This window comes from Taudactylus pleione, unplaced genomic scaffold, assembly GCF_031769625.1.
Source record: "Taudactylus pleione unplaced genomic scaffold, aTauple2 ptg000248l, whole genome shotgun sequence".
Classification (NCBI taxonomy): domain Eukaryota; kingdom Metazoa; phylum Chordata; class Amphibia; order Anura; family Myobatrachidae; genus Taudactylus; species Taudactylus pleione.
The window spans coordinates 2,553,613-2,625,701 of record NW_028284650.1 but is presented as its reverse complement, the minus strand read 5'-3'; the positions used below and the strand labels follow the sequence as shown (position 1 = coordinate 2,625,701).

The 72,089-nt window shown below is 45.7% G+C and overlaps 2 protein-coding genes across 2 annotated transcripts; one reads left to right on the top strand and one right to left on the bottom strand.

Annotated features, from left to right (window-relative positions):
• Nucleotides 1–28,122: 28,122 nt before the first annotated feature.
• Nucleotides 28,123–46,199, top strand: MRPL4 (mitochondrial ribosomal protein L4). The gene is made up of 9 exons (XM_088479992.1): nucleotides 28,123–28,302; nucleotides 29,497–29,578; nucleotides 32,140–32,311; nucleotides 33,205–33,256; nucleotides 37,018–37,135; nucleotides 37,975–38,081; nucleotides 38,293–38,402; nucleotides 44,229–44,302; nucleotides 45,964–46,199. Exons 1-9 carry the CDS (start codon nucleotides 28,252–28,254, stop codon nucleotides 46,107–46,109), a joined length of 912 nt encoding a protein of 303 aa, XP_088336118.1. The 5' UTR covers nucleotides 28,123–28,251; the 3' UTR covers nucleotides 46,110–46,199.
• A 1,055-nt stretch (nucleotides 46,200–47,254) lies between these two features.
• On the bottom strand, nucleotides 47,255–55,730 carry LOC148515552 (E3 ubiquitin-protein ligase TRIM7-like). Its single transcript, XM_088479902.1, has 2 exons — nucleotides 55,597–55,730; nucleotides 47,255–49,932 (listed from the first exon to the last, which is right to left on the bottom strand). The coding sequence occupies exons 1-2, from the start codon at nucleotides 55,728–55,730 to the stop codon at nucleotides 48,417–48,419; spliced, it is 1,650 nt and encodes a 549-aa protein (XP_088336028.1). The 3' UTR covers nucleotides 47,255–48,416.
• Between the last annotated feature and the right edge of the window lie 16,359 nt (nucleotides 55,731–72,089).

Below are 72,089 nucleotides of genomic sequence, written 5' to 3'. Positions count from 1 at the left end.
CACATTCTGTGGAAGCAACCTCCTACGCCTTTCGCTGACAAGGTTCCCGGCTGCACTAAACACTCTTTCGGAGTACACACTGGAGGGGGGGCAACTCAGGTAAAATAGAGCCAGTTTGTACAGGGGCCTCCAAATTGCCTCTTTTTCCTGCCAGTACAGGTACGGACTGTCTGACATGCCTACTTGGATGCTGTCACCGATGTAATCCTCCACCATTCTGTCAATGGTGACAGTATCATATGCAGTGACAGTAGACATGTCAGAAATTGTTGCCAGGTCCTTCAGTCCGGACCAGATGTCCAAACTTGGTCCTGCCTGCCCTGCATCACCGCCAGCGGGTTGCTTAGGATACCTAAGTTTTTTCCTGGCAGCCCCAGTTGCGGGAGAAAATGAAGAAGGAGCTGTTGACGTGTCACGTTCCGCTTCAGCTGACAGTGTGTTCACCAGCAGGTCTTTGCACCTCTGCAGGCTTGTGTCGGCCGGAAAGAGAGACACCACATAGGCTTTAAACCTAGGATCGAGCACGGTGGCCAAAATGTAGTGGTCTGATTTCAACAGATTGACCACCCTGGAATCCTGGCAAAGCGAATGAAGGGCTTCATTCACAAGTCCCACATGCCGAGCGGAATCGCTCCGTCTTAGCTCCTCCTTCACTTTCTCCAGCTGCTTCTGCAAAAGCCTGATGAGGGGAATGACCTGACTCAAGCTGGCAGTGTCTGAACTGACTTCACGTTTGGCAAGTTCGAAGGGCTGGAGAACCTTGCACAACACGGAAATCATTCTCCACTGCGCTTGAGTCAGGTGCATACCCCCTCCTTTGCCTATGTCATAGGTGGATGTATAGGCTTGAATGGCCTTTTGCTGCTCCTCCATCCTCTGAAGCATATAGAGGGTTGAGTTCCACCGCGTCACAACCTCTTGCTTCAGGTGATGGCGGGGCAGGTTCAAGAGTGTTTGCTGGCGCTCCAGTCTTCGGCACGCAGTCGCTGAATGGTGAAAGTGGCCAGAAATTTTTTGGGCCACCCAAAGCGTCTGCTGCACGCCCCTGTCGCTTTTCAGAAAATTCTGCACCACCAAGTTTATTGTGTGAGCAAAACATGGGACGTGCTGGAATTTGCCCAGATGTAATGCCCGCACAATATTGGTGGCGTTGTCAGATATCACAAATCCCCAGGAGAGTCTAAGTGGGGTAAGCCACTGGGCGATGATTTCCCTCAGTTTCTCTAAGAGGTTGTCGGCGGTGTGCCTCTTACTGAAACCGGTGATACACAGCGTAGCCTGCCTTGTAACGAGCTGGCGTTTCTGAGATGCTGCTACTGGTGACGCTGCTGCTGTTGCTGCGTAAGGTGATACATCTACCCAGTGGGCTGTCACAGTCATATAGTCCTTAGTCTGCCCTGTTCCACTTGTCCACATGTCCGTGGTTAAGTGGACATTGTGTACAACGGCATTTTTCAGGACACTGAGGACACTTTTTCTGACGTTTCTGTACAGTCTCGGTATCGCCTGCCTAGTGAAGTGGAATCTAGACGGGATTTGGAACCGGGGACACACTACCTCCATCAATTGTCTAAATCCCACTGCACTAATGGCGGATACCGGACGCACGTCTAACACCAACATAGCAGTCAAGGCCTCAGTTATACGTTTTGCTTCAGGGTGACTGCTGTCGTACTTCATCCTCCTCGCTAAGGACTGTTGGAGGGTCAATTGTTTAGTAAAAGTAGTGGTGTTCCTACTTCCTCTCTGGGATGATGAACGACTCCCAGCAGCAGCAACAGCAGCAGCGGCAGCAGTAGGCGTAGCAATGCAGGATCCTCCAGAGGAATCCCGGATAGGAGAGTCAGTCATGCCAGTGACATGGCCTGCAGGACTACTTCCGATCCTGACTAAGGAGGAAATTGACGAGGAGGGAGTTGACGGTGTGGTTTGCAGGCGCTTGGATACAACAGGACAACGGGATTTAGGTGTCCCTGGACTGCTTACGGTCTTAGCCAAAGTTTCTGAACTTGACAGTAACTTTTTATGAACGCGCTGCAGGTGCCGTATAAGGGAGGATGTTCCTAGGTGGTTGACGTCCCTACCCCTACTTATTTCACCTTTACATATGGTACATATGGCAAGACAGTTGTTGTCCGGATTTGGATAGAAATATTGCCAGACCAAAGAGGTGGAATGTTTGGTCTTCTGCCCAGGCATGACCGTGATGGGCTTTTTCATCCCACGGACAACAACTGTCTCCCCCGGAGCCTGATTTAAACAAACCACATCACCATCAGAATCCTCCTCGCCAACTTCCTCCTCAGCGCCAGCTACACCAGTATCCTCATCCTGTTGTACTTCAACAGTGACATCTTCAATTTGCATATCAGCAAGTGGACTGTGGGTGCTCCTTTCAGCACTTGCAGGGGGCGTGCAAATGGTGGAAAGAGCCACCTCTTCCCGTCCAGTGCTGGGAAGGTCAGGCATCGCAACCACCACCACACTTGGACTCTCCTTGGGGATTTGTGATATCTTCTTAGAAAGCACAGTTCTTCGCTGTGCTTTTGCCAGCTTAACTCTTTTGATTTTTTTAGTGGGAGGAGGGCTTCCATCGTCATGTGAAGCTGAACCGCTAGTCATGAACATACTAGGGATCGACCTTAGCCGTTCCTTGCCACTCCGTGTCGTAAATGGCATATTGGCAAGTTTACGTTTCTCTTCAGCTGATTTAAATGTCTTTTTCAAGGTCATTTTCCTGAACTTTGCCATTTGGGATTGTATGTGCCCTCTACTATGACATTGGGCATCGGCCTTGGCAGACGACGTTGATGGCATGTTATCGTCTATGTCATGACTAGTGGCAGCAGCTTCAGCACTAGGAGGAAGTGGTTCTTGATCTTTCTCTATTTTATTTTTATCGGAGAAAGTTTGGTCCTCCATTTATGTTATATCGATTTGATATATACGTGCGGCTAAACACAGAAAATAATTTTTTTTTTGGTTTGGACTGGAGTGTACTTTGGGGGTTACAGCACCCTTTAACGGTCAAGCCAGCCGGCCCTTTACTTATGACACAGGCGCACTCTTGGCACTACTTTGTTGATGCACGTGCGGCTACTGCGCACACAATTCACAAACACAGAAAATAATTTTTTTTTTGGTTTGGACTGGAGTGTACTTTCGGGGGTTACAGCACCCTTAACGGTCAAGCCAGCCGGCCCTTTACTTATGACACAGGCGCACGCTTGGCACTACTTTGTTGATGCACGTGCGGCTACTGCGCACACAATTCACAAACACAGAAAATAATTTTTTTTTTGGTTTGGACTGGAGTGTACTTTCGGGGGTTACAGCACCCTTAACGGTCAAGCCAGCCGGCCCTTTACTTATGACACAGGCGCACGCTTGGCACTACTTTGTTGATGCACGTGCGGCTACTGCGCACACAATTCACAAACACAGAAAATAATTTTTTTTTTGGTTTGGACTGGAGTGTACTTTCGGGGGTTACAGCACCCTTAACGGTCAAGCCAGCCGGCCCTTTACTTATGACACAGGCGCACGCTTGGCACTACTTTGTTGATGCACGTGCGGCTACTGCGCACACAATTCACAAACACAGAAAATAATTTTTTTTTTGGTTTGGACTGGAGTGTACTTTCGGGGGTTACAGCACCCTTAACGGTCAAGCCAGCCGGCCCTTTACTTATGACACAGGCGCACGCTTGGCACTACTTTGTTGATGCACGTGCGGCTACTGCGCACACAATTCACAAACACAGAAAATAATTTTTTTTTTGGTTTGGACTGGAGTGTACTTTCGGGGGTTACAGCACCCTTAACGGTCAAGCCAGCCGGCCCTTTACTTATGACACAGGCGCACGCTTGGCACTACTTTGTTGATGCACGTGCGGCTACTGCGCACACAATTCACAAACACAGAAAATAATTTTTTTTTTGGTTTGGACTGGAGTGTACTTTCGGGGGTTACAGCACCCTTAACGGTCAAGCCAGCCGGCCCTTTACTTATGACACAGGCGCACGCTTGGCACTACTTTGTTGATGCACGTGCGGCTACTGCGCACGACAATTCACAAACACAGAAAATAATTTTTTTTTGGTTTGGACTGGAGTGTACTTTCGGGGGTTACAGCACCCTTAACGGTCAAGCCAGCCGGCCCTTTACTTATGACACAGGCGCACGCTTGGCACTACTTTGTTGATGCACGTGCGGCTACTGCGCACACAATTCACAAACACAGAAAATAATTTTTTTTTGGTTTGGACTGGAGTGTACTTTCGGGGTTACAGCACCCTTAACGGTCAAGCCAGCCGGCCCTTTACTTATGACACAGGCGCACGCTTGGCACTACTTTGTTGATGCACGTGCGGCTACTGCGCACACAATTCACAAACACAGAAAATAATTTTTTTTTTGGTTTGGACTGGAGTGTACTTTCGGGGGTTACAGCACCCTTAACGGTCAAGCCAGCCGGCCCTTTACTTATGACACAGGCGCACGCTTGGCACTACTTTGTTGATGCACGTGCGGCTACTGCGCACACAATTCACAAACACAGAAAATAATTTTTTTTTGGTTTGGACTGGAGTGTACTTTCGGGGGTTACAGCACCCTTAACGGTCAAGCCAGCCGGCCCTTTACTTATGACACAGGCGCACGCTTGGCACTACTTTGTTGATGCACGTGCGGCTACTGCGCACACAATTCACAAACACAGAAAATAATTTTTTTTTTGGTTTGGACTGGAGTGTACTTTCGGGGGTTACAGCACCCTTAACGGTCAAGCCAGCCGGCCCTTTACTTATGACACAGGCGCACGCTTGGCACTACTTTGTTGATGCACGTGCGGCTACTGCGCACACAATTCACAAACACAGAAAATAATTTTTTTTTTGGTTTGGACTGGAGTGTACTTTCGGGGGTTACAGCACCCTTAACGGTCAAGCCAGCCGGCCCTTTACTTATGACACAGGCGCACGCTTGGCACTACTTTGTTGATGCACGTGCGGCTACTGCGCACACAATTCACAAACACAGAAAATAATTTTTTTTTTGGTTTGGACTGGAGTGTACTTTCGGGGGTTACAGCACCCTTAACGGTCAAGCCAGCCGGCCCTTTACTTATGACACAGGCGCACGCTTGGCACTACTTTGTTGATGCACGTGCGGCTACTGCGCACACAATTCACAAACACAGAAAATAATTTTTTTTTTGGTTTGGACTGGAGTGTACTTTCGGGGGTTACAGCACCCTTAACGGTCAAGCCAGCCGGCCCTTTACTTATGACACAGGCGCACGCTTGGCACTACTTTGTTGATGCACGTGCGGCTACTGCGCACACAATTCACAAACACAGAAAATAATTTTTTTTTTGGTTTGGACTGGAGTGTACTTTCGGGGGTTACAGCACCCTTAACGGTCAAGCCAGCCGGCCCTTTACTTATGACACAGGCGCACGCTTGGCACTACTTTGTTGATGCACGTGCGGCTACTGCGCACACAATTCACAAACACAGAAAATAATTTTTTTTTTGGTTTGGACTGGAGTGTACTTTCGGGGGTTACAGCACCCTTAACGGTCAAGCCAGCCGGCCCTTTACTTATGACACAGGCGCACGCTTGGCACTACTTTGTTGATGCACGTGCGGCTACTGCGCACACAATTCACAAACACAGAAAATAATTTTTTTTTTTTTGGTTTGGACTGGAGTGTACTTTCGGGGGTTACAGCACCCTTAACGGTCAAGCCAGCCGGCCCTTTACTTATGACACAGGCGCACGCTTGGCACTACTTTGTTGATGCACGTGCGGCTACTGCGCACACAATTCACAAACACAGAAAATAATTTTTTTTTTGGTTTGGACTGGAGTGTACTTTCGGGGGTTACAGCACCCTTAACGGTCAAGCCAGCCGGCCCTTTACTTATGACACAGGCGCACGCTTGGCACTACTTTGTTGATGCACGTGCGGCTACTGCGCACACAATTCACAAACACAGAAAATAATTTTTTTTTTGGTTTGGACTGGAGTGTACTTTCGGGGGTTACAGCACCCTTAACGGTCAAGCCAGCCGGCCCTTTACTTATGACACAGGCGCACGCTTGGCACTACTTTGTTGATGCACGTGCGGCTACTGCGCACACAATTCACAAACACAGAAAATAATTTTTTTTTTGGTTTGGACTGGAGTGTACTTTCGGGGGTTACAGCACCCTTAACGGTCAAGCCAGCCGGCCCTTTACTTATGACACAGGCGCACGCTTGGCACTACTTTGTTGATGCACGTGCGGCTACTGTGCACACAATTCACAAACACAGAAAATATATTATTTTTTTAGCACTTGGGGGGAGCACCCCTGATGGACAGAGCACCCCCTGGACAACACTACAGCACTCCTTTAGGACTGGGACACTGCACAGGACTTTGGAGTGGACACAGCCCCTATGGAGAACTGACTGCACAACACAGTCCAGCCAGCCCCTATGGACTTTGAAGTAGTGGACACAGCCCCTATTAACAACAGCAGCACAGCACAACACAGCCAGCCCCTATGGACTTTGAAGTAGTGGACAACAGCAGCACTACACTACACTACACTACACAGCCCAGCCAGCCCTAACTCCCACCCTCCCTCTTCACTGTCCACAGCCGAGTGAGAAAATGGCGCCGACGTGTGTACCTTATATAGGATCCAAAACCCGCGAGACTCGGAAGGCGGGAAGATGACGTTTTGCCTCGATTTCAGATCCGAGTCAGGCGGGAAAAGTCGAGCCTGACTCGGATCGGACTCGGATCGGGGGGGCTCGGGGGGGTTCGGATTTCAGAAATCCGAACCCGCTCACCCCTACTACATACCCTCTTAGGGGCAAATTGAAATGAATTGTGGGCCTGATTCAGAGATGAATGCTCTGACCAGAGCGCTCGCTCTGAATCAGGGCCCTCCTACCTTTTTTTGGAGTGTCCTCATGGACGCTCGCATAGCTGTGGGTTACCACCCACAGCTATAGCGAGCGCCCATGATGATGGTCGCGATGGTCAAAGACCATCGCGACCATCGGGCTTGCGACGAGACCCTGCGGTAGGGTCTCGCTGCCGCAAGCCCAGGAGTGATTTTGGCTCTATCAGAGCCAAAGTCACTCCCACTGACATCACTGATGTCAGTGGGGCCGGACTCAGACGGTAGGCGTTCCCATGGGAACGCCTCCGTCTGGCCGCCACGCCCCCGGCACGCCCACCAAAGGGGGCGTGCTGTCAGTCACCATCGACAGCACGCCCCCTTTGGTGCGAGACCCTGAGCGACGTATTTCTCGGCGCTCGCCGGGTCTCGCGCATACGCACGATGGAGCTCCCTCCGTCATGCGCATGCGCAGTATCACAACATCGACCCGCTAGCGAGCGAAATTTGCTCGCGAGCGGGTCTGAATGACCCCCTGTATTTGGACAGCAGCACATACATAGATACAGGATTTGATAGCACACTTTGGGGCAATGGAAATATCAGAAACAAAGGGATAAAGGTTCTAATCCAGTTACTATATTACTAAAGTGGAAAATCTCCAAAATCAGGTAGTATTTTCTATACCTTAATTTATCCAGACTCTGGGAGCTAAATGTGATAGAGAGGGACTGTAACCGCTCCCCCCATAATGAATGTCCGGTTCTGCAGCACTGAAATGATTATGGGCCTCAGGCGCTGTGCTGATTCGGATGCAGCTGTCCGATGGTTGTTTTACTCTGCATGCGCCAGAGCTGCAGTGTGCATGTGCCGCAATGGTGCTGAGGCTTTGGAAGCAATGGGGGAAGCCGTAGCCTGATTGACAGGCTGCAGGCGTTTTGGGGCGGGAAGGGGGCGCCTTTCAGAGAACTGAGGCGTGTTGCCTCTGTTTATGGGGCGTGCCTAAGCCAGCGACTGGGTCGTCAAACACAGCATCACTAGTGTCGGCAGCTGGACATTCTGAGCAACCTTAGCGTTGTGTAGATGTCCGATGGCCCATGAGATGGTCGCGATGGTGATCCGATGCTGCGTCTTCAGGTGCATGTAGCAGATCTGAGAATCCGGCAGTAGGGGTCTGTTTACAAAACTTCTCAGGTCTGCTGCTACTGAAGACGCAGCACCGACACCACTTGCATCCACTTCATACTTGCTGACATCCTGGCTGCCCCCAGCCAGGTCGGCATAGCGGGGGCGGCATGGCCTGGGACATTACCCAGAATTAGGATCGGAGCAGGGGGTGGGTCTCGTCATCACTTTTTCAGGTGACTGGGAGCGTTACCCCATTTTCAGGAACCTCCCAGCCATTGCTGGAGAGAAGGCAAGTATGATCCACTTCTGATACAGGGGGTGATTCAGACCCGCTCGCGAGCGGCAGGACGCTCGCAAACGGGTCGATGTTCCCCACCGCGCATGCACACGACGGAGGGAGCTCCGTCGTGCGCATGCGCGAGACCCGGCGAGCGACGGGCTCACCATTGCTTCCGGGTCTCGCACCAAAGGGGGCGTGCTGTCGATGTTGATTGACAGCACGCCCCCTTTGGTGGGCGTGCCGGGGGCGTGCCTGCCAGACGGAGGCGTTCCCATGGGAACGCCTACCGTCTCAAGCCAGCCCCACTGACATCACTAGTGATGTCAGTGGGAGTGATTTTGGCTCTGATAGAGCCAAAATCACTCCAGGGCTTGCGGCAGCGAGACCCTACCGCAGGGTCTCTGTCGCAAGCCCGATGGTCGCGATGGTCAAGAGACTCAAGACCATCGCGACCATCATCATGGACGCTCGCTATAGCTATGGGTGGTAACCCACAGCTATGCGAGCGTCCATGAGGACGCTCCAAAAAAAGGTAGGAGGGCCCTGATTCAGAGCGAGCGCTCTGGTCAGAGCGTTCAGCTCTGAATCAGGCCCACATGCCCTAAGTCCCTGCACTGTATGCTGAGTGTAGATAACTACATATTACTACATATACTCTAGTGGTCTAGTTGGGATTGGGAACCATCTCTGTGATGTAGGAGGATCCAACCTTCCCAAAGGTCCAGTGAAGGAGCGACAGCCGCAAGTGGTTTCCAATGTCGCTTTCTGGAATAAAATGAAGAAACAAAAACATACTATATGGCTATATGTTAATACACAGGTTCTCAAACTCAGGGCCTGATTCAGAGCCCTCGTAAGCGGCCGCTCGTTCGCTCCGAGCGATGTTAGCACAACTGCGCATGCGTATGGGTCGTAATGCCCATGCGCCAACCAGTCATTGCGGTCGGAAATCGAGCACTCGCAAAATAGCGAGTGCCTGCTAATTTGAGTAACAGTGTGAGGCGTTTGTGGGTAGTAACAGGGGAAGGTGCTTGAAAACGGGGAGTGGAGATCCGAACGCAGGCGTGCTTAAAGGTCAAAACGGGCGTTTTAAGGGTGTGCATAATTAACAAAGCAGCGTCATCGACCACGTCACTTGGTTGTTTCTTAGCCTGAACTGTTCGCATGATTATCTCCCAAGGCTTAGTACATAGACCCCATAATTTGGTGGACTGAAACACTGGAGGGTCACTGGTTTTGGTTTGTACAGAGTAATGCTATATGCCAGGAGAAGTCAGCTCAGTGCTGTTGATGGTGAAAGAGTTAAATGGTGCTAAGAAGAGATCACTGTTCCCTGGCGTGAGACTACGTGTTTACAGTAAGGAGACAGTGGCAGCCCCATCCTGCAAAGGAGGAAAAGGGCACTTCTGTATCTTTCTAAACATACCTAAATATAGCACTGAAAAAGACCAAATCAGCAATAATACGAAAGAATGTAATAAAGTGACAATTCCTGAGAAAGTGACCGATGTGACGCACAAATCCCTCACGTCCTATGCGCACGTGAGTCACATATAAATATATAACACAATGGTGCCACTTGTAGTCTGTTAGGGGTCAATATGGCAGCGATTGCAATAAAACACTCTCTGTGCTGAACCTCAGGTTCCACTCCCAGTTTGTCCCCAGACTTTGGTTATATCGGGCAGATAAAGCAGGTTGGCATCCATCCTGATCACTTAAACATATCTGCCAAATATTCCTGACAAAACAGACCACACACTCAGGGTCGACAAGAGGGGGTTGTGGCGCCGCTGCGGTAACGGGTAACCCAGTTGATTAGAAGGTCTCTGCTATAGGTCCCAACTATATACTATAGGTCCCAAAAATTATGGCTAACTAATAAGTCAATTAAGAGCATCAGTCTTATCTGTTGTCCCCGTGTAGCAGTTCTAAGTACATGTTAGTCCCCGTGTAGCAGTTCTAAGTACATGTTAGTCCCCGTGTAGCAGTTCTAAGTACATGTTAGTCCCCGTGTAGCAGTTCTAAGTACATGTTAGTCCCCGTGTAGCAGTTCTAAGTACATGTTAGTCCCCGTGTAGCAGTTATAAGTACATGTTAGTCCCCGTGTAGCAGTTATAAGTACATGTTAGTCCCCGTGTAGCAGTTATAAGTACATGTTAGTCCCCGTGTAGCAGTTATAAGTACATGTTAGTCCCCGTGTAGCAGTTATAAGTACATGTTAGTCCCCGTGTAGCAGTTATAAGTACATGTTAGTCCCCGTGTAGCAGTTATAAGTACATGTTAGTCCCCGTGTAGCAGTTATAAGTACATGTTAGTCCCCGTGTAGCAGTTATAAGTACATGTTAAGGCTAATTTCACCCAAAAGTTATTTATTTATTTTTTAGGTGAATGGAAATATAATACAAATGTTAGTTTACTAGCGCTTGGCAGATTTGGGGAGTCCCTCAACACATCTCTTGGTCAGACCAAGAGATCCTCGCTCATGCTCTATCAGGTCTTGTCCCAGGGTGTCAAAGCATTTCCACCATTAGTGTCTCAGCAATGTAATGGGCTTCTTTGACATCCTATAAAACCCATCTGAGAGGGAGAGAGGATCTCCTGATTGGACCATTGGAGCATACTTGCCTACTTTTGAAAAAGCATTTCAGGGAGATTGTGAAAGCAGCACCTATGAGCACGGGGGTAAAGTGGGCGTGTCCTGCTACATCTGAGAGGTGGGTCATAAAATTGATTTACATCCACATGTAAATGAGCCCCAAAGCAGTTAGTAAGATCTACTTGTTGATGAAAACACACTGATACTGCTCAGAAAATGGCTGTAACCATAGGGATCATTGTGCCTTATAACCAATGCAGGGAAATTATACTAATGATCCCATTTGAATGTATATACCTCTGTTCTTTCTTTTATATAACAGTGTCATAATGGGTGTAAGGTGAAATGAGGGAGATTGGTAGACTCTTCAGGGAGACAGGGAGATTGCTGCTATTTCAGGGAGTCTCCCTGACAATGAGGGAGAGTTGGCAAATATGCATTGGAGGTAGCCAGGAACCCACTGAATCACTGGTGAGTCAAATTTCATATCTTATCTTATTGTGGTTCACTAAAACTACAATGAGTATGTTTGGATAGATACTGTAGTGTGTATCTTTGTGGGAGGGTGTAATAAGGTGGAAGGAGAAAGATCCTGGGACAGGGCTTAGTGGGGGAGGAGAGGTGAAATAGCAGCTGATTCACAAGAGCTCCGATCGTGCTGCCAGTTGTATTCACACACCAATCACTAATACTTTACACAAACATGACAGACGCAGCTGCCTGTGTGTATGTACCCTCACTTGGCTGCTCTGGGAGCCTGTACATGACATGTATAGTTGGGTACACAGGGCCTGATTCAGACCTGATTCAGCCCTGAGCGCTCGCAACCGGGTCGATGGTGGCCCAGAGAGCATGCGTGAGACCCGGATAGCGACGGGCAATCCGTCGCTATCCGGGTCTCACGCATGCTCTCTGGGCCACCATCGACCCGGTTGCGAGCGCTCAGGGCTGAATCAGGTCTGAAAGGGGGCGTGCTGTCGATGTTGAGTGACAGCAAGCCCCCTTTGGTGGGCGGGCCGGGGGGGGTGGCTGCCCAGACGGAGGCGTTCCCATGAGAACTGTTTGGGGGCGGCCCCGCTGACATCACAAGTGATGTCAGTGGGAGAGCTTTCGGCTCTGTTTGAGCCGAAAGCTCTCTGGGGCTTGCGGCCACGAGACCCTACAACAAGGGTCTCGACGCAAGCCCGATGGTCGCGATGGTCTTGACCATCGCGACCATCAACCTGGCCGTTTGCATTAGCTGTGGGTGGCAACCCACAGCAATGCGAGCGGCCAGGAGGCCGCTCCAGAATAAAAAAAAAAAGATGCCCTGATTCAGAGCGAGCGCTCTGTCAGAGCGTCCGGCTCTAAATCAGGGCCACAGTACCCAGGGATGTAGTCAGGAAACCGACGGTCTAAATACCGACCGCTGGCTTCCCGACTCTCTAATCCCGGCATGGTACTAATGACAGGCGTCGAAAGCTCGACGGAAGACCGACGCCCGGCATACCGAACAAAGGTAAGCCGGGCGACTGGGCGCGGACAGCCGCGGGGGGGAGGGTTAGGTTAACCCTAAGTCCGGGGTTAGGCACCCCCCCTAAGACTTAGGGTTAGGCACCCCCCCCAGGAGGGTTAGGCTAGGGGAAGGGGGGTTAGGGTTGGGTACCCCTGGGGGGAGGTTAGGGTTAGGTACCCCCCCGGGAGACTTAGGTTTAGGTGGCGGGGAAGGGGGGGTTAGGTTTAGGCACTTAGAGGGGGGATTAGGGTTAGGCACTTGGGGGTGAGGTTAGGGTTAGGGGGTAGAATTAGGTTAGCGATACTTACCTTTGGACGATCTGGATTTTTACCCTTGCCGGGCTGCTGCTGTCGGAATTTGAACTGCCGGCCATACTTACTACACCCAGTACCCACAGTAAAATAATCTAGCATATATGGGTAGTAAATAGGAATAATTACTTGGATATACATTGCTAACTTTAATTTATACACAGCTGGCGCTAACATACCCCATAGCACTTTGTAATAAGAAACAAAGGGTACAGCAAGGCAGGGATGCTGACAATCTGGCTGCCTCTTCCAGGAGGAGGCAGCCAGATTGTCAGAGCAGGGGGGCGTGATGTGAGTTTGGGGGCGGGACAGGGGGCGGGACTGCACGATCACATTATTGAGTCCACACCCCCGCTACAAAATGCATTTTGCAGCTGCGGGCAGGGCTACGATGACGCGACTCAATGCGCCTCTGGGCGGCCAATCACAGGGCAGTGCAAACGGCGGGGTTAGCGAATGGCGGGGGGGGGAAGATTGCTGTTGGTATGGTGCCGGCCGGGAGCCTTGCCCAATCTACCCGGGGGCCGGGATCGCCACCCAATTTTCGAGAGGCTCCCGACCATGCCGGGAGAGTAGGCAAGTATGCAGTAAGGATCGCTATTGCGTATGCGGCTGCAATTTCACATGGAACGCAGCAGCGAAACGATGTTAATGGCTGCCAAAGCATATCCATCATAAATATGCCTACTGCAGCCTTCTCATATCCATCCAACCTCGCTCTTCTGTGCAAACATCGGTGCCATCCACGTACATCGGCCCGTCATGCAGCATTTACACCAGGTCTGACCAGCCGCAGATATTGCAAGTCCCGTCGCACGCAGTGAGCTCTCATGCTGCATTTGCAATCACAGTGGCTAATTTATGCGTGCCCGAGCAACGGCCTTCAAATGGGCAGGCACGTCTACGATTTTCCAACCACATCCGCCGTCACCACCCCCAAACGCTCTCAGCCGGTCACTCACTCTGCAATGGATTCATCTATGCGTGTGTAATTGCAGTGCGATCGCAGTGTGGCTTATACGCATGCGCAATGGCTAACAATCGCCCAATCTCCGTACGTAGGTACATTTGCAAACACCACTGAATCAGGTCCAAACACAGTAATAAAACAAGACGGACAAGTTAACATCTCAAAATAACAGGCCTAAGTTGCATGGCCCTGCACAGAAAAGATACAGACAGCCCTGTTTTTAGTACAATTTCTCTCCATTGAACAAGAGGGTAGAAATAAATAAATGGGTTGAGTATGTCTCCCCTCCATATTTGCACTGATACATACCAATGCATTATTTCTGGGAATAACCCGGGGTCGTAAGCGCAAAAACCTTTTGTAGCATTCAGTAGACAGCAACAGTAAGCACCACCTTCCTAATCAGGAGTAAAATTGATAAATGTATTTTAGAACAAGATATCACTAGTAAATATTACACCAAATGATGTACAGTTTTCCGTATTTGTGAGTGTCTCTATGCGTCATGCTATTTCATAATACAATATTGTTTTTGAACTAGTATCGTTAAGACTTGTTATAGTTTGCATCTAAAATAAATACTTAGAACGTCACATGAGTGAAAGGAATTTTTGTGGAATTTCTGAGATTTCTTTTTCAAAGAAATAGGAACTTGGGACTGGTTTACAATGGCTTAACAATGAGTAGGTGCATAGTGCCCTCTAGTGGTAAGATCGAATCACTTCAATGCTAAAAGAGCATATACTGTATAATTTCCATTTACAAAAGGGAAGAACTATAGATATGTTGCACACACATTTTGCATCCGTCTAACGCAGTGATGGGAAATAGGCAGCTGCATGCGGCCCTCCAGCCTTCGTGAGCATCCTCCTGCTCCTTCCCACTTTGTTGTCATAATTGTTTGTTATTAATTCTTCATCCCCCCCCCCAACCATCCGATTTTAGGGGGACGGTCCTACTTTTCGGGTCTGCTCCCGTAGTTCCACGTGGGCAATTGGGGCACACTCTGGCACTGCTACTAGCAGTTGCCAAAGTGCTGGGCTCACCCCCAGCCTGACGAAATACAGGGGCTTGGCATGCGGTCACTCCCCAAAAACGACACCAACTGTGGCATGGCCTCGTGGACATGAGACCAAGCCCCCTTTTGTGGGTGTAGGTGTGCGTGGATTCCCAATCCAGAATCTTAAAATGTAGAGAGGTATGCTTAGAATGCCTACTGATATATTATTACAGATAGGTGTCTTTTTCATTGATTATATGAATTCATTTAACTTGCTACTGAAACTGAGTATTGTGCGGCCCCTCTGAAGGTTAGTGGGCAACCCAATGTGTCCTTTGAAATGTATTAGGCAGCTGTGCATGTACAAAGCAGCAAAGCCCAGTTCCACTTATTGGTGCTTCTGCGACAGTGCGTTGTAACGCCGCTATTGGAAATGCAAAACTTTACAAAAACTGACATTAAATGACTATGGTAAATAAATGTGTTATAATTTGGGTTTGTGATCATGTGATCAGTTACCAGGGTAATTATACAGTGTGACAGTGACATTAACACTTCAAAGTCGTCCTATCAGTTTGGACAATCCGCTTCATTAATTATAACTTTGCCTTTTTCCCACCTATAATAATGCTCATTAGAGCCTCTTACGTTTTAAAAAGGTCATGAAGGAAAGGGCACGTTATTTCATGGGTAATATTTGTCATATATGTCTTGAAAAGGTTATGGCAGCTGCTCGCTATGGCAGCACAGTTACTAACATTGGAGCGTATTTTAGTCATATTTATGTCATTATTGCATTGGTTTTTTATACGCCTAGAATTCCTTCTTGCCAAATTTTGGGATATACCCTCCAGGAGTTCTGGTGGCAGTTTGGTGGTGTAGTGACGCATTTCGCATCATTATTGACACACTGCAGAGGTGGCACCATGATGAAGCTAAACGCGTCATTAACCCCTTTGCCAGCCTGCTTCATTAGTGGGAGCGAGATACAGTGCACTACAAATTGTGGGAATCTCCTGTATTTTGTGGTACCGTAGCCAAGTATAAAGGCCCCCAATGAAGTGTGAAGGGTGGTACAAATTCACTCCAAATACACTAATGGCCAATACCCAAACTCAGATCATTTTGCTAATTTAAATGTTACCCTTTTAAAAGGCATAGAAATTGCAGCGCTTTCATTAAACAATATGAAAAATATGGAATTATCAGATATAATCTATACATTTAAACACCCATGTAATAATTAATCTAGTTGTCCCGGGCACCACCATCTAAATAAATCAGAAATTCAGTCATAGTGGATGGCGCTGAATAAAAGGAGGAAACACCAATAGGTGAAGCGTTGTTTCATAAAGCATATAAGGGCTATGAATTGTACTTGAAATAAAAACGGAGCTATCACAGCACACAGAAGAAATAATGACAGGTTGTTCTCCACCACATCATCATTTGCATATATCCTAATTGATATAATACCTAAGGCAACGTTAGCAGCGTGAATCTGACACAACGCATTTCGAGGGAAACTCTTCTACAAGCTTATGCGTGTCTGTGCCTGCAGGAAATACATAGCATTTGGGCATCTGTAATCCTTTTAACTGCTTAAGCAGCTAAACCAAGAAATATCAACTAAACAATGTGTATATTTGTTTCATATCACCTAATTCATAGAGCACAGTGCTGCACCGTTTATGTGAGAGAGTGAGTTCAGGATAACAGCTGTATCAGTAAAATAATGTATTGAAATAAAAAGATTATTGTCAGCATTGACACTCTGGCAGGCATAGGCGACCTACGGCTCTCCGGCTCTCAGCATCCTGGCCAGCCCTTGCAACATGCTGGAACTTGCCTCACGACAATGGGCATAGGCAAATGCAGGGGGGGTTTCCGTCTGCCTGGAAACCCCCTCCCCAGCCCACACCATGACCACAATATAAATAGTAATATAATAGAATGTTACTAGCGCTGCATGTTCTTCTCAGTATCATAAATGAAATAATTAGCACCAACTATGGATCTTTTAACATGTATCAGCCAGTGATAAATAACCTGTGCACCAATTAGGGGATTTGGAAAACATGCACTGTTAGGGATGTGCTGCTATAGGGCCCAATATTTACATATATGTCCAGGGCAGTGCTAGGTTCTTCTGCTGCTCCCATGCCCTGGAATGGTGACCACATCTAAAATAAAAACATTCAGCTCAGGCAGGATGGCCCTACTGCCACATCTAATGGCTTACTGTGATCGCCGGTCCTCTATATGCTGGAATTATGCCACACAATACACTTTGTATGACGCATATTAAAGCTGGATAAGTGGTAATTACGTCCTGTTCATGGACTGGCCACACTCACTCTAAAATCATTAATTTGGAAACCCTCCTCTAGAAATCCTGCATTTGCCACTGATGGGAGGGGCACAGGTTGTCTATCTCTGGCATGTGATGTTCCTGACATATGGAAGCTGAATACTTAGACGAGATAAAATAGGGTTTCTCCCCTCTTATATTGTCTGATCTCCAAACGTTAAGCATCTTTGAACAAGAGAGGGAGCGCACCATAGTGTATAAAATACTTTACTAACTCCTATAATACATAAAATCCAAACCTTACCTCCCAACATTTGAAGCTAGGACACAGCCAAGTATCCCCAAAAAGCAGGGGCATAACTAGGTATTTAAAGGCCCCATAGCAACAGTTTGTAAGGCCACCTATGTACCACTCAATGGTGAAAACACATTGACAAGGAAGATGGGTACCCTATGCTCTCCTTGAACCTGTGGTAGGTACACCCATGCCAAAAAGGAAGTACAATGATACCCAGTGGAATCTTACTAGCGCTTTTGAAGTGCAAACCACATCTCTCCTAAAAACACTCTTGCATTGTTGCAACACAGTGAATTGGCATTTTAGAGTACGCTCATTCCAGATATATTTATTACAACAGCTTTGTACACTCTCACTGGCATATCTGCTCTGTGCTGAAAGATATCCAAAGTACAAGACATGCCAGGCCATTGCTTATCCTCGCAGGTGGACATTGTCAGTCGCAGTTTTGCTATGATGAAACGCATCGGGGTATTGCTTGGCGTCGTGATCCTCAATTATCTTTCAGTACAGAACACGTGACTGGCGAGAATATCTCAGACTGTTCTAATTCAAGCTTCTTACACTCGCATACAAAGCCCTCACCTTATCATCTCCTATTTACATCTCTGACCTCATCTCCATTCATACTCCCACCCGCCCACAACTGATTACTTCCTCCTGTTCCCGCCTCCAAGATTTTGCCCATGCTGCTCCCTACCTCTGGAACTCTCTCCCTCTCCCAATCAGAGGACCTCATTCAGAGTCGGTCGTTGCGTCCGCACGGTCGTACGCCACCGATGTTCGCTAAACTGCGTATGCGTAAAATTCGCAATGCGCGTGCGCAAACTAGCTATTACGATCAGAAATTGCTCTCTCCTTCAACTTGGCCAGGTCGTTAGTTTGAGTGACAGGATGAGGCGTTTGTGGGTGGTATCAGGGGAAGGTGCTTGTGAACGGGGGGAGTGGAGATCCGAACGCGGGCATGCTTGACTATGCAAACGGCGTTTTATGGGAGTGCATAATTAACTAAATAGTGTCATGGCACATGTGACATGGGAGGTTTTTACACTGACTTGATCATAGTGCTTAAGAGAGGGTATGGTCAACCTTAAGGTCTACGACCAGCTCCGATGGTTCCCGATGGTCTCGATTAATCCTTATATGCCCGGAGATTACATGTATTGCGAACGAGAAGGGGGCGTGTTTTTAGTCTTACGGCCGCATCCTCCCCTCGCTCATCCAGCTAACGATCCCAACTTAACGACGCAACTTGCGAGCGCTTCATTTGCCTATCCGGCCCCTTTTACCTTACGACCGCGCGACCGCAATGACCGACTCTGAATGAGGTCCAGAATCTCCATCGCTGTACAGATCTTTAAATGGGCTATCAAGACTCACTTCTTCATCAAAGCCATCCAGCTCTCAACCTATCCATCTGCTCTATGCTCAATGTCTACCCCATCTGTGGCACTCCTGTTTGTCTGCCCCTCTACTTTAAAATGTAAGCTCTCAAAAGCAAGACCCTCTTCCCTCATGTGCTTCTCCTTCCCTTGCTTATACTATCATCTACTCCATCCTGCCTACAATGGCACCTAACACTTGCTTTTATGTATTGAATGATTGTGGCTGTGTCTAGCTGCCTGCTAGACACAGCCAAAGCCTCACTGCTACGCCCAGTCAGTGTTGTACAATGTACAGAATTGTTTCCGAGTCTCGTCAGCGCATGGAGCCAGCTAGGGCCATAACTAGTGGTGTGAGACCGGTGTCACCACACAAAGAGCAAGGCCTTGTGGGTAGCACCATCACTGATCCATAGCCCTTGCTTGTGGCTAGCAGGGTGGCTGGAAAGCAACCTGCAAGCTAGGATCACCTTGGCAGCGCCACCCATAGTGTCCTTTGGATGCTTCAGGTGGGCACCCTGCTGTGTGTATAGCTGCTCGGATCATCTATAAGATACTCCGGGCAGGACCAGCTCCAGGTTGAGCAGCGTCCTGTTCAATAGTTGTTTTGTGCCCCCAGATACTAGCGAAATAGAGGGCATGTCATAATTTCAATAGGTCATGCCCCCTAAATGATGCCATTTTGGGGCATGCCCGCTACTCTCTTCTTAGCAAAGTAGAGCTGCAGTGGTGCCTGAGTGTCCCCAACCTCCTGACCAACCGAGGGACACTTCAGCACGCCGGTCATACAGCAGGACAGTGCCCGAAAAATGGGACTGTTCTGCTGAAATCAGGACGGTTGGGAGGACTGCGCCCTTTTTCGGGGTGGTGCCCCTGTTCGACCGCACTGGTCAAACACCCCTCGAGCCAGTCCTGATTCCAGGCATTGCTGCACTTATGGGTGCTGAAGGCCCCGCCCCCTATGCACAATGTCATGACGTAATTTGCAAAGACGGCGGGAAATGGGAAAATGAGGGATGACATCTGCTTGCACTTGGAGCTGCCCCTGCTCCGCGCAACCCCAAATGCGCACCCAATTGCAACAGCCCCTACAGCACTGCCCTCCCTGCTTTCTCACTCAAATGGGATCAGATATCAGAGAGGGAGATGGGGTGAAAGGGCATAGAGATACGACAGGGGGGTGGGGTGACAGAGAGAGAGATGGGAAAGAAGACTTAGGCCCTGATTCAGAGCCGGACGCTCTGACAGAGCACTCGCTCTGAAACAGGGCCGTCCTTCTTCATTTGTAGAGCGGCCTCCTGGCCGCTCGTATAGCTGTGGGTGACCAAGAATGGTCATGTGATCTGGGAGGCAGGGCACCCTCCCGACTGATGCACACAGGGATTTCCCTGGAGCTCACCGCCGCCCGATCACAGTACGGCAGCCGCTACTGCCTGCTCTACACAAGGGTCACATATCCGGAAGGCAGGGCATCCTCCCGACTGACGCGCACTTGGGATTTCCCCTGCACCTCACTGCCGCTTGGTTACAGGACGGCAGCCGCGACCACTTGTCCTCCATGGACACATCTTATTAGAAGTTGCCCTGATCTGCACGCTGTGTATCAGCACGAGGTATTTGAATCCCCGCACCTATAGACACAATACGGAGCTGTACGGTGATTACAGCACACTTGTCCGGGACTCAGTCACTACTTATGGGCTGTGACTACATGGACACAATATATCAGAAGCTGCCCTGATCGAGCATCAGCAAGGGGTAATTTAATCCCTGCACCCACAGGCATTATATGGAGCATTGTGGTGACAATAGCACACTCGCCCAGGATTCAGTCACTCTCAGAGAGGTGTGACTCTTGGGCATTACGTATCACAGTACTCTATCACTGTAAGGAGTAGGACAATAGGTAACAGGTAGTACTAATAATTAGCCCTCTGACGTCCTCATAATACTGAGGACAGTCAGTACTAATATATTGGGATACCACTCAGCACATGCCCTTTATATCCAACGTATGCTAAAGCAGCTATTTACTCTATTTTCATTAATTTTATCTTGCTGAAATTACCTAACTAAAATATCAGCCAAAAATATATATACAAAACTCTTTTCATTGTGTGGAATTAAACTGCAATCTTTATGCTGCATTCTCATTATCTTTCGCACTCTCTCATCAGCCGACCGGCCCTGCCTGTCCTGCAATGTCCCTGATATCAGGATAGCCGGGGGTTTGCGCACACTGACAGCAGAAGTGCTCATTTCCTTCCTTCCCACCAGCTGCTAACCCCACTCTCTCATCCTTATCCTCTGTTAGATACAAGACTAGGTGACAGCAGAAGTGGGGTAGTCAGGATCTGGGCACCTCTCCTTCACTCTGTGATACTTACGATATGGTACACCTATTGAATCCTCAGATATTCAATCTGACATGCGATACCTAATCTAATTTTTGCTCCATAGGTGACAATTTTTGCTGCTTAACATCCTATCCTAACAAGTGGGATTGATATATTGTAATATTCTCATATTGTGATTATTTACAAATTATTTGGAACATCTATGCATGCTACGTTATTATCAATCTTTTCCCACAGGTATTAGGATATGACACTTTTACTTGTACATATTATATTGCAAGTTGGTGCATGAGGGATTCTCCGTAATATCCTATGATGACATGTGGGATTGATATATTGTAATTTCCTTACATTGTGGTCATTTACAAATTATTTGGAACATCTATGCATGCTACTTTATTATCAACTATTTCCCACAGGTATTAGGATATGACACATTTTACTGGTACATATCATATTGCAAGTTGGTGCATGAGGGATCCTCCGTAACATCCTATCCTAACAAGTGGGATTGATATATTGTAATATCCTTACATTGTGTTTATTTACAAATTATTTGGAATATCTATGCATGCTACATCAATTTTATCCCACAGGTATTAGGATATGACACATTTATCTGTACATATTGTATTGCAAGTTGGTGCAGGAGGGCACTCTATTTGTGTATTCATTTACATTATAAGTGTCAATCATTGTTCTGGCAATTCTCCGATCTATAACGATCTATAATTATATATGGTCACATTTATTTATGTATATCTGAAATATCTTCTATGAACTGATTGACCTTTATCTTTCAATATTCGCCATCGTTCAGTATATTTTACTTTATGAGAATAAATCTCTCAAAAGTTTCCTTTTAGGCATATATCTGTCAACAGGTACAGATAACACACATGACACATGACATTTTTATATACTATATATCGTACGTCAACCCTACATTTTAGAAATATAACCAATAAAAGTTAAATTTTAATTATCCTTTATTTTCAGTTATATCTATTTGAGTGCCTCCAAGAAAGAGTCTTCTTTTTCTCCTTTTTCTACATTATTTCACAAATCCCAGATTTTGGGCTATAATACTTAGATCCCAGGAATAATTTGGGTAATGCGATAAATATTATTTATTTATTTTTTAAATACAAATAAAGATGGTTAAACAGGCCACATCTCTACACTGGAAATGGTTAGTTGGCTAGACTGATAATGTAATGCAATCTGCTATTTTCTAAAAAAAAGTTTTCATTTGCTGAAAATACGACCTAAGAAAAAGTGGGACGTCCAGGGTCACTTCACTAAATCGGCTTCAGATTTTATTCCCTATATACTGTACCTGACTGCACAAAAAGCACTTTCAGGCTCTACACTAGTAGGTGGAATAGACAGTCGGTACTGGTATACATGTTCCAAATGGTGGCTTCCAGGGGCATATCTTTACTTTGGCCAGGATGGCACTTGCCAGGGGTGCCGGGCGACAGGGGGACGCTGCCCAGCAGTGCCACCCTAGCAACACATGCGCTCCCCTGTGGACAGTTATGTGGTGCTGGGCACCCACTGCGAAGGATAGTTCACGAGCGGTGCGCCCGGCTGTGCTGTCCTGTCCTTCCAGGCAACGCTCCTGACCTGAACTGAAGCGGTCACCTGGTGGGCGAGCAGCGCTGCCGCTTGTTGTGTGACAGGGAAATTATGTGTAATGATGTCATCTCGTCAGCACGTCTCATCCCTGACTCAAAGGGGAGCATCCGAGCACATATATATATATTGGGGGCGATTCAGTTCAGTTGGTCCCGTATATATTCAATTTAGCGCACTGTTAGGTCGGCTAAAGGATTTCGTATTGCACCCTACTGAGGATGCGAGAAGAAATGCAACGAAAGTGTTTTCTGGCTTAGCGCGGCACTAACAGCCTCCTGGCCGGCACTTTAGTCGGAGAATGCCGGTTCCCGCAAGTAGACACCCATGTTAACTCGCGAGAACAGGCATTCCCCGACTTAAGTTGTAATAGTCGGACTAAACTGTACACAAAATTGAATAGCTCTGGGACCAACTTCCCGGCGCTATTCAACTCGCGCTGAATTAAATTGCCTCCATTTGTTATCACCATCATCTTTATATTAGGCAGAGTTACATGATGATCAGGGAATGTTCAGTAGTGCCCTTTTTGTAGAGAATATAACATACTGAAGGCCGTGCACTAGACACAACTGTTTTCTAACTCGTACCATCTGCGACAATTGCGCCAATATAATTTTCAAGCGTCACATTAAAATCATTTAAACATGTTTTCAAAATTTCAAGACACTTTTCTGCAGTGATTGATCCGTGAACTCTGACCAGACCCAAACTCCAGAATTTGTTTTGGCCATGTAAGATAATATTCACATGTCTATTATTATAAGCAGCAGAGGTCCATTCATCAAATGCAGCAGAAAATTCCCCCCAAAACATTTTAAAATTACTTGTTTCCTGGATGACTTTCGATTTCATCTTCAGCCAGGGCATAATTCATAACTCTATTGCGTATGTCAGTCGGGGTGGAAGGTAAATGAACATAGCCTTTAGCAATCAATAACTGCCTTAAATCCTGTGATATAGAAAACATGTTGACACCAATCATTCTAAAGGTACGTATCCACTTAGCGTCTGTGAAACGAGTGCACGATTATGACATTGTAATCGTGCATCGTTTCACAGTCTGTGATGTGCCTACACTGAATGATCAGTCGTTGGTACATCATTCATCCCCGAACATAGGCAACCTGATGACGTCGTCAGGTTGACTAACATGTTTGGGAGATGATAGATGTCAAAAACTACCAGCGGGCACGTGCATCGCTGGTTGTTTTTGACGTTAAACTGTCCGATTTGTGCCCGACTTTCAAACGATTGAACGACAACGACGTCGTTATCGTTCAATCACCTGGTAAAATTGGGTAGTGGATATGCACCTTAAAGCTATTATTTGCACTAACGTTACATCTAGTGATGTATTTTCTGAAAGCCCAAAACCATTGGAAATTTTTTGTTTTATAGGTCCTTCATCAATATTCATTTCACTTGAACTTGGTATGACTATGGCCTCTTTTGGTCGTACTTTTATGTTTGGCAGTTAAATATGTATCCAAACCTTTTGTAGAACAGCCCGAGGTGTGTAAAATAGCAGTGCAAGTTTAGCATTTTGCTGTCTGATTATCAACAGCTGTCAAAAAATTAAACCAAGCAGACGTCTCACACATATCTTTTTTATGAGTAACGTACAAATTTGGGCTTTTTTTGTGCTGTTGCATAAAACAAACTCCAAAGTGGCACTCTGAAATGCAAGTACAAAGTGTGTGTTTTTTTTACACTAACGCAACTTTATTTAAATTAGACAGTAATTACGGATTATATGGTAATGGTACTGTAACCAGAAGCAGTTTAAGGGGTCTATTTACTAAGCAGTGTTAGGAGACAGAGTGAAAAGTGATAAGGAAGTGATAAGGTACCAGCCAATCAGCTCCCAACTGTCATCTCACAAGCTGTGTTTGAAAAATGACAGTTGGGAGCTGATTGGCTGGTACCTTATCACTTTCTTATCACTTTTCACTCTGTCTCCTAACATTGCTTAGTAACTAGACCCCTAAGTCTTTTTATATCAATTTGCTGCTATTAAGCACCAGACAACAGCACACCAAGGGCCTGATTCAGAGGTGTACGCAATATGCCGATGTTTACGCAGTTGAGCGATCATCAGTAAACTGTGCATGCGCCTAAGTCACACAGCGCATGCATCAAGGCACATTAACTAGACGCTCGCAGCGACAATTTACTCGCAGTGTGATAGACAGTCAGTGAGCACTTGGGGCAAGTAATGACAAAAAACGCAGGCGTGTCGCAACTGTGTCTGGGGCATGTCAAATCCTGCGACTGCGATCCTGTATGCAAGGAATATGGCTCCGGCGTCTCAGTTCCAACGCCCATTCTCCGGGAAGCTAACCCAGGATTGCAACAATCAATTGACCGATGCTCCATCTTTGTTACGCAGATGCTGCGACGTCTTACGCAGGTGCTTGGGTTTGCAATGAGCGTCTCAATACATCTCCTATATGAACAGTACAACTGTGATACCAGAGAGGCAGTGTAATATTTGTATAAATAATTTATATCAATTTGTTGCTATCCAGCCCCACCAGACAACAGCGCACCAAGGGCCTGATTCAGATTTGCACGCTCACTGCGACTTGTGCGCAGCGGAAATGCAATAATATGCTAATGTGTAAATGGACACCTCCTGCGATCCGCTACTGCATACGAAGATGCAGCATAGGATCACTCTGCGTGACCATTGGTCAAGTGTAGCTGTGTACAAAGATGCAGGCACTGGCTTCAGTATACCCAGAAAACAGGGCCGACACGCACCATATGGTGGCAGCCTATCAGCCAGTCTGCGGCATCCAGGCACTGTGAGCGAGCAGGAGGAGATCTGCACGTTTGCAGTACAGGTCCTGTGCATACGCAGATCTTCAGACATCGGACTTGTATGCGAACCATCGGGGTGTTGTACAATTTTGAATTGGGCCCCAAGTCCACAAATAAATTTCCCCAATGGCCACACTTTTACATGGAGTCCGCAAGAAAAAAGTAATTTGTACACAAAAGTTTTGCCAAAATATGCAAATGTTGCTGCCGCTGGGATATGTATTGAGATGTCCACAGGAGGCTTTGTAAATCCAAGCAGCTGTGTGCTACAACGCAGCATCGGCCGCAGATCAGTCGATTCAGACTTTTGTGTAATCCTAAATTCGTGCAGAATGATCACCGATTCTGGAGCCTATTTTACTGCGTACAGGATCACAGGCAAAGACACCTTGAAAATGGTGGTGACACGCCTGCATTTCAGTCACAATTCTCCCGTTCCTGTCCACAAACGGCCCCTGTCTGTCTCATGTCATGAGTCTTTCTGTTGAAAGTGCTGCTGCAAGTCGGCAACAGCCAGAAATACAAATAGAAATGTCCCCAGGACCCCCATACTCCCACTTTACTCTGAGTCACTCTCAACAAAATGTGATCAAAACTCAGAAAACAGTGGCCCTGATTCAGAGCCGGACGCTCTGACAGAGCGCTCGCTCTGAATCAGGGCCGTCCCTCTGAATTTAAGAGCGGCCTCCTGGCCGCTCGCATAGCGAGCGGACAAAATGATGATCGCGATGGTCAAGACCATCGGGCTTGCGACGAGACCCTTGCGGTAGGGTCTCGTTGCCGCAAGCCCTGGAGTGCTTTTGGCTCTATCAGAGCCAAAAGCACTCCCACTGACATCACTTGTGATGTCAGTGGGGCCAGCCCCAGACGGTAGGCGTTCCCATGGGAACGCCTCAGTCTGGGCAGCCATGCCCCTGGCACGCCCACCAAAGCGGACGTGCTGTCACTCACCATCGACAGCACGCCCCCTTTGGTGCGAGACCCATAATGACGGCTTGGCCGTCGTTATTCGGGTCTCGCGCATGTGCATGTCGGAGCCGCCTCCGTCGTGCGCATACGCACTTGGCCAACATCGACCCGCTCGCGAGCGGGTCTGAATTAGGCCCAGTGGTCGCAGGTTTGACTGCATTCCCCATCTGTATTAAGCCCATACTTGACTACTCTCCTGGAACCTGCAAGAAGCTCCCGATTTCCCGGGTAGTCCCCCGCATCCCCGGAAGAGTAGTCACTTCTCCCGCATCCTGCCCACTTCCCAGTGAAGTGGGCAGAATGGTATGAATTTTGCCGACAACACAAGGGGCGCGCATAGTGTGCGGGGCCTAATGACGCAATTCTATAATATGCTTTATTCGCAGGATTTCCCCACGAGGGGCTGAATGTGATGCATAATACATCCTGCCCTCAGTCTCTCTTCTCATTACTACTACTGTCTACTGCAGACCCCAGTGGCTGTCTCTCTCTCTATAACTAGCCAGCTAGGACGCAGCAGGAGAAAGTGACGCGCTTTATATAATACTAAGCCCACCACTCACTCCTTTCCCGTTGGCAGAAGCCCTCCTTGCCCGCTTCAATGAGTGACAGAGGCAGTAGGGCAGCTTGTGAGTCACACATGCTGCATCCAGACCTGCCGCTCGCGGATGTGGTCCCTATAGACAGTCACTGAGAGTGGCTGTATCAGTGACAGCAAGAATTTGTTAACACACGTATCGCAGGCGAGATGCGATGCATGCTTGCCGGCATTGGTAACACCGTTATGCATGGCGATCACCGCAAAGGACCTGTCGGTAAGAGCGGCCCTTTGCGATGGAGGGACTTCCGGGTATATGACCCAGACATCCCTCCAGCGTCCTTCTGCGCATGCACAGAAGGACACACGTGCCGCTGGGGTTGCTGGGAGGGATCCGATTGGATCCCTCTATTAGCACTCTCCCGATAGAAGCCCATAGGCTTCTATGGGTAACGCCATCAGGAAGATGGCATTACCCACCGCAACCAGTCCCCGGGGGAAAACTTGGCACTCTGGGGCTTTGTGCATATGAGAAATGCGGTCAAATACGCATTTTGGGGGTTTGACCTCATATCTCCCCTTGCTGCATCCCGTCTGGTGCCAAAATCCCAGGGAATTTGGGCATCCAAAACTGACTGGGATGCCGGGGTTGGTATTTCTAATCTAAGTACTATACAGTACAACTCCTATTGTGTTGTGTTTTCTAATTTGATTTTACAGAAACACTTTTTTGCATCTTCAATAAGAATTTAAAAGGCACAGAGGGCAATGGTAAGAAATGTGACCTCTCAAAGGGCAGCTGTTGGTCGGCATGGAAAAATAGGGACATTTTTAGAGATTTCCACTATGGGCTGGTCTCTAAAACCTGGAGAAATCTCTGGAATCAACAGAGCTGGTCATTTACAGGTTTCTCTCACACTCCTCCTGCAGCAGAGGCTCCTGTGTAATGTGTGTATGTCTGAGTCCTGTGACTGGGTAGGTACAGTGTTTTATAACCACTATCTCGCTCATTTACAGTTACTAACATTAGTATATATACGTGACTATGCGCATGCGCATTCCGGATGAACTGAAGCTATGGTCACGGCACAGGAGAATGACAGCGTCGGCTTCACCGCATCATGCTGCGCGCCGGAAGTTTCGGTTTCCATGCTGTGCACAGTGCCGTACAACGGAAGGGGATCTATCTCATTCCGTACAGCAGTGACCTTCCTGGCTGCCTGTGAGAGGGAGCAGAGCACGGGAGCATGCTGAGGAGTCTCCTGCTGACCTGCGGGAGGAGAGGGGCCGGGATAAGGGTCAGTGACACCCCTAGTGCTTTTATGGGGCGACTGTCATCCTGCTGTCATATGGGCTCTTCACTTGCAATAGGGTTAGACAGTATGCTGGAAGCAGTCATATATTTCTGCATATGTGTGTGTGTGTATATATATATATATATATATATATATATTACATACTGTGCTGTGTGAGGGGACATAGCCTAATCTCTTATATTGAAATATGGGCGCTTTTCCCCCTCAGGAGCGTAGTGCATACTGTCAGTGTTGGCCGTGCACGACGCCATGATGTGTGTGGTGCGGTTACATCCTGCAGTGTTTTCATTATTTTGCTGCAATAAAATGCTCCAACTGTAAAGGCCCCCATACACGGTGCGATAAAGCAGCCGATCTGACGGATTGGTACGATTTTTCTGCTATATTGCACAGTATGTGGGCATGATATCGGCCAGTGAGCGCACCCGTGGGTTGTACATAGCACCCCCAGATCTTACTGCATGTTCATTGATCTGGGGATGCAATGTGTGATCTCATGCAGCGCTGTGCGGGTGGGGGAGGGGGGAACTGGCATATTGATCGGCCACCTGATCGCTCCGTGTTGGGACCACCTGATATGTCGGACGTTGGATCCCCTGTCGCGGCTTAAGAGCTGGACTGGGGAAAGCTGAAGGAAGATTTGTATTAAATATAAAGTAAATCATAGTATGTAACAAGCACATTACTGTTTGTTACCACTGTTTACACTGTTGTGAGAGATCGGCATAGAGTGGGGGCCGATATCAGAGTTGTACGTGGCTCAGTTGCAAGCCCACTTGTGGCTGAATGGGTGTAACTCCTATTTCCCGGAGGGTAGATGGACCTGACCACCGAGTGCGGGCTGGGCCAGCAAATTGCATCATTTGCCCCCTGCTCCTGAGATGCATTGCTGAGAATCGCAGCATCACTTACAGGAGGTGGGGTTACATTGCCGCTATTATGGATCTCTTGCACCAGTTATAGGGTTAATGTGCGTGTGCTGATAATAACAATTTGCTATTTGGACAAGGGGATTTTTAGGAGCAGTACGGCTGCATAGATGCCAGCTGCTCTGCATGTGGGCACAGTGTAATTGTGACTGACTTGCATGCAGCTATAAATCGGCAGCAGAGTGGGCAATTTACTTGACTGAGTAATGAATTGCGTCAACATTTATCACATTTCATTTTCTTGCAGCTCTTCTCCTCTTTCTCCTCGGAACCTGCCATTCCACCAAACCTTATTCTGCCCACTGGACTAAAAGATGGACCTATTAAAAGTATGTGATCTAAATGTATACATTTTTTATTTCTTAAAATGACTAATGTAATACAGTAAGGATATTCATTTCACTGTTAGAGTATTACACTGCTTGGTGGGATGGGCCTGTAGGGCTGGCTGCACTCAGGTAGTTATGGTGCTGTATACATTAAGCAGCTGTACATGTAGTGATCATTGACCTGGATAGTAAATGCTCCTTAATACACAAGTTTAATTGGATGACAAACTATGAAGTTTCCTTGTTCTGTTTTCAGTCTGTCACCTATGTGAAAAGGTGTCTATATACTTTTATAGGAATATTCTATTTTCCTGCAGGTTTTTTTAGGTTATATTATGGGCTGAGTGTGCAGTGTGGGCTAAATAGGTCTATTTTGCAAATATAACCCCTTAGTAGTCATTGTTGTCTATATACACTCTTTGTAGAATGTATATAGCACTCGCTTCGTGAGTAGATGTCGCTGTAGTCGGGGGTTGGTGTACGCAGCTGGCTGTGGAGTTTGTTCACCAAACCTTCGACTCCAACTCCTCTATTTTACTACTGTCTGACTCCTTCATGAACGGGAAATGTATTTTTAAGTAAGACTTTACTGTATAATGATGTAATAGCACAAGGCATTGTCGCCACCATCCCGTAAATCATCAGTCTAATTACAGTGATTGAGAAGCATGCAATAGTTTCACTGTAAGCAAAACAAAAAAAATGCATTTGCTCACTTTGCTTGCAATGCTACATGGTATGTTCCAAAAGTGCAATTTGCTCCAACTATAAATCAGGGCCATCATTAGTACTCACCCTATCCCTCTCTTGCACACGCAGGGGGGAGGGGGGGGGGGGTGTTCTGAGTACATAGAAACCTTCCCTGACAGAACGATTTCCTCCTACACTGGTTGGTTACAGTGTATTTCCCCACAAATCACATCATTAGTTAGCGAGTGGGCGGGGCCTAATGATACAAGGTGCCCGTCCCCATTAGCAGCTAGCCTTCTGAATCAAGAGTAAGTATATATGTGTAATCTAGTGTGTGTATACTGTATGTATGTGTATATATATATATCTCTATCACACACCCCCTCCCCAGAAAATCCTATGTTTGCCCCTGCCACTTGTACCACTACCAACACGCCTGTACATGTGTTAATGCGATCACTGATATTTCTAATGTGTATCTGGCGCCCTGGTACGCAGTTTTCCTCTGTCGGGACAGCATCCACCACCCCATTGTTAGTAGGTTTGAACTTGTGAGCATAATTTTATATAATGCACGATTGATATAGAAACAGATTAGTGTTAGGTTTTTTAAGTGATTTGCTGTGCGTATTTTTACACACAGATCAGTTTTTACAGATCAGTTCAACGTTTACATTAGATACACGTCTTTGCATTGAACCCAGGGAGCCAGCCATATCCAGGAATGCACGTTATTCACTAGATCACTGTCTCACGTCTAGGGAAGCCAGTCCTGCCTCATTTTTTATCAATTCCGGGATTGGAAAAATAATCTCAGTCCTGGGATACTTGGGATTGAGTTGATCAATGAAAATATTATTATTCTGTATTATTCTAAGATAAAAATGAGTAACTAATACAAATAAAAGTGTGAAAATGACTTGCGATCATTAACATTTTCAAAATACAGGTATTAAAGTCTTTAGGCAAACTTAAGTAAGTTATCCAAATATCAACAGAATGAAATAACATTCATGGCTCAGCAGCAGCTCCAGATCACAGGACAAATATAAAACTTTCATGCAACCCCCCCCTCCCAGCCAGCCCAGCCCCCACCGGCCCACACTAAGAAGAACCTGGCTGTGTGTGACAGTGTGTTCCACATTCCCTTGACTCACCCTGTAGAAGTTACAGCTGGGTTGCTTTGCTCTAGTCTCCAGGCTTCAACAAGTTTTGCAGAGCCAGAGTGCATGGTCAGGCAGCATCAGGCAGTGGCACCCACTCCCACACCAGCCAATCAGTCCTCTCCTCCTCAGGCCGCACTGGTGGCGCTCACCTCAAACTCAGACAGGGTCCAGGGAGTAAGATTGTCACTGTCAGTCAACCAGGCCTCTGTTTAACATCAATAGCTTTCGGACGCCACAGCAGACTCCAGAGTGGGCGAGCACGACTGTGTATGGGGCGGGCTGGCATGTGGCTGCTGCGCAGCTTGATCCCTATGACGTCACAGGCAGCTGTAGGAGGAACTAGTGCTCAGCGCTGCCCCTGGACTGAAGAGAAGATGCGCAGCTTAATCCTGAAAATCCCCGGATTGGAGGCACCAATCCTGGGGTTCAGGTCCTGGAGTTTTTTTCTGCTAAATCCTGTGGTTCCTGCAGTCCCGATGCCGGGATTTCCCTACTCATGTCTAATTGATTTCTCTAGTTCCAATTTAATTGACTGCATATATTTATATATGTGATGGTTCTAATTTAAACTGTCTGAGTGTTCCTGGTGTCGGAAAACACTGTTGTAAATTCTGCTTGTTGGGAAACTGTACCAGAACAAGTGCTACACACACAATATTACCTAATTGTGCTGTCATTCTCTTCCGCTTTTTCCTAATGCTTTAGTTCTACGCCCTCCCGTGGATCTCTCTAAACCTGTCCTGCGAGCGTGTAAGATTCCAGTTCCCTCTCACTTGTCGCCCACAACAGTTTGGTTGGAGTCCTTAAATAGCCACCCCGAAGATGAACTGCAAGGTCTGGTCCATCTACACCCTGATGTGTTCAATGTCCCTCCCAGGTCAGATGTCTGTCTGTCTGTCTATCAAATTAACAATGTAGCAATAGGTGGTTCTGGTGCATTTACACCTCAGCAGTGTTCCAAAATGAAAATGCACAATATATAAAACAAATATATATAGTGCATACTGTAGTGTAATTTAGTACTTTTAAAATAGAGAATGGAAACTCACCATTTATGGATGACGTACAGGCATTGGACAGTTCTTACAACGGTATCACGGTATCCTTCTCTGGTCGCACAAGTAACGGAAAGTGTTTATTTCAACCGGGAACCCGTGTACCTATTTGCCCCAGCTGTTTTTATTACAGGGTTCTCCTCTTGTGTTTGGTTATTTCTGTCATTTATATGAATGACTAGACCTCATGCACATTACTTAGGTGGATGGTATTCTGACGAGCTGGGTGGATTATTATACTCTCCTTTTGGCCGGTTTCAATGAGCTTTGGACATTAATTTTTAATACCCATTGTCCATTGGTTAATACTGATGAAAAGATACAAGGTATAAAAAAATATTCCAATGACTTCATGATTAGTTCTTTTAAAAAAATTACTTTTTTGAAGTAAAAAATACCAACAAAAAATACAGTATAAATGTGGAGAATAATGAAATGATAGATCAAATACCATTGGAGTATTAGCAAAAAAAAGCTGTTTTTGTTATTCTTGAACAAATAATGTCAAAATTAGTTTGGGGTTATATTTCATGTGAGATAAGATTTAACACATTTTAGGACTTGGCGAGGATTAGATGATTGTTGATTATGCCCTGATATATAAATACTCAGGAAGATGGTGTGCTGTTTTGCTCCCTCAGCTATATTATGTAAATGTTTGTTATTATACAGTATATATACATCCAAGCTTTGTTTCCTTTTTTTTTTTTTTTAGGATTGATGTCATTCATCAAGTTGTAACATGGCAGCGAAACTTCAAAAGAATTGTAAGTATCCCAGTTTATTTTCTAAGGTTCTTCTACCCAGTGGAAAATGTAGCTAGCGCTCTAACGTACAAGAGAGGACATATGTAGCTAGCGCTCTAACGTACAAGAGAGGACATATGTAGCTAGCGCTCTAATGTACAAGAGAGGAAGGATATATGTAGCTAGCGCTCTAAGGTACAAGAGAGGACATATGTAGATAACAGCGGTTTGGGTGCTGCACATATCCCAGTTATATAACAAACTGCAGCTGAATTCACTATTACACATTAGTAATTGACCTAAATGGCATTTCTGGTATAATAAGAGTGTATGCATGGCGACATATGTCCATAATGTGGTCTGTGGCACAACACTGTGTAAATGTACATATGGAGCAGAGATTATTAACTATACTGTTATATTTTCCCCTGGTATAGCCTCTGCCACTCACATAATCTGGGACAGTTAGAGGTGAATGGCATCATTTGTATGCTTGGTGTTGGGTGTCTTAGCGGGCCCTGTTTTCCCTGTACACTTTCATATACTGTAGCTAGTTAGAAAGGTGGTGCTACTTTAATTTGCTTTTCTCTGTGGCAGCGCAGTCGTATAGTGCATCCGGAAAGTATTAACAGCGCTTCACTTTTTCCACATTTTGTTATGTTACAGCCTTATTCCAAAATGGAATAAATTCATTTTTGTCCTCAAAATGCTACACACAATACCCCATAATGACTACGTGTAAAAAGTTATTTTGAGATTTTTGCAAATTTAATAAAATGAAAAACATGAGAATAATAAGAAATCACATGTACATAAGTATTCACAGCCTTTACTCAATACTTTGTTGCTGCACCTTTGGAAGCAATTACAGCCTCAAGTCTTTTTGAATATGATGCCACAAGCTTGGCAAACCTATCTTTGGGCAGTTTCGCCCATTCCTCTTTGCAGCACCTCTCAAGCTCCATCAGGTTGGATGGGAAGCGTCGGTGCACAGACATTTTCAGATCTCTCCAGAGATGTTTAATCTGATTCAAGTCTGGGCTCTGGCTGGGCCACTCAAGGACATTCACAGAGTTGTCCTGAAGCCACTCCTTTGATATCTTGGCTGTGTGCTTAGGGTCGTTGTCCTGCTGAAAGATGAACTGTCGCCCCAGTCTGAGGTCAAGAGCGCTCTGGAGGATTGTTTCTGTACATTGCTGCTTTCATCTTTCCCTCTATCCTGACAAGTCTCACAGTTCCTGCCGCTGAAAAACATCCCCACAGCATGATGCTGCCACCACCATGCTTCACTGTAGGGATGGTATTGGCCTGGTGATGAGCGGTGCCTGGTTTCCTCCAAACGGAACGCCTGGAATTCATGCCAAAGAGTTCAATCTTTGTTTCTCATGGTCTGAGAGTCCCTCAGGTGCATTTTGACAAACTCCAGGTGGGCTGCCATGTGCTTTTTACTACGGAGTGGCTTCCGTCTGGCCCTTCTACCATACAGGCTTGACTGGTGGATTGCTGCAGAGATGGTTGTCCTTCTAGAAGGTTCTCCTGTCTCCACAGAGGAATGCTGTAGCTCTGACAGAGTGACCATCGGGTTCTTGGTCACCTCCCTGACTAGGGCCCTTCTCCCCCGATCGCTCAGTTTAGACGGACGGCCAACTAGGAAGAGTCCTGGTGGTTCCAAACTTCTTCCATTTACGGATGATGGAGGCCACTGTGCTCATTGGGACCTTCAAAGCAGCAGATATTTTTCTGTACTCTTCCCCCAATCATGTTCAATCAACTGAATTTACCACAGGTGGATTCCAATTAAGCTGTAGGAACATCTCAAGGATGATCAGTGGAAGCAGGATGCACCTGAGCTCAATATTGAGCTTCATGGCAAAGGCTGTGAATACTTATGTACATGTGATTTCTTAGTGTTTTTTTTTTTTATTTTTTTATTAAATTTGCAAAAATCTCAAAAAACTTTTTACATGTTGTCATTATGGGGTATTGTGTGTATAATTTTGAGGACAAAATGAATTTATTCCATTTTGGAATAAGGCTGTAACATAACAAAATGTGGAAAAAGTGAAGCGTTGTGAATACTTTCCGGATGCACTGTAATGGCCAGGGTGATCTGCTTGTAGTTTAATACACTTATATACACTTTGACCAAACACCAAATTGGTGAAGTCACTCATTGGTGTGGCCAGTGTGTCACGGCAAGGACTTAATATTCTTTATTATTTCAGATGTGCATATAAGGCATACTGCCACGTATAGTTTACACTGCAGTGCAGAAAGACTATTTTATTTTCCGTAACACGATTATTTCAATTAGATATAACGCCAGGAAAGGCTGGATTTTCGGGAAGAAGGTTTTTCTCCTCTCAAGAGTTTGACTTGTCCGCTACACTGAGCTTCTGAATGTCAGAACTTGTCTTTATAATTGGACACTTTGGGCCTGAATCAGAGCCGGACGCTCTGACAGAGCGCTTACTCTGAATCAGGGCCAGTCCTCTGTTTTTTTTGAGCGGCCTCCTGGCCGCTGGCATAGCTGTGGTTGACCACCCACAGCTATAGCGAGCGGCCATGATGATGATCGCGATGGTCAAGACCATCACGACCATTGGGCTTGCGACGAGACCCTTGTGGTAGGGTCTCGTTGCCGCAAGCCCAAGAGTGCTTTCGGCTCTAACAGAGCCGAAAGCACTCCCACTGACATCACCTGTGATGTCAGTGGGGCCGGCCCCAGACGGTAGGCGTTCCCATGGGAACGCCTCCTTCTGGGCAGCCACGCCCCCGGCCTGCCCACCAAAGGGGGCGTGCTGTCACTCAACATCGACAACACGCCCCCTTTGGTACGAGACCCGGAGCGACGGTTTGCCCGTCGCTATCTGGGTCTTGCGCATGCGGACTACGGAGACGGCTCCGTCGTGCGCATGTGCACTGGGCCACCATCGACCCGCTTGTGAGCGGGTCTGAATCAGGCCCTTTGTCCCTCCCAGGTGCCTGTCTGCTGGATAGCACGGTTCTGGAAGTGATTCCACTAATACAGTAAAAAGCTTTAAACACGCAGTGACGCATGTAACAAAGACTGTCCCAATATCCCATCACTCCCACCAGTAATTTAAGTAATAAATGGGGATAAAACTATAAACCGTATTATAGGAGAACCCTGAAAAATGAATAAAACAGAGTAATCCTACAGTACAGGCAGGTTAGACATTGATGGGAAGTCCTTACGAAGCCAGCCTGCAAAATCCTGCATAGATTGAATTTAATCCCGTAAAGTAGATGTATATGGTGTAATGGGCTTGGCGGCAGGTAGGTGCATTTGCATAGATACAGATTTTGTGGCTCCTAAAATAACCTTTGTTGTCTAACGAGTGTGTTGGATGTTGCTTTATAAAAATGTTCATTGTTTGGGTATAGTTAGCGTTTAGCAGATTAAAAACCTATTTACTTCTCTCAACAGCAAACACTGGTCACATAATAATGCCCGGCCACTGTTTGTCTGCCGTTACATAACAATACATTGGCCTCCTTTTGTACACAGCCTCCATTTACATGCAGAGGTTGCTGGCTTGCTCATACAAGTGAATTGCTTGCTAAGCTGACATCTTTGCTGATGTCACTTCCTCTTTCCATGTACAGGCACCTCTCTCTCTTACACTGCTCCAATGCTCCCTCACATCCTTCCTTAGGGGACGACTTTGTTTCTTTCTCTGTGTTACATCTTCCAATCAGTTCCTCCTCCACCCATCTGCTGGTTGTGCGATTACAGTGTAAAGTACTTTGTTTCTTAGAGTTATGCCAAGGCAAAGACTCGGGCAGAGGTCAGAGGAGGAGGCAGGAAACCCTGGAGACAGAAAGGCACTGGGCGAGCTCGGCAGGGAAGCATCCGATCGCCTCTGTGGAAAGGAGGTCAGTCTTCTACATCAGTGGTTCTCAAACTCTGTCCTCAGGACCCCACACAGGTCATGTTTTCCAGGTCACCCAGCAGGTCCACAAGTGTATTCATTATTCACTGACACATTTTAAAGGATCCACAAGAGGAGCTAATTATTTCACTTGTGATTCTGTGAGGAGACCTGGAAAACATGCACTGTTTGTGGTCCTGAGGATCGAGTTTGAGAACCTATGTTCTACATTAAAGGCACACGTCACATGTTTTTTTATATAGTGAAGTTAAAGGGAAAAAGTGTGTATCTATGTGTGTATATATCACAGGCCATTTGAAGCATCCCCATTGTTCTTGTCTTTCCGGAGAGGTCTTTCCCTACAGTATATGTGATATAAATCCTACACGTCTGTATCTGCACCACTTCTCTCCTTATTTTCTCATCTTATCAGACATTTGCTACAGGTGGGGAAGGATCATAAGGACAATGTTTGTATATGGTGACTGTCCCTGGTTCACGCTATCGTACTACATGTACAGATCATTAATGTAACTCTTACAAGTAGGTAGTCGTATAGTATCACGCTGCTCAGGGAGTAAGTAAATAGGGTGCTGATAAATGACTCTCTGTGTAGTACTGTTTTGCATGCTGACCCATGGTTATCTGCAGGTAGGGAAGGATCAGAAGGACAATGTATATGGTAACTGTCCTTGGTTTACGCTATTGTACTACATATAGATTTTTAATGTAACTTATTACAAGCAGGTAGTCGTATAGCATCATGCTGCATCAGGGGTGCTGATAAATGACTCTGTGTAGTACTGTACTGCATGCTGACCCATGGTTGTGTGTTGTCTGCAGGTGGCATTGCTCATGGTCCCCGGGGCCCGACAAGTTATTATTACATGTTACCCATGAAGCTCCGTGTTCTGGGCCTGAAGACTGCATTAACCACAAAGCTGGCTCAGGTGAGGTGCCGAGTACCCGTGTATAGTGCTGCCCGCTTACACGCCTCTCTCTGTATGTTGTGCTGGTCCTGGGGATCCCGTCACCTATACATCACCCTAATCAGACACATTACAATAAGGTTACTCCAGTGTAGTGGGTTAGGAATGGAACGTGGAGCACATTTCCATCACATTCTCTGGTAACCTGTGGCTGTAATTGTTTCCCCTGCAGAATGATCTTCATATAATCGATTCTATTGAGATCTCCTCCCCAGACCCAGAGTACCTTATTGAGCTCCTAAAACAGCGACACTGGGGCGAGTCCGTGCTGATAGTGGACAGGTATGTACCTGTGTGGGGTGTGGTACAAATGCGAACAGTCATGTCAACGTACAGATGTGTCCTTTACACATCTTTGCTGCCGCCGCGCTAGAAAGCCCCTCTCTGAACGCCAGTTCCCGTGAGACTCTTCTAGTGCTGGACATCTTTTTTTGCTGTATTCAATTAGACGCGAAAGCCATAATCGGCGAAAAAGTTTTGCCTATTGCCACTTATCCCCTGTTCAGAACTTATCTCCAAATTCAATTCCACCCGGAATTCGCCTAAGTGGAAACTTAATGCAATATAATAGGCGAAAAAGTTTCTCCTAAGAATAGCAGGTAAAAAGAGGTGCAAAATCTTTATTTTGGGTCCAAACGTGGGGAAATGATCCAGAACTCTTGGCACAGTCCCCCAAAGGCCAAATCTTCCACAAAAAAAACCCTCCATAAGAACACCCTAAAAAAAAAGTACTTTCATTTTTGGGGCGAAAAAGTGGGGGACAAGCATAAAAACTAGTGAAAGACTTCTTGGGGGTCGGCAAGGATGGGCCAGTTGTGTTTAGGATTGTAGGTGCATGCCGCCGGTGTGTGTTTGACGTTTTTTAAAAGTTCACATTAGAGACCTAAAAATATACTAGCACCCATTTTCAAGTACCCCAAATTTAACTGGAATACTTGTTTTCACCAAAAAATACAGCTTTACGCCATTCTTCACCACTTATGCAAAGACGCTATTAAGAAGCAATTTAAAACAACGTAAGTACCCCAAACACCTTTATTAGGGCTATTAGTACACATCTACATTGATTCCCTATGTTCGTGCATCATTTTAATGGGGGTACAGACTGATTTCCCAAATTGTGACAGTACTTTCCGCCTGTTCCGCATTCGCCGCTTTCAGTTTTCGCCTATTTAGGAATTGAGTAGGGCGAAAAGCGGAGACGCGCACGGAAAGTTTTGGCCTCTGAAACAGGTAAACGAGGCGGAATGTCAGGACAGTCGAAACCTTTCCGACTTTTCGCCTCTAATTGAATACGGCCCATTGTCTCAATGCGACTAGGACACACCAGCAGACTGTGCTGGTTAATTTGATATGTGGCCACATCTTTCCATGTGGCGTTGTGGTTCATATACAGACTCGGACACACACAGATATACAGTCAGGTCCATAAATATTGGGACATTGACAGAATTTTCATATTTTGGCCTCTATTCACCACCACAATGGCTTTGAAATGAAACAAACAAGATGTGCTTTAACTGCAGACTTTCAGATTTAATTTGAGGGTAATTACATCCAAATCGGGTGAACGGTGTAGGAATTACAACGGTTTCTATATGTGCCTCCCACTTTTTAAGGGGCCAAAAGTAATGGGACAAACTAAACAATCCTAAATCTAACTTTCACTTTTTAATACTTTGTTGCAAATCCTTTGCAGGCAATTACAGCCTGAAGTCTGGAACGCATAGACATCACCAGATGCTGGGTTTCATCCCTGGTGATGCTCTGCCAGGCCTCTACTGCAAATGTCTTCAGTTCCTGCTTGTACTTGGGGCATTTTCCCTTCAGTTTTGTCTTCATCAAGTGAAATGCATGCTCAATCGGATTCAGGTCAGGGGAGTGACTTGGCCATTGCATAACATTCCACTTTTTAGCCTTAAAAAACTCTTTGGTTGCTTTTGCAGTATGCTTCGGGTCATTGTCCATCTGCACTGTGAAACGCCGTCCAATGAGTTCTGAAGCATTTGACTGAATATGAGCATATAATATTGCCCGAAACACTTCATAATTCATTTTGCTGCTTTTGTCAGCAGTCACATCATCAACAAATACAAGGGAACCAGTTCCATTGGCAGCCATACATGCCCACGCCATGACACTACCACCACCATGCATCACTGATGAGGTGGTATGTTTTGGATCATGAGCAGGTCCTTTCCTTCTATTCTCTTCCCATCACTCTGGTACAAGTTGATCTTTGTCTCATCTGTCCATAGGATGTTGTTCCAGAACTGTAATGGCTTTTTTAGATGTTGTTTGGCAAACTCTAATCTGGTCTTCCTGTTTTTGTGGCTCACCAATGGTTTGCATCTTGTGGTGAACCCTCTATATCCACTCTTGTGAAGTCTTCTCTTGATTGTTGACTTTGACACATATACACCTACCTCCTGGAGAGTGTTCTTGATTTGGCCAACTGTTGTGAAGGGGTTTTTCTTCAGGGAAATAATTCTTTTGTCATCCACCACAGTTGTTTTCCGTGGTCTTCCGGGTCTTTTGGTGTTGCTGAGCTCTCCGGTGCGGTCTCTCTTTTTAAGAATGTTCCAAACAGTCGATTTGGCCACACCTAATGTTTTTTCTATTTCTCTGATGGGTTTGTTTTCATTTTTCAGCCTAATGATGGCTTGCTTCACTGATAGTGACAGCTCTTTGGATCTCATATTGAGAGTCGACAGCAACTGATTCCAAATGCAAATGTCACACCTAGAATCAACTCCAGACCTTTTACCTGCTTAATTGATAATGAAATAACGAGGGAATAGCCCACACCGGTCTATGAAATAGCTTTTGAGTTGATAGTCCCATTACTTTTGGCCCCTTAAAAAGTGGGAGGCACATATTGAAACATATTGGTGAATAGAGGCCAAAATCTGAAAATTCTGTCAATGTCCCAATATTTATGGACCTGACTACAAGTCGCAGGTGCCCGACGCTAGCAGAGTACCACTGGACCTGGCGTATTGAGGCTAAATGTATGAGGACACATCTGTATGACCGTGTTGACAGTCGACATAACCGCAACCTAAGTTTAAATCTGTAATGTTAACATTGTGAACGTCGACATAATGACTAGCTCAACATTATATCCATGTCGACATTTTAAATGTAGACATGTTCACTGTCGACATTTAGACCACGTCAACATTCTGGCCATCTAATTCCCAAACATGTGCCGTATTCAATTAGTTTCGCACCAGTGATACTTTTTCACCTGCCGGACCTTTCACCTACATCGCGTATTTTAGCCGCGGAAACTTATCGTGCGCATACCCGCGTTCACCCTTTTCAGTTCCAAAAGATGCGAAAATGGAGAAACACGATGTCTGAATCGGGGAAATCAGCCTGAACCCCCCAAAAAGATGCGCAAACTTTGGGGATCAATGTAGTAGTGCCAGATTAGCCCTAATGAAACAGTCTGAGGTACTTAAGTTCGCACAATTGCCACTAATTAGCGTCTTTGCACAAGTGGTGAAGAATGGCATAAAGCTGTATTTTTATGAGAAATAAGTAGTCCTGTCATATTTGGGGTATCTGAAAATTAAAAGTTGCCTAAGTGAAGTTTTAAAAAACTCACCATCAGCAATTGCCTGCAATCAAAAAAACACCTCACCCCTACTTGCAGACCCCCCCAAAAAGTCTATTTCACTAGTTTTTAAGTTTATACCCCCACTTTGCACTTCTTCTCCCCCTTTTTCAAAGTGCTTTTTTGGGGTGTTCCTCACTTTCTTTTAGTTTTTTTTTACGCAGTTATCCTTTGGGGGCTGTTCCAAGGGTGCACAGTGGTTTCCCCACCTTTGCACCCCAAAATAGCGATTTTGCACTTTTTTTCTCCACCTGTTCATAGGCGACTCTTTTTCGCCTATTACATTACATTGTGTTTTCACGTACGCGAAAAGTGTTTGCAATTGAATACGGAGAAAAGTTTCCACCTGGCGAAAAGTCGCAGTTGCCGGTACTTTTTTATGGATTCTGACTTTTCACGGTTAATTGAATACGAGCCCATGAGTTGAATGTTTGTACTGTATGTTGTAATATCCATTCTTGAACAGCAGAGGGAGATGTGGCCCATCTGCCAGTTCCTCAGTATTGCTTGATAACTATGGGACTGATTCAGAAAACGGACAGTAATGCAAACGCAACTGCATACTTTTGTGGATCTCAGTTGCTAAAATATACTAATGCCTTCTAGTGCACAGCCTCGCATAGGGACGCCCGCTGCTGCCCTCTCATATCCGTACGACAACAAGCAACAGCGTAATCATCGATGCACAGCAGGCAGCCATGCAAGTCTGACCAGCCGCAGACTCTGCACGCCTATGAAACTGCTTTTAAACGGTCAGACGCCTGCGTTTCCCTAGCCACCCCCCTGGTACCTCCCCCAAACGCTGACTACCTGTCACTCACTTCTGGATCCTCTGTGCAGCCATAATCACAGACCAATCGCTGTGTGTGCACAGTGCAGCTTAGATGCATGGGCAATGGCTAACAATTGTTATATCTGTGTAATAATCTGAGTTGCGTCCATCTCTGAATCAGGCCCTATGTACAGTGCTGTGACTAAATGCTTATTGTGTGTGTGTGTGTGTGTGTGTGTGTGTGTGTGTGTGTGTGTCTGTGTGTGTGACCTTAGTCTTTGTGCAGTTTCTTTATCTGTGACCCCGCTGTGCTTGTGGAATAAATGTATCCTGGTATTATTGGTGGTGGTGACGTAGGGGTCCTGTGGGGGATTCCCCTCCCAGCAGAGTATAATAATGTCCAGCAGAGGACATAGGGTTAATTGGTGTTGAGGATTTGGGGGAAAGCTGAGTAAAAGTGAATAGTGTATAATGAAATAATAGGTGATTTGCTTCGTCTGTGTTCAGGGTCACACATCTCTTTCAAGTAATGTTACGTCATTTCAGGGGTTAACAAAGCCTAGATCATCCCCTATCCTGTGTAAGGTGCTGCACCATACATAGGAGGCTGGTGACGGAGGTGCATACGTGAGACAGGGTAGAGGGAGCCCTTACAATGTAGAGTACGCCTTTACTTTCTGGCAGTGTGTGTTATTTAGATTATTGTAGTTTTCTACGTATTAACCCCTTTTCTGTAAACCAGCAGAGAGTATGATACGTGTGTATATTTAGTGTATTTTTTACTGCAAAGTCCGATGTAGAGATGGTAGAAACCACATTACGTTACACGTCAGTGACTGTGGGCTGTAAGGGAGAGTGGGCTGCATGCAATCTCCCCCACACCCACTATATTAACACGCCAGGCCCAAGTGGTATCATGCTATATGTGCTTTTATCTACCTGCTCGGAAGGACAGTGACCACATTATAAAATACTTTAAAAATGTAATCACAGTATAATTGTATACTGACACCAGTCTTATAATAAGCGTGTGCTTTGTGTAATTCATATTGTAGACAATAACATGCTTAAATGGTTGTCAGAATAATCTCTCGGTGTTCTATTGATATTGGAAATGAGACGTAAGCATGTAAAGGGAGTTTTCATACACGGTGCAGAGTTCTCTGATGGCTACTTATGTCCTTGTGTAACATGAGACCGGCATTATACAGGAGAGAGTCTCCCATATCCAAATATTCCAAAATACGGAATAATTTTAGCATGACTGAGATAATGAAACCTTTGATTTTTGATGGTTCAATGTACACAAACTTTGTCTAAGGCACAAATTATTAAAAATATTGTATAAAATGACCTTCAGGCTTTGTGTATAAGGTGTATATGAAACATAAATTAATTTCATTTCTGTACACAAACTTTGCGTGAACCACAAAATTATTGAAAATATTGTATAGAATGACCTGCAGGCTGTGTGTATAAGGTGTATATAACACATAAATGCATTCTGTGTGTATATTGGGGTCCCATTCCCAAGAGATCTCATTATGATATGCAAATATTCGAAAATACGGAATATTCCGTTATCCAAAATACCCCTGGTCCCAAGCATTTTGGATATGGGAGACTCCACCTGTACTGCATTAGGAAGAATTGTCCATAACTGTGCACTGATTTATCCCTCCATTACACTTGCCTTATTTGCTCTCTTTAACAGCAGTGAAAATATGCCAGAAAACATCTTCAGTGCAACAGTCAATTTAAAGAAGATAAATGTAATCCCAGCCGTAGGTAAGAATGTGATGTAAATGTATCTTTTGTGGGGTAAGGGTTGAATAAGAGGTAACATTAATGGAAACGTAGCCTCTCCAATCACACAGTGCCACCAAGTGGTGATAGACTGAATTACAACAATGGCCATTTCTATGCTGAGCATATTATTGTTGTTATTATTTCTGTTGATTTGATTTGTAAGGTACCACATTGTTCCATTCCTTTGGGGAAAATAGAGACATACTTAAAATAGGGACGTACAATGTAAACAAAATACATGCAGATATGACAGAATTGGAATGGGATAGCTCCGCCCATGATAGAAGATGCAGTCTAATGGGGAAAGGGCACAGCTAAGACCGTAAGAGTGAGTGTGGCCAGTGGGTGATAGCACAGTACACAGGACTGACCAGTACTATGGTATAAAGGTAGCAGGCTGTAGGAGAGCCTCAGTGAGTGTGGCCAGGGGGTGATAGCACAGCTGTGAGGAGTGACCAGTACTATGTTATAAAGGTAGCAGGCTGTAGGAGAGCCTCAGTGAGTGTGGCCAGGGGGTGATAGCACAGCTGTGAGGAGTGACCAGTACTATGTTATAAAGGTAGCAGGCTGTAGGAGAGCCTCAGTGAGTGTGGCCAGGGGGTGATAGCACAGCTGTGAGGACTGACCAGTACTATGGTAGAAAGGTAGCAGGCTGTAGGAGAGCCTCAGTGAGTGTGGAAGGGAATTTCTTAAGTCAATAGTGAAACAATAGAAGTCTTGTTGCTGGGAGTGAGAGGTGTTTATCAGAGAGGAGGGGGAGAGACAGGACTGATGGTGTGAGAAGAGTGTATTTACAATACAAGTGTAGAAGTTCCCTATAGCAACCAATTCTAGCAATCATTTTATAGACTGTACTTATAAATGCTAGCTACAAGGCGATTGGTTGCTATGGGCGACTTTTCCACTTGTTCTCTCTAGAAGGTCTGATATATCTCCCCCATTGTGAGCGAGTGATGGATTCCTTTGCAGATGTGGAGCACACAGAGAGAGAGAGGGGGATATCAGTCTTGCTGCAGCATTTAGCATGGATTGAGGTGGTTCTATTAGGGAATGCTAGATAAGAGGAGGTTGCAGTAGTCCAGGCAGGACATGATGAGAGAATGCATACGTATTAGTTGCACCTTGGCTAAGAAATTATGCTAAAGATATTGGTGTCTGACAGTACTGGGGAGAGACTGGATGTGTAGAATAAATCAGAAGGCAGAGTCAGCTGGCTCTGGGAGGAGGAGGATAATCTGTGTTTGGGCATGTTGCGCTCTAGATAGCATTAGGACATCCATATGGAGACTTTATATCATCACACTTTTGTTTATTTCGCTCAAAGTTTAAATATTGCAAAGAATCTATGATCTGCACGTAAAGAACAGCAGTAGTTGAGTTTAAAAGGACTGGTTTGAAAGCTTCAACCAACCTTAATTGTGATACATAACCCCCTGGCTGAATTGCTACAGCTATTGCCTTTTGTTCCAGAGGCATTACATTCTGAGAGACCTTTCTTGAGCAGTCATGACCTGCTTCCACAGAAGCTCCTGGCTGCTCGCCATGTGGTCCATTTAGCCAGCGGGTATTTCCTCCTGTTTAGTTGCATCCCCATAACCCTCTAAGCCTGTGGTCACCTCTCTCCTCTCTCGCTGAGCCAGGTCTGAATGTGTACAGCATGCTGAAGCACGATACTGTTCTGCTGACAGTTGGAGCCGTGGATTTCCTAGAAGAAAAGTTACTGTGGCAAGATTACCGTTACACCGCCCTGTACCCTTTCAGTTTGCCATACAGCGATTTCCCTTGAGCAAGTGCAGTTTTTGTTTGCTTTTTTTTTTGTTGTTGTTGTAAATACAGATACATTTTTGAAATAAAAGTGCAAATATTTCCACTGTGACTTTGTATTCTGACTGACCCATGGGAGGCCATATCCATGAACTGTACCATGGTGTTACATCTACTCTACATTGAAGGCAATTATGAAAAACGTAATTTCCATTAATGTTTATATATTTTTATTTTAGTAATTAAATCTGGAAACTTGAGGCTATAGCATAACATGAATAGGTGTGCTTATAGGAAATGTTTATTTTTTTTTTAGCTAACAGTCACAACATAAAAGTAATGTAAAGTTGTGAGGAGAAAGACATACACACTTTATCTGTGCACACAATGCCAAACATGCACACATGCAACTGAACCCCAGATTGTTATATGGTAAGAAGCTCCTGCTCCCAAAACCTTTATTCCCTGCGCTGCATCACTTACCCCACACCATCCTCCTCTGCCCTCTCTTACCCCACACCATCCTCCTCTGCCCTCTCTTACTTACCCCACACCATCCTCCTCTGCCCTCTCTTACTTACCCCACACCATCCTCCTCTGCCCTCTCTTACTTACCCCACACCATCCTCCTCTGCCCTCTCTTACTTACCCCACACCATCCTCCTCTGCCCTCTCTTACCCCACACCATCCTCCTCTGCCCTCTCTTACTTACCCCACACCATCCTCCTCTGCCCTCTCTTACTTACCCCACACCATCCTCCTCTGCCCTCTCTTACTTACCCCACACCATCCTCCTCTGCCCTCTCTTACTTACCCCACACCATCCTCCTCTGCCCTCTCTTACTTACCCCACACCATCCTCCTCTGCCCTCTCTTACTTACCCCACACCATCCTCCTCTGCCCTCTCTTACTTACCCCACACCATCCTCCTCTGCCCTCTCTTACTTACCCCACACCATCCTCCTCTGCCCTCTCTTACTTACCCCACACCATCCTCCTCTGCCCTCTCTTACTTACCCCACACCATCCTCCTCTGCCCTCTCTTACTTACCCCACACCATCCTCCTCTGCCCTCTCTTACTTACCCCACACCATCCTCCTCTGCACTCTCTTACTTACCCCACACCATCCTCCTCTGCCCTCTCTTACTTACCCCACACCATCCTCCTCTGCACTCTCTTACTTACCCCACACCATCCTCCTCTGCACTCTCTTACTTACCCCACACCATCCTCCTCTGCACTCTTACTTACCCAATATCTTTGTCCTCTGCATTGCTTCATTTGCCCAATACCTTTCTCTCCTGTACTGCTTCACTTACTCCACACCATCCTCCCCTGTACTACTTCAATTACCCCACACCATCCTCCCCGTACTGCTTCACTTACTCCACACCATCCTCCCCTGTACTACTTCAATTACCCCACACCATCCTCCCCGTACTACTTCACTTACTCCACACCATCCTCCCCTGTACTACTTCAATTACCCCATACCATCCTCCCCTGCACTGCTTCACTTACCCAATACCTTCATTTTCTGTACTGCTTTGCTTACCCCTTATTGTCCTCACCTACACTCTTTCGCTTACCCAATGCATTTGTCCTCTGCATTGCTTCACTTACCCAATACATTTCTCTCTTGTACTGCTTCCCTTACCCCATACTGTGCTCCCCTGCACTGCTTCCCTTACCCCATACTGTGCTCCCCTGCCCTGCTTCCCTTACCCCATACTGTGCTCCCCTGCACTGCTTTGCTTACCACCATACCTTCCTCTGTTTCCCTTACCCTATACCATTAATATAATATATGCAGAGTGTTTTGTTCACTGCAAGCTGCCAGAGTTAGGCTTTTGCAGCGTTACACAGTAATGCATATCTGAGCTGCTGATACCTCCTCCTGATAAGCTTTATACATATGGCAACTGTAGGCAAAGGAATTGGGCATATAGCATGCTGGGAAATTTCATTTGGCACAACAATTTGACTTTACTCAATGATATTAGACCGCTCAGTAATGCAAAAGCTCATACTCTATGAACTAACAGTATTAGCATTTGTCTTTTTGTGCAGAAGCTTCTCCTTTCATACCAGTTCTAAGACTTGGTTGTCTATAAAATGCAAATCTGACCAGATTAAAAAACAAAATAGAAATTTCTTATTTAAACAGCAGACAGTGAGTTCCTAAATAAACAGACAGTTTACAAATCATCCCCTTTAATCACCTCACCTCTAGTGATTTATATGCATCCATTTATGTATAAGTAAAATTGTCTTCATAATAATGTCCCTTAAATCTGCTCATCTCCATATTTAGGACTAAGATTTTTACTTTTTTATCTTTAATAAGCCAGCCTGATCCGCACATACGGCAAAGTGTAGGGGCTGAGTGAATGTGGCATGCATTGAACAGAGATATTTCACAGAGTTGGACAGCTGGTAGAAACTCACTGTCCCTTTCTCATAGTCCAGATATACCCCAAGAGCTTTCACAGTGGAATCGGTCAACACTGACACTTCTTGACTGTCATGTACTGCTTTGTATTGCTTGTGACTACTCAGGCACAAACACCAAGAGTCTGGGTTATATCCTAAAGTACAATCATTCTCTTTGGCATAAGACACCCCAACAGCCCAAAATGGCTTATCGCTGGTCTCCACCTCCCAAAAGTGTTGGCCTGAGGATAAGGTCATGGCGCTGGTTGTTGACCGTGGGCTGTTGGTGTCATCTCCATCCAAGCTCAACACAAATGAACTAGGAAGATCTTTGGTAACGTTGCTGAAAGGAAGAAGTCCAGCTGTGGCATCTTGTGTATGAAATCCCTTCTCTTTCTGCAGTGACGGCAAACCCTTCGTAAATTTGCTTACACAGGACAGTAAACTCAATGAAATCAGCTCTTCATTCAGCTCTCTAACATGTAGGTTCTCTTGAGCGTATAACAAAGAATTTGCTCTGTCAATGCTAGAAGATTTTGCCTTCAGAACGGTGACTGGATCAGTGCTGTCGCACAGACTCTTTATCTTGGTCATCTCGTCTCCGAGCTCTGATATCTGGACTTCCAACAGCTGGATAACTAGAGACACTTGATTAACAATCTCTTCCTCCTCTTTGGTGATCTCACACAGGATCCTGTGCTCAACAGCTTCTAACTCTTTCTTCATATCCCCGATCAACCCAATCAATCTGTTTCTCATGGTTGCTGCTTTGGCTAGAAGACCTCTCTTGTGGGTCTTTACCAATTCCACATTCTTCTCCGTTTCAGTTTTCCTAATGGCGAGTTGATCCCCCAGCAGCCGAAGTATCTCTTTTTCCTTATTGGAGAGGTCGTTGAGCTTCTCTACTGTGTGCCCTTTATGATCACCGATGAGACCGCAGGATGCACAGATGTAGACCCCGTCATCTGTGCAGTAGTATCTGAAGAGGTCCTTGTGGACGGAACATTTTCTGCTTTGCAGATCTGTGCTGAGCTCAGTTAGGACATGCTGCGCTGACTCTGTGTGTCTCTTTAGGTGCTTGCTGCAAAGAGGGGTCTCGCAATCCAGACATAGTTTCTGAGCGGCGCTTTCACAGTAAAAACATGCGTCGATGCAGCCATCCTTTGTGGGGGGAGACTGTAGATGTTCCACTAAGTTGCACATCTTTGTGTTTCTATGTAGCTCAAAGTCCTGTGGTATCCTGCGTCTGCATTCTGGGCAGGTCAAACGGAAGCTGGCCTGAGCGGTCTTCACGATGCATTGCTTACAAAATGTATGTCCACAGGGCAGTGTGACAGGTTCGGTGTAAATATTTAGGCATATGGAGCATTTTAGCTCCAGCTCTAGAGCGGTCGATGCCATCCTGGAACTAAAAAACAAAAGAAACTGAGAAATGAAAGCCACAGTAGTTGTATAGTTTCGTTTCTGTAGGGAGACTGGGAGGAACCTGTTCTTCCACATAACTCTGATTATTATTATTTTTTTCTGTTTATCACTAACTGGGGAGGAGAAATTTCACGAGGAAGTACAAGAAGATCAGAGTGTCTAGTTTATGTCAAAAAATGTTCTCAACCTTTGCTAAAAGCAGTTTTCTGTTTGTGATGCAAGTTATAACAATTATTAGTCACAATGTCAGTACAACACGGTTTAGCTTAATCATTGTTTTCACCATTTAGTCGGGCAACAACTTGTGCCTGTGCTTCTATCAAGTTACACCAACGAATGCCAATACCCGGCCGGTCTCTATAGGTTGTACAGCAGCCGTATGCTGTTTGTTTCCTCGGATTTTATAAATAGTTATTTTTACTTATATTGCGTCTTTATTCCCATAGGGCTCAAAGCACTTTACACTTATTTTTCTTCTTCCTCCACTAGGGAACACAGGGATGACTTTGGGTATAGCCTGGTGAGGAGACTTTGGGCACCACAAGCCCAGGCTCCTCTCCTCTATACCCCACTCCTAAGCACTGGACCGCAGGAGCTTGGGCACCGGTTATTAGGGGGGCTACTCTAGATGGTCCTCCGGTTTTCTTTATTTAAACAGGTTATTCAGAGTAGGCAGGAGAACGCCTCCAGTGCCGGCAGCCGCAGCACTGGTGACAAGCTGCAGCCGGTGCTCATATGGGGAGATGATCCCTGCATGTAGGGAGCTGCGGGTTTGTAGCTGTCAATGCCAGAGCAGGATTCCTCTGGTGGTGCTGTCAGTGGGAGTTCCTGGTCTGACCGCACTCGCCACTAGACTACCAGGGATTTCTTTATGGAGCAGGGGCTGCTGTTTAGCAGCAGCATACATGATCCCTGGGGATTAGACCAGACGGGGGAGGCTGGCGCTACCCTGTTCGTCCCTCTCCCATCCCCAGGCCAGTAAGCCTCAGGATGATCCTCCCTTGTCTTCTCCCCCTACAGAACACTGAGCTGCCATTTTAGCCATAGCTTGAGTTGGGGAGAGAAGCACAGGGCTCCTGTCTCCTCTGTTAGCCTGCTCCCAGCAGCTGCACTACATTTCTTGCTCCTTCCTGCTATAGTGGCTGGCTTTAGCCCACATTCTGCATTGAGTGGTCTGAGTGTGTGTATGTAAGTGTTTTCCTTATATCTGTGCCACTGTGGCTGGTCACTGAGGAAACATTCCCTGCAGAGGTGAGTACAACTTACTCATATATACCTGTATTATATACACTGTAGGTATTTTTCTACAAACACTATACAGTCAGGTCCATAAATATTGGGACATTGACAGAATTTTCATATTTTGGCCTCTATTCACCACCACAATGGTTTTGAAATGAAACAAACAAGATGTGCTTTAGCTGCAGACTTTCAGATTCATTTGAGGGTAATTACATCCAAATCGGGTGAACGATGTAGGAATTACAACAGTTTCAATTTGTGCCTCCCACTTTTTAAGGGGCCAAAAGTAATGGGACTAGCAACTCAAAAGCTATTTCATGGACAGGTGTGGGCTATTCCCTCGTTATTTCATTATCAATTAAGCAGGTAAAAGGTCTGGAGTTGATTCTAGATGTAACATTTGCATTTGGAATCAGTTGATGTCGACTCTCAATATGAGATCCAAAGAGCTGTCACTATCAGTGAAGCAAGCCATCATTAGGCTGAAAAATCAAAACAAACCTGTCAGAGAGATAGCAAAAACATTAGGTGTGGCCAAATCAACTGTTTGGAACATTCTTAAAAAGAAATAATGCATCGGAGTGCTCAGCAACACCAAAAGACCCGGAAGACCACGGAAAACAACTGTGGTGGTTGACAGAAGAATTATTTCCCTGGTGAAGAAAAACCCCTTCACAACAGTTGGCCAAATCAAGATCACTCTCCAGGAGGTAGATGTATATGTGTCAAAATCAACAATCAAGAGAAGACTTCACAAGAGTGAATATAGAGGGTTCACCACAAGATGCAAACTATTGGTGAGCCACAAAAACAGGAAGACCAGATTAGAGTTTGCCAAACAACATCTAAAAAAGGCATTACAGTTCTGGAACAACATCCTATGGACAGATGAGACAAAGATCAACTTGTAACAGAGTGATGGGAAGAGAAGAGTACAGAGAAGGAAAGGAACTGCTCATGATCCAAAACATACCACCTCATCAGCAAAGCATGGTGGTGGTAGTGTCATGGCATGGGCATTTATGGCAGCCAATGGAACTGGTTCCCTTGTATTTATTGATGATGTGACTGCTGACAAAAGCAGCAGAATGAATTCTGAAGTGTTTTGGGCAATATTATATGCTTATATTCAGTCAAATGCCTCAGAACTCATAGGACGGCGCTTCACAGTGCAGATGGACAATGACCCGAACCATACTGCAAAAGCAACCAAAGAGTTTGTTAAGGCTAAAAAGTGGAATGTTATGCAATGGCCAAGTCAATCCCCTGACCTGAATCCGTTTGAGCATGCATTTCACTTGATGAAGACAAAACTGAAGGGAAAATGCCCCAAGAACAAGCAGGAACTGAAGACATTTGCAGTAGAGGCCTGGCAGAGCATCACCAGGGATGAAACCCTGTGTCTGGTGATGTCTATGCGTTCCAGACTTCAGGCTGTAATTGCCTGCAAAGGATTTGCAACAAAGTATTAAAAAGTGAAAGTTAGATTTAGGATTGTTTAGTTTGTCCCATTACTTTTGGCCCCTTAAAAAGTGGGAGGCACGTATAGAAACCGTTGTAATTCCTACACCGTTCACCTGATTTGGATGTAATTACCCTCAAATTAAATCTGAAAGTCTGCAGTTAAATCACATCTTGTTTGTTTCATTTCAAAGCCATTGTGGTGGTGAATAGAGGCCAAAATATGAATATTCTGTCAATGTCCCAATATTTATGGACCTGACTGTATAAAGACCCATTTTTGCTTACACCTTACTGACAGTGTAGTGATTTCTGCAACTTAAGCATGTCTAGAAATAAATCTACTAAGGAGACTGATGCTACAGCAATGTGTAAACAGTGTCTTACTGTCATTTCTCCTCAGGATCTGGAGCATGATGGCCTGTGTGTCAGTTGCTTTGGGTCCTTGCAGCAGGTGATTTCACCTATGGCTTCTAGTCAAGAGCCAGTATGGGCGTCTCGTCTAACACAGGTAATGTCACAATTTGTAGACCGTATGTCAGTGCCAATGCCACCTGTTCCTGTCACTCTGCTACAGCTTGCCATGGCGGAGCCACCCTGGATGCAAACTTTTGCCCAGTCTGTCTAGGAACTTGGCTCAGGAGATAGGGCTCCTAGACATGAAAGTTCCACACCATTATCTGGTAGGGGTTCAGATTCAAAAGTTTCCTCAGATGGTGAGGCTAGTGCCTCCATGGCAGCCTCCTAGATCTAAGGCTCCTGTCTTTAAAAGGCAGAAAAAGTCTGTGGTGGAATTTCCCTATTCTGCGCAGCTAGAAGATCTCCTGGCGGAAGCATGGACACAGTAGAAAAAATTCCTGCACAGACAGGCCAAGAAGACTAATTTGTGGGGCACTCTTGAAAGGTAAATTGAATATAATAAGTAAATGAATTAAAACGTAAATTTTAATAATACTCTTAAAATGATAGTGCACAAGACACCAAGAAGAAAGAGAAAAATTTGGTGGTTGAACCAAAAAATGTATATACAAATGTAGAAAATATTATATTATAAATGAATATTTAATCCTGCTTGAGAGAGGGATAGTTCCTTCTATGGCAGAAAAAATGGGGCAAAATTATTTATAGAGCTATTCTTTTATCCCATATATGAAGGAAAAAAAAAGGTAAGTATTAGTGAATACTCCAGCAAGCACAGGCAGATATGAGTAAGTAGTATAATATTTTATGAGTAATCTCTAGTATAAAACCTTCTATATGTGCGGAAAGATGATGTATAACTATGATCGTTAGCATATAGCACTAGAAATCTATATCTTGTCCAATGCTAAACAGTTTGCCTAAACCATGAGTTAAAAAAAACACACCGTATTCTTTGTAGTACATCAATAGTTCTTGAGCAATGTCACATAATACAAGTGATTTATATACTGAAAGATTGATATATTAAACATTATCCTGTAATTCATTAAGGCATAGAAAAAAGAGAAATAAGTCCATTTCAGCTTTCACATGGGAGTAGTGCAAGCCATGTGATGAGAGAGTGAGGAGACTAGTGTTTGTAGAAACAACAGCAATGATAGGATTTGTTAAGGCTCTGCCAGGTGTTAGATAAGCCCTGTTACCAGTGGGAGCATTGCAGGGCTAAATGCGCCCAGGAGCAGTCAAATCACTATCAGGAGAGATAGAAAAGGTACCTGTCTGACCATTCGTATTACTGCACTGTGGAGAGGAGAAGGAATTCTGCGCTGTGCTGCTGTCCTCTATTCCTGTCATGTACAGGACTCTGTGGCAGACACAGCACCTCTTTCGGTCATGCCCAGTGAAAATACAGTTGAACAATGCAACCGTGGTGGCATATATTAATGGTTCATCGCTGGGGTCTACCGGACATTGACATGATGGTGTCCCACTACACTCATCAGCTTCTGAACTATTGCTCCCGCACCAGGGATCCGGGAGCTCTCCTAGAAGTTGTACTAGCGGTTCCTTGGACCTTCCCTCTTATCTATGTCTTCCCTCCGATCTCAATGATTCTTCGGGTCCTCCGCAAGGAGGCACTCTGGTCTTGGTGGCTCCAGATTGGCCCCAGATGGTGTGGTATACTGAGCCTCTCCATAGACACCCCTCTGCATCTCCCACTGCAACTGGATCTTCTGTCTCAGGGCCTGTGCCTCAATCTGGATCTAGCCCATCTCGCTTTCACGGTGTGGCTCTTGAGACGTCCATCATCAGAGCAAAAGGATTCTCCAGGAGGGTAGTTCGGACCATACTACAGGCTAGAAAACCTTCATCGGCATGTGTTGATCATAGGGTTTGGCGTACCTATTTTTCTTGGTGTTCGACTAGGGGTTTTAACACCAGGTCTTTCTGCCTTTCCCGCCTTCTTTAATTTCTGCAGACCGGTCTAGATTTGGGCCTTCACCTCTCATCTTTAAAGGTCCAGGTTTCGACTTTGTCCATCTTTTTTCAAAGGCAGATAGCTCTGCTCCTGGAGGTACAAACTTTTATTCAGCTACCGTTTGTTTCTCCTGTGGTTCCCTCTCCAGTCGGCTCCATTTCAACCGTTACAGTTGGTGGACTTGCGTTGGCTCACATGGAAAACACTTTTCCTACTAGCCATTGCATCTGCTCGGAGGGTTTCGGATTTGAGCGCCCTTTCGCGTCACTCCCCTTTTCTCGTGTTCCATCCAGACAGGGCTGTATTGAGAACTCGCTTGGGCTATCTTCCCAAGGTAGTAGCCGTCTTCCATATCAATCAGGAAATTTTCAGTCCTCCAGTCTTCGGATCTGTCTCCGTCTGAGTCTTCCTTAGATGTCGTGAGGGCTCTCCGACTTTGTCAAGCGAGCTTGGGAGTTTTGCAAGTCTATTTACCTTGTATGATGTCAATAAGAGTGGCTGGCCGGCTACTAAGCAGTCCTTGGCCCACTGGCTTTGTCTTACCATTTGCCAGGCTTACTCATTGGCGAATCTTCCTGCCCCTGCTGCGGTGACGGCCCATTCCACCCAGTCAGTGGGTATTTCTTGGGCAGCACACTGAGGAGCTGCTGCGGTACAACTCTGTAAGGCTTCCACATGGTCATCTGCTCATGCCTTCATCAGATTCTACACATTTGATAATTTTGCATCCTCGGATCCCGTCTTTGGGTGTTCTGTGCTCTACGGTGCGTCCCCGCCCTTAGAGGACAGCTTTAGGATGTCCCAGAGTCATCCCTGTGCCCCCGAGTGGAGGAAGAAGAAAAGGAGACATGTCTTACCTGTTAAGTCTTTTTCTTCGACTCCATAGGGGGCACAGGGCAACCACCCTGACGCACCTGTCTGCCTATGTTTCTTGTTGACCGGCCTGGCCATAGTGTGTGTGTGTTTCTGTATGTATGCCGATCTTCCTTCTCCTCTGCCTCGTTCCTGCCGTGGGCTTCCAGTCCCTGGGAGGAGGGGATAGAGGAGAGGAGCCTGGGCCTGTGGGTAAATTTCATTAACCGGTTGGTGCCCAGATTCTTCTCTCCAGGCTATACCGAGAGTCATCCCTGTGCCCCCTATGGAGTCGAAGAAAAAGACTTAACAGGTAAGACATAAGTCTCCTTTTTATATACATACCCTTACATACATACATACATACATACATACATACAAATGGCGTATAATGAAACAGAAGGTAAGTGAAACGTGATACTTAAGATAGCGTAATAACAATTGTAGCTGCTAATTGGAGATAGTCCATGTGGTTAGTGTAAGACAGCAGCATTATCAGCATCCCAAGTAATAAATCAGTCACTGGCCACCAGGTCTTCAGGGAGATTGCTACTATTTCGGGGAGTCTCCCTGACAATCAGGGAGAGTTGGCAAGTATGGTGCTTTCACTGGTGGGGCACGATTGGTATGAGGAGGGAGTCTGAAAGAAGAACCTGTTATATCCTGATTAAACCTTGGTACAATCCTGCCTATAAACCTCTAAACATAGATGGCGCTAAGTAGCGCTAATACCAGTCTCACACCCCAATAAATGCTTTCAGATTTTGAATGTGGTTCCAACGCACAAAAGTTATTATTCAAGAAAAGTACAGATAGTTACACGCTGTGATCTAAATACAATAAGTGCAAATAAATTTATACAATGACTAGGTACAGTTGATATACATATGCATAAAACAATGATTAAACTTCAAAATACAACCATACAATGAAAGAGAGAGATGTCTGCTGAGAGCACATGTCCAAGATGGCTGATGAGGGGGTATGTGGGGGTGTGTGGGAGGGTTGGGAATGACACATGCCCTTTTGTCCAAACCGCATGGTCTCTAGACAAACTCCATTTTGAAAGTAAGAAAACACACATTATGTTGTAACTCTGTAAATCATATATCCATTAATGATCACAATTATAATAACTACAACAACCTATTTGTACTATACAACAACAAAACTGAGTAGAATTATAACTATAATCACAAGACTATTAATTCACAACTTCCATGAATCAAGCACATGTTTCAAATGGGGGGAGGGGAGTATCACATGTAATGCCATTGTCTAACCCACTTGCTGGCAGCCATCTTTAACAAAACTACAGACTACCTTACACACGATTATTACATATACCATTCAAAGCTGTTATTAATTAAACTTCCATGATATAACACTGATACCAGCCTAGGATTACATTCATGATACTATACAAACTTATTCAGATTGTAAGCAACATATAGTAACCAAAATACCAGTACTCACGTACATTATTCTATCACAACACTGAAATAACACCAAACCTATGCCAGTCTTATAGCCATGATCAGGGGCGTAGAGAGCCACGCCGGGCCCTGGTAAAGAGGGGGCGTGGCCTAATTTTAGAAGGCATGGCCACGCCCCCTTGAAAAAAAAAGTGTTTTGCAGCGGAGGGGGCACTGTGAGCCCCTCAGCCCGGCGCAAAGCCAGTGGGGGGCGTGCTGTCGATGGTGATTGACAACACGCCCTCTTTGGTGGGCACGCCTACCGTCTGGGGCCGGCCCCATTGACATCACTAGTGATGACAGTGGGAGTGATTTTGGCTCTGATAGAGCCAAAAGTACTCCAGGGCTTGCGGCAGACGAGACCCTACCTTAGGGTCTCGTCGCAAGCCCGATGGTCGCGATGGTCTTGACCATCGCGACCATCATTTTGGCCGCTCGCTATAGCTGTGGGTGGTCACCCACAGCTATACGAGAGGCCAGGAGGCCACTCCAAAAAGGAGGGACGGCCCTGATTCAGAGCGAGCGGCTCTGATTCAAGGCCGCTGTTCCCTGCTCCAAGTGTGTCTGCCAGCATGTGTGTTCTCAGCCCATTTTCTCTGGCAGTGTCCCCAGTGTAAATGCCATACTCCTCCCCTCACCTGTGAGGCTGTTTCCATAAAAGGGCATCCCAAACCCCAAACTTGAAACTCCTGTCCCAACAGTGTGAGAGCAGGCCACTGGTATACAAATGCTAATTAGGTTGTAGCTCCAGTTAGCCATCTATTGATATGCTGGTTTCTATGTAAACTTGTTCTGGGAGCTGACTCTGGGATGTGATTACACACCTATTTATATATTTGGTTCTAGTTGTATAAGGATTTGTTTTTAATATATTTTGGTCTTAATATATTTTATATTATATGGTGATATTGATATACCCTCTGTACAAAATGCAAACAGGCAAACACAATCTCATTGGAGTAGCATTCAGCAGTTTCTTGGTCTTCTGTTGCTGCTTGGTTTTCCCGCTCTTGGTATGCTAATCTAAAGGGAAATACTAACATACATAGAAATGTACTATCACCTAATATCTTCATAAGCCATAACTTGCAGACGCATGTTGCGATCTTCTCACCGATGATACCAGAAATCTGTTGAGACACAGTGGATCAGTACAACACCAAACATGGTCTGCTTACCATGTACTAAACCTTAGATATCAAATAAACTTTATTTCACAACATTAATACTGACTAAACCTTGAATATTACACTTTAATACTAGGGAACCTTTTATGTAAGTGTGCAGTGTGTAAGTATTGGGGAAGAGGGAAAAGACGCTAGTTAGCGCTGTGCGACTATGTGTTTTGTGGAGTATATTATGGTGCGTGTTATGCAGGGATAATAATTTTATATGTTTTAGCGACTGTATGTGGTAAGGACTTTTAACTTCTTTCTATTGAGTGGGAATCGCACGACGTTAAATAATAGCATCGCCGTATGTACTTATAATGGCGAGTTTCACTAAAATGGCGCTGGGCGGCCAGTCGCAAAATGACGTCTCATTGCCATTCGCAAAAATGGCGTCGCACAGATCTAATTTTAAACCGATCCTGTCTCAGCCAATTATCCGGCTTTGACAAACCGGTCACTGAAAATAACAAGCTGCTGGCAATTGGCCTTCATTTATTTTAATGGAGGGTCCTTAATTTGATGGTTATGTGTGAGTTGGAAGTATCGTTGCGTAGTCCAGTATTTTTCTTTACTGTCATACTTGCTGTTGCTCATGCACTGTATATAGAGCTGGAGAAATTGTACCCCATGTTTGGTGGCAGTGGCTGGCACTAAAATGGTAGCGGAGGTCACGAAGGAGGCATAGAGATAACAGCAATGACAGTCACTGCCTGGGTCCAGCAGCAGAACACGTCACTCAAATAACCACGCTACGTTCGTGTTATTCTATATAAACTTGAATTCAATATTAAATATAAAACTATGAAGTTGATGTAGCAATACTGAAAGATTATATATTTATTACAACATATATTAAGCAAAATATGTAAATATATAATATACTTCTTATAAGAAAAGAAAATTAACTTCATGACAAGTATTAAAATTTGAAAAAAAATGAAATGTAAAAAAAACAACACAATATAACCAGATACATGGGTATAAAATGAGTATAAGATGGGTATAACGTGTACAAAATGGGTATAAAAACAAACTTGAACCCGCTATATGCGGCTAAACCCGGTCTATTTGGGTGCGACAAGCAAGATAATTAATGGACGCCCGAAAACAATTGAATTGCTACATTGCACCCATTAATTATCGAGCCACCCAAAACAATTGAACCGTCCCCTCTATATTTAGTAACCAGTTTAATCGAAACAAAATGTCATTGCATTGCAGAGACGCCCTGAAAATATGATAAATATCAGTTAGATCTCACCACATTCGGCTATTATTGAGGACTCTACAGGAGATCCAGCAGTAACTGGTTTTGCTGGTACTTCTTGGTGTTCTGATAGAAATGATCTCCAAATCATAATATGTGAAGAGCCGGTATGTCAGAAATAATGTCAGACCATATAGAGATTATGGGTGGAAATGCAATCAGGTACGATTATCTCGCACCTGCGAGTAAGTGTGGCTATATAACGCACTATGGTACCTCCAGACTCGTGGATATTTGTTCGCAGTACCAAAAGGGCTGCAAGCAAAAGTATGCGGCATGGTGTGAGTTCCGATGCCGTTGCTGGCGTTTACACACAGTCGTAACAGCAACTCGTCTCCTTTGCGTGCGGAGGGGAGATAATTGAATTCCCCCCTATATGCCCATTCTGCGAGTATGAGGCGGGTCCACAGTGCCAGTAATGCTGCATCTGACACCGCCAGCTTAGAAGCTGGTATCTGCAGCTGACACGCTAGCTGGTATTTAGAATCTGACATCTGCGTCTGACGTGCTAGCATGGCTAGTTTGACATATAGCCGGTAATAGGAAACTGTTATTCCTGCTGATTCCTGGATATGAAAGTGCTGAACCCCGGACGGGACTCTAGGACTGGTGAATCTGTGTCTCTATTAGTGGGTTATAAGAAACGGCTGGCAGGTGTAACTGCATCTGGTGTCTCCATGCCATGTACAGCCAGGTGTTCCACCTGAGGTTGCAGTCGTGGAAACAAAGCCGGGCCTAGGCATAGAGGAGCAGAGACAGTAGCGGCAGCAGTGCAGTAACAAAAATGGCTGCTGGAAGAGGGCTGCTGCGCATGCCAAACTGCAGCAGCTCCTCCTCCAATGGGCCCAGCAGGCTGAGCCTGTCTTCAGGGAGACACACAATGCTGACACTGACGAGCTGAGCATAGAGTGAGGAGTGCTAGCATGGCGGTTTCAAATTCTGAAAAGTCCAGGCAGGCTGAGGTGACGAGGTCGCAGTTTTATTGGCCAGGGGAGTGCTGTGCAGTAAGTTACAGGGAGGTTGGGGTGTAATAATATGTGGCATAATGTGTAAGGGGCATTACTGTGTGGCATAATCTGTATAAGGGCAATACTAATGTGGGGCATTACTGTGTGGCATTATGTGTACAAGGGGCACTACTGTTTGGTGTAACATGTATAAAGGGTATCACTGTGTGGTATAATGTGAATAAGGGACAGTGGGCCTGATTCATTACTGATCGCTATTGCGATTGCGCACACAGTTCTGCTGCGAAAATATGCTACTGTCTGCAACTGCTCAGCCAGCATAGAGACGGTCACTACCACTTTCTCACATCCATAATACCTCACAGTCCTGCGTACACATCGAGTAACATCGGCCCCTCATGCAGAATTACTGCAGGTCTGACCTGTCTCCGAAATTGCAAGTCTTGTTGCACGCAGTGTGTACTGCGAATGCCGTCACAGTGGCTAATTTATGCACGCCCAGAAAACGGCATTTAAATGGAAAGACACGCCTGTTTTTCTCAGACCACTCCCCCGTCACCACCCCCAAACACTGACATCCCGTCACTCATTCTGCGATGGCTTTGCATCTGCGTACGTGATCACAATGCTGACCGGTGCACGCGCACTGCTGTGCATGCACAGTACGCACCCTCGGCCGATCTGCGTACACTGTTGCAATTGCGATCCGTGATGAATCAGGCCCACTGTCCTGTGATGTAATGTGAATAAAGTTGCACTCTTGTGAGACGTCATTTGAATTGGGGTACTATTCTGTTGCCACAATCCCTTTTTTTGGAACACGCTGTCCCTATTTAAAATATGGGGGGTGGGGACACCAATGTTCTTGCTGGCACAGGGCACCAGAATGTCTAGTTACAGCTCTGTGGATGAGGATTGGTATGTGTGAGGAGTGATGGGTGCTGCTGTGATCTGTTCTGCTGGGTGGTGGGTCAGAAGCGGAACTAGCAGCAGTGCTAGGGGGCACCAGCCAAAATCTTGCCTAGGGCATCACATTGGTTAGGGCCAGCTTTGCGTGGAGAGAATTCAGTGGGAGGACGTGATTAGGACATAACACATTTCTACCCATCTCTGGGATTTAGGGGTGTATCCTGTTACGTGAGATGTTACTGGTGATATAACACAATTCATACTAAACTTATAAGAACGTTGTGTCTGTCTGTTTGTTCCAAGTTGGCGCAAAAACTACTGAACCGATTTTCATGAAAACTGCATCATTTTGTAGCGGAAACTCCTAGAAATTATCTGCACTTTGTTTCATCTCGATCTGTTAAGTTAAAGCTGAGCAATAACAGAAACAAAATGTATTGTCATCATCAATGCAAGAGATAGGTGTGGCACCATGTGCAAGGGGCGGGGGGAAGGCTCTTTGGGCCTGTGTTCACTTGTCTGTGCACAGGGCACACAGTGACATTAGTGTCAGCAGTGGGTGAAGGTGATGCTGCCACCATTCTGTATAGCGCTGCTGGTCATGTTGGCCACTCCTGCGACAGGGCCCCTATGCAAAGCAATACAACTAGAACACCTCACATAACAAAAATGTTGGCAGAAGTGATTTCACCATGGGTGAAGCCACGGGCAATGGCTAGTTAACAATAATTATCACCTGATAATGCGAATTGACTGGTTAACCACTTGCCTGGCATTGTCGTATCAGATATGACCAGTCAGAAATGCCCACTGAGCGGCTGCAGGAAGCTAATCTTCCCACAGCCACCTATATAAGAGGGACCTCCTGGTCCCTCTACACCCTTGGCTCCCCCTCCTTTGTGTCCCGATCACTGCTGGCCACAGTGCTCGGGCACCTGGCATCATCTCCCTCTCAGCGTGGCTGTAAGGACAGCCGTGTCTTACAAAGGAGCAGAAGCTGCGGCTCCTTGTAGCTGCGCTGTTGCTGTGTCTCGATCACTGTGGCCAGCAGTGATCGGGAAGCTGCCTTCACCCCTCCTGGCCCATTGAAAGAAAACAGTAGCCGCGGATTCTTGTAGTCGCTGCAGCTGCTACACTTTGTCCAGCCGGCGGCACCCTCCTCCCAGCGTGACTGCCTTCAGTGTGATAGCAGCAGCCCGGCCCCCAGTCACTAACATCTGCCGCGGCTGCTGATCTGTTTCCCACTCCTGGGACCTCCCTCCCCTTCTGCCGTGTTCACAGTGCCACCGGGTTCACCAGCACGCAGGTATATTAGCGCTGCGTCTGCCATCTGCCCCCATGGCATGTGCCCTATCACTGCTGGCAGCAGTACAGGGTCTGTATATATATATATATATATATATATATATATGTGTGTGTGTGTGTATATATATATATATATATATATTACAAACACACGAACATATACCTGGCCCTTCCTTTTGTATGCCCCCCCAGCTAGCAGGTTATTTAAAAATACAGTATAAAGTGTTTTGTTTTTTTCAAAACGTCCCCAAAATGGTAAATTTTATTATCACATTATATAATAAACAGCTATTTAAACGTGATTTGAAATTTTTGTTAAAAAATATATATTGAATCAAGTTTAAATAGCTATTTACATAATTTGCTAATAAAAAAACCTGACAATTGTGGGGCTGTTTTTCGAAAAAAAAAATTGTCAGTTATGTGGTTAATTTAAAAACAGCATTGCTACAGCAAACAAAAAATGTACATAAAAATAAAAGGTGTGTGTGTGTGTAGAGCCTGGATTGGAGGACACCTGGTACTCTAACCTCTGTGTTTTGGGGCACCAGCAGGTCCGCACCCACTCCTAAGCTTTGCTTTTATCTAGAAAATGTTTTTTTGGTGTGTGTGTTTTTTTGTTTTTTTCAGGGACGGGTCAAGCGGCAAGGCAGAGCAGTAAATTGCCTATGGCCCCATGCGTTGGTTATCCGGATCTGCTGTCCATAGAGCACACCTCAGAAAGTGCTCTATCTTATACCCCTTTTACACCAGAGCAAAAACCTGGGTTTTTGCTGGGTCTACCCGGGTCGCAGCTCAGTGTAAAAGGGTCCCTGAAAAATAACCTGGGTCAAGTGACCCTGCAATCCAACCCAGGTAGCTACCAGGGTTGGACCCAGGTAATGGTGCAGTGTAAACGGTGCAACCCGGGTTATCTGACCTGGATCATGCCTAAAATGAGCGGATTGGTGGTTGTGGAGCATTCACCTCCCCACTTTTTATGACCTCACAGGTTTAGCAGGGCAGACCTGAGTTCAGTGTGAACAGGGCTGACCTGGGAGTAACCCAGATCAAAGGTGCAATGTAAATGGGTCTGACCAGGGTTGGAACCATGTCCAAAAACCCAGGTCGGACCTGGGTTTTTGGTGGAAAAGAGGTATTATACAGCTCCTGGATGTCCCCTTTCTGCAAATGAAATAAAAAATCAGCAGTTTGTTTTTCCTAAGCACGATAGTATCTCAGCGCCTGGGGTGTCTAGCTGCATTTCTCAGTATCTAGTTTGTATATCAGAGATGGACTCATTTACATGTTGTGAAACAATATTAACGAGAAGATTGGCATACTTGTACAATACAGGCAGAAGTAGGAATCATATCACCACCAGAATCCCATCAGAAACAGAATCAGGCCTGATTGGTTATTTCAATGATATGGAAAATCTTTTAAAAATAGAGATGTGACAGTGGTGGGAGGTAAGTAGGTTACAAAGTATGTAGATAAGCATATGGGGCCTGATTCAGAGGTGGATGCAAAAGGCACAGCTGCACTGTGTGAAAATAAGTAAATGCTTGCTCTGTGATCGGCTGCTGCATCCGAAAACGCAGCAGCAGATCGTCTGCATGAACATTAATCATCTGTGTCACCCTCAGGTTACTCAGAATGTCCAGGAAATTAACACTTACAGGCACAGTGAAGTTGCATTAGGAGATGCAGACACTGACCTCAGCACTCCTCGAAAACAGGGTGACATGCCCCCATTTTTTAAAACAATCCCCATCACCCGTCCACTATCAATTATGTTACGATTTACGAGGCACTTAGACCGTCGTCGCATCCACAGATCTGCACATGCTCAGATCACACACCATTGGAGATGTACGTAACATTGGGTTTAACGCTGAATTAACCCCACGTCCCTAGAGGCCTACGTATTCATATTACATTATTTTTCAAGGATGATCTTAAACTCATCAAAGAGTTGGGTAAACATCCCTGACAATTGCTCACTATTAATTAAACTTTTGATTAAGTATAGATAGAACAAAGTTTATATACAGTAAAGTATATATATTAGAGATGTGCGGGTCCGAACACAACCGAATTTAGGGTTTCCGAATAGAACCAGGTCAAGGTTTGGATTCACTTTTGTGGCCTGGTTCAAAACCGAGTCCTGGTTCGGATCTGTTGCCGATTCGGCATTTGGATTTAAAAACTGAACTCGGGTTTTGGATTTGGACCTTAAGCTGTTTTTATCGATTGTTAATCGATTTTTATCCAAAACCAAAACACGAAGATGAATCCAGATCCAGTCCGCACACATCATATATAGCTATATATATATAGATGTATACTGTGTGTATATATATATATATATATATATAATATATATATATATAACAAGTACTAATCCACGGCACTCACCATTCCTAGATTTGGGGTGCAACATGTATGTGACCACATTGTTTTCTTTTTTAAATTCTTTTTATTGAATCAGAGACATATAGACAAACAATTCAATTCAGCATTAAGTAAAAAAAAAAACAGATTTGTGGATACAAATTAACAGACAGTTTCAATTTGAAATAGTCAAAATATCAGGACAATATGATACAATATATAGATAACATTGTATTGAAAATAAAATTATTATAGATAATGTAGATAATATAGGTGAAGGGTGCATCGTGTGGGATACCATTATGGGGAAGCAATCGGGAAGCTGACTACCTAAATACCGGCAGCCGGCTTCCCGACTGTCATATCCTGGCAAGTGTGAAATGCCGGGCGTCTAGATGTAGATGCCCGCATTTCCCCGACGCCGGGAGACCGGCGCCCGGCATCCCGATTGTAGTGATGCCGGCCGCCGCGAGTGGACAGCCGTGGGGGGGGGGGGAGTTAGGTTTAGGGCTCCCGGGGGGACTTAGGGTTAGGCTAGGGGGAGGGAGGGTTAGGGTTAGGCACCCCCGGGGAGGAATTAGGGTTAGGCACCCCCCTGGGGGACTTAGGTTTATGCAGCGGGGAAGGGGGTGGTTAGGGTTAGGCACTTGGGGGGGAAGTTAGGGTTAGGCACCCCTAAGGAGGGTTAGGTTAGGTTAGTGGATACTTACCTATCCACGATCGGGATTTCCAGCGTGTCGGGCTTCCGCTGCTTCTAACTCTGCTCTTGTCGGGCTGCCGCTGACGGCGGTATTTCATACCCATTCCCCATTATGCAGCCACTGGAGGATCATTGTCAAGCAAACGTAAAAGGTACCACGAAGAAGAAGAAAAACATTTAGTAAGAAGTTGTTGAGTAGTTATTCGGAGTGTAGAAATATAGCTCTCCCATATTTCAAAAAATGTTTCCACCCTAGATTCTTTGTCCAAAGAAGCCTCCACCCAATCCATTTGGAACAAATAATATAACTTCTCTTTAAATAGTGAAAAGGGGGGTGTACCTGGCTGATTCCACACCTGTAAAATGGTTTTCCTAGCTGCCGCGCTAACCACCAGCAGCAGTTTGCGACAACCTTTTGTTATATGTTGATCTTGGGGAAAAATACCCAATACTGCCCATAAGGGATCAAATGGCACAAAATTAACTAAATTATCCATAGTATATCTGCAAACTCTCAGCCAAAACATTCTGACCAGGGGGCAAGACCACAGACAATCAAAAATATCTGCGTTTTCTTCCCCACAGCGGCGACATGTGTGTGAGGTCGAGGATCTCATCAGGAAGCTACGATGTGGGCTAATATATGTTCTGTGGTAGACATTAAGAAATAACTCTTGATAAGAGCTAGCAGATATAATTCGACAAGAGTCATATAAATTTTTGAGCAGAATATCAGGTGTGAGTTGGGGGAATTGGCGTATCCATAAGGGCAAACCAGTTTGAAGAGTGTTGTAATCTAAGCTATCTCTCAAAAATAAGTAACGGTGGGATATCGCTTTGCAGGAAGGTGGGGGTCTGATAGTAGTGCATCTAAATTGTTGACCCAATCTTTTTCTGAAAAGTATTTAATATATAATTTTATATAATGTTGTACTTGGTAATAAGCAAAAGGAAAACAAGATAAAAACTCAAATTTTTCTACCGCCCTATGGAACGTGAGAGGACCTCTAAGATCAGAATCCACCAGACATCGTACAGACTGAATACCCCGGGCAGCCCACATTGAAAAAGGGAATGTAGCATTCCCATGCTGAAATTCTGGGTTTCGATGTAGGGAGACAAACAGAGTTTTATGGGCATTCAATCCCCGCTTATGCCTTAGTATGTGCCACATCCTGCGTGTGGTCCATAGAAGAGGGTTAGCTTTTTGATCCAAGGTAACTTCACAATCATGAAGATGAAAAATGAGATTAGATTATAATCTGTTAGAAAATTGTGACCACATTGTTTATTATATTTAATATATTACATACAGGGCTTGACAAATTTTTCTAACATCTAGGAGCCAGAACGAAAGTGTAGGAGCCAGACCACCATCCCAATATAATATAAAAAATATATATTTTTATAATAAATTTTCCCCAAACCAATAAGTACATGTAATTATTGGACTAATTAAGCTAATTGGAAACTTCCAATTAGCCTAATTATTCATTAGGGGAGTGTCCAAGGGGTTCTGAATCAAGTCTAGACATTTTTAACTCAAAATAAGGATTTTCCATGATTGGTATTAATATTCACGTTTATATATAAAGGATGCCAGTGTTAGCCTTCTCACCCACTCCCCTATTCCAGCAATATGCAGCCTCCTCCTTTCCCCCCATGCCAGCAACCTCACCCACTCGCCTTATTTATGCCAGCCTCAGCCTCCTCTTTCACTGTCCTATTCCAGCAGCCTTCTCCTTTCCCATCATGCTAGTTTCCTCACCCACTCCCCTTATGCCAGCCTCAGCCTCCTCACCCACTTCTATATTCCAGCAGTATGCAGCCTCCACTCCCCTATACCAGCCTCAGCCTCATCACCCAGTCCTCATTTCTGCAGCCTCCTCCTCTCCCGATATCAGCCTCCACATCCACTCCCCTTATGCCAGCATCAGCCTCATCACCCACTTCCCCATTCCAGCAATATGCAGCTGCCTCATCTCTTTTCATGCCAGCCTCCACACCCACTCCCCTATGCATGCCTTAGCCTCCTCAGCCAGTCCCCTCATTCCTACAGCCTCGTCTCCTCATGCCAGCCTCCATACCCACTCCCCTTATGCCAGCATCAGCCTCATCACCCACTTCCCCATTCCAGCAATATGCAGCTGCCTCATCTCTTTTCATGCCAGCCTCCACACTCACTCCCCTATGCATACCTCAGCCTCCTCAACCAGTTCATTCATTCCTACAGCCTCGTCTCCTCATGCCAGTCTCCACACCCACTTCCCTATTCCAGTCTCAGCCTTCTCACCACTTCCCTTAATCCTGCAGCATCCTCCACACCCCTCATGTCAGCCTCCTCACACATTAACCCTCCCTTTATGCCAGTCTCAGCATACTCATTTACTCCCCTGTTCCAGCAGCAACCCCACTCTCCCCTAATCTGCCACCTCACCCACTCCCCGGCTCATGGCAGCCTTTGCCCCCTCACCCCTCCCCACAGCAGCCAGGCTCCTCTCCCCAGACTCCGGTCTCCAAGTCCTCTCCTCCCTTTGCTGGCTTCTCTCCCCACACTCCTTGCTTGGCTCCTCACCTCAATCTGGTCTCCGGTCAGGTGTTGGCGCCTATTTCTCTCAGGCCTGTTATGTACAGTGTCCTCCTTGTGATGTGGCTTTATGGGCGTCTTTACCCATGGGGGCTGCATGATTGGGCGTCCGGACCACGATGCTCCTCATGTTGACTGTGTCTACCTCCCTCCCTCCTGTCTGTCCAGTTGCTGCTGCTACTTGGCTCCTCTAGACTGCAGAGGAGCCAAGTAGCAGGGCTCCTGGGGGAGCAGATAGAAAGCCATCGCAGAGTGTGTGACAGGATGTCAGCGATTGGGGGTGGTGATGTGGGAGTGGTCGGAGAAACACAGGCGTGTCTGTGCGTTTGAAAGACGTTGATGTTACCAATGTATACGCAGGACTGCGAGGTATTACGGAGTTTGAGAAAGCGGTAGTGGGCGTCTCTATGCTGGCTGAGCGATTGCAGACATTAGCATATTTTTGCAGCAGAACTCCGTGCATAATTGCAGCTGCGATCGTAATAGCAATCCGTAATGAACCAGGCCCATAATTCACAAGTCTGTGCTCCTTGCTTTATGTTTTTGTGTACAGCTTATACCTTCAGGGGAAGGTGTCAGGACGGTGCTGCACTACATCAGAAGGGTTCCACATTGGAATTGACTCTATATAATAAGACTGTGAATTTTGTGTATACCAATGGTAAAATGTATGCATGATTGCATCTCAGCGCTTTGGGTGTCTAGTTGTTGTTCATCTGTGTTAGATGTTTAGTAGATCTCCTAAACAACTTTATCCTTGGTGTGATGACTCCTTCACACAACAACGTAATTTCATACTGAAGTGACAACTTTCCTGGCTCTATGTCACTCATGTATACAACCCCTCAGTGTAACTCTGCACTCTTAGGGCCTGATTCAGAGTTGGGAATAGAGTGAGATATCTCTCTTAACTGTGAGCCTGAACAAAGCATATTGCAATGCAAGGGGTGTAAATTAGAGATGTGCGCCGACCCCCGTATTTTGGTTTTGGATCTGGATCTACCCTGGTTTTGGATCTGGATTGGTTTTGCCAAAACCTCACCTCCGTGTTTTGTTTTCGTGTTTTGGTTTTGGATCTGGATTTTTTCTTAAAAAATCATAAAAACAGCTAAAATCACATAATATGGGCCTGTTTTTGTTTCTACAGTATAATTAACCTTAATAACATTTATTTCCAGTAATTTCCAATACATTTTGACCACCTCACAGTATTATTTGCTTCATCTAGTTAAGGCCAAAAGGTTGCTTCCAGCTAGCTGGCTTACTAAGCTAAGTGACACAGTGGGCAGCACTAACATGTGGCAGTTCAGTTTATAATTTCCAACACGGATACAGTGTGTTATACAGTGTGGGTTGGATACACAAATAGTGCACTTACTGTGACAGCAGTGTCGGCAGAGCGGGGTTGCTGACGGTGTCTTCTGTACATGGAATGGCAGTGCTGTGGTGCTGGCAGTGTCCTCAGTGAAGGGTACCGGTGATGTCGGCAGTGTGGGAGTGCCAGCGGTGTCTTCAGTGCAGGTTTGCTGGCTGTGTCGGCAGTGCGGGGGTGCCAGCGGTGTCTTTAGTGCAGGTTTGATGGCTGTGTCGGCAGTGGGGGGGTGCCAGCGGTGTCTTTAGTGCAGGTTTGCTGGCTGTGTCGGCAGTGCAGGGGTGCCAGCGGTGTCTTTAGTGCAGGTTTGCTGGCTGTGTCAACAGTGCGGGGGTGCCAGCGGTGTCTTTAGTGCAGGTTTGCTGGCTGTGTCGGCAGTGCGGGGGTGCCCTTAGTGCAGGTTTGCTGACTGTGTCGGCAGTGCAGGGGTGTTCTCAATGCAGAGTGCCGGCAGTGTTGGCAGAACGGGGGTGCCAGCGATGTCCTCAGTGCAAGTTTGCTGACTGTGTCGGCAGTGCAGGGGTGCTGGTGGTGTCCTCACTGTGGGAGTGTCGGCAGTGTGGGGGTCGCTGACGGTGTCCTCAGTATGTTGGGCAGCAGGGCAGGAGTGTCGGCAGCGGTGGTGTCGGCAGTAAGGGATGCTGTCAGTGGGGGTGCCGGCGGTGTCGGCAGCGGGGGGTGCTGGCGGTGTTAGGCGGTGGGGGATGGCGGGCTCCATCTTTTTTCCCTCCCTTGTAGTGTTTTCAATGGGCTTAACACTGATTGGCTGAGAGCCGTGACAGACGGCTCTCTCAGCCAATCAGCGTTAAGCCCGCTGAAAACAAAACCTCGCGACTCGACAGAGGGGTTGCGAGGTTTTGGCTCGGATCAGGGATCCGGGGCAGGAAGAGAGATCAGAGCTGCGCTCGGATCGCCCCGAATTCGGGTGGCCGGACCCACTCATCTCTTGTGTAAATACATAGACTTTTTTTTACATGTGGGGGTAAATACTGGCTGATTTTGCATGTAGCCCACAAATACTGCACAGCTTTATTATTACCCTACAACTTAGATGTCAATTTGGAAACACCCCTCCCAAATCTAAATCTCTCTGCACATTTTAAATCTACCCCACCTGCATGGCAGCATGGTGTCACCAAGATGGTCAGTTGAGAGAGATATCTCACTCTATTTCCAAGTCTGAATCAGGTCCATAGTCCTCTTCTGCCTATTGTGACCACCCATATTCTTTATAGATTGTAAGCTTGTGTGAGCAGGGCCCTCTTTCCTTTGTCTTCGCTACATCTTTATGCTGACTGCAAACTGTAATTATGTGTTTACTAGTAAAATAGACCTGCATAGGTGTATTTATAATGGGTGCACACAAGCACCCATAGTATAATTACCTTGTGCTGGCAAGCGGGTCCCTCCTCCTCCTCCTCCTCCATGGTTCCATATTCCCAATGATATCTTTGGGAAGATGGTACAGCGCAGTGAAAGCCAGTGCCAGTGCCTTTTCTCTCTTGTGTGCACATCATCGGGAAGATGGCGACGTGCAGGAGGAGGGTCCCACTTTCCAGCAAAGGTAAGATGCGGTACTTTGGTAGGGCATTGGTCATCATCAATGGTTCGATCTGTGATTACCATCAATGGTACAAAAACCATCCATGGTGAACAATAGATGGTTTGCACCCCTCAATGGCCACCTCTGCTGGGGGCATGGCGGTCCAATCAAAAATGGGGATGAGGCTTCACGGGCACTGGGGGGGTGGGGCTATTCAGGTATATTGAGCAATATTTTTTGTTCCTTATTGATTGGATTACTAGCTGTGTCTGCATTTAAAGTGGTCCATTAGACCGGAGTACCAAATTGGAGTGGACATTTCTTGCTATACCATATTAATTTGGTTTTAATGTTTTTTAATTGTGTAGTGTATGCAAAATTACATTTTATTAAAAATGAAATTTATTTTCATTAAGCGTTTCTTGATTAGCATCCTCAGGTGAGAAGGTATAACCGATATATAAGGGAATATAAGAAAGTAAGTGAAGTATACTTTAAAGCCTGGGGGCA

Bases quoted from the DNA above. Each gene is read 5' to 3' on its own strand.
- MRPL4 (XM_088479992.1), top strand. From the start codon at position 28,252: ATGCTGAGGAGTCTCCTGCTGACCTGCGGGAGGAGAGGGGCCGGGATA. The intron at 38,082-38,292 runs GTGAGGTGCCGA...TTTCCCCTGCAG, and splicing joins TAACCACAAAGCTGGCTCAG to AATGATCTTCATATAATCGA. The intron at 44,303-45,963 runs GTAAGAATGTGA...TCGCTGAGCCAG, and splicing joins AAATGTAATCCCAGCCGTAG to GTCTGAATGTGTACAGCATG.
- LOC148515552 (XM_088479902.1), bottom strand. From the start codon at position 55,730: ATGTGGAAGCCTTACAGAGTTGTACCGCAGCAGCTCCTCAGTGTGCTG. The intron at 49,933-55,596 runs GTAAGACAAAGC...TTTGTTTTTTAG, and splicing joins ATGAGTAAGCCTGGCAAATG to TTCCAGGATGGCATCGACCG.